General features: G+C 37.6%; 4 protein-coding genes, 1 long non-coding RNA gene and 3 pseudogenes across 17 annotated transcripts; 5 read left to right on the top strand and 3 right to left on the bottom strand.

Moving 5' to 3' along the window:
* The first annotated feature begins 8276 nt into the window (after positions 1-8276).
* On the top strand, positions 8277-9365 carry LOC148853552 (UDP-glycosyltransferase 92A1-like; annotated as a pseudogene).
* Positions 9366-9504: 139 nt separating this feature from the next.
* Positions 9505-18776, top strand: EMB1688 (Minichromosome maintenance (MCM2/3/5) family protein). Its single transcript, XM_088985907.1, has 5 exons — positions 9505-10860; positions 12364-12585; positions 12676-12870; positions 12968-13161; positions 18373-18776. The coding sequence occupies exons 1-5, from the start codon at positions 10165-10167 to the stop codon at positions 18563-18565; spliced, it is 1500 nt and encodes a 499-aa protein (XP_088842033.1). The 5' UTR covers positions 9505-10164; the 3' UTR covers positions 18566-18776.
* Positions 18777-19203: 427 nt separating this feature from the next.
* Positions 19204-19882, bottom strand: LOC148853550 (uncharacterized). The gene is made up of 2 exons (XR_016113215.1): positions 19505-19882; positions 19204-19370 (listed from the first exon to the last, which is right to left on the bottom strand). It is a non-coding gene; the product is annotated as an uncharacterized LOC148853550 (long non-coding RNA).
* A 4414-nt stretch (positions 19883-24296) lies between these two features.
* Positions 24297-25762, top strand: LOC148853549 (uncharacterized protein At4g15970-like). Its single transcript, XM_088983604.1, is given in 4 exon segments — positions 24297-24436; positions 24591-24968; positions 25050-25274; positions 25276-25762. Coding segments are annotated over 3 exon segments (834 nt in total). The 5' UTR covers positions 24297-24436; positions 24591-24638; the 3' UTR covers positions 25555-25762.
* A 3645-nt stretch (positions 25763-29407) lies between these two features.
* On the bottom strand, positions 29408-31116 carry LOC148853548 (signal peptidase complex subunit 1-like). 2 transcript variants are annotated; one of them, XM_088983605.1, is made up of 3 exons: positions 30965-31116; positions 29932-30015; positions 29408-29840 (listed from the first exon to the last, which is right to left on the bottom strand). In XM_088983605.1, exons 2-3 carry the CDS (start codon positions 29986-29988, stop codon positions 29559-29561), a joined length of 339 nt encoding a protein of 112 aa, XP_088839731.1. In that variant the 5' UTR covers positions 29989-30015; positions 30965-31116; the 3' UTR covers positions 29408-29558. The 2 variants fall into 2 exon arrangements, with proteins under 2 accessions (XP_088839731.1, XP_088839732.1); XM_088983606.1 differs by lacking the exon at positions 29932-30015 and having other exon boundaries at positions 30965-31105.
* A 3989-nt stretch (positions 31117-35105) lies between these two features.
* LOC148853546 (UPF0235 protein At5g63440-like) lies at positions 35106-48289 on the top strand. 10 transcript variants are annotated; one of them, XM_088983985.1, is made up of 9 exons: positions 36183-36410; positions 37044-37158; positions 37790-37943; positions 38833-38929; positions 39383-39471; positions 39578-39646; positions 39739-39783; positions 40953-41057; positions 47800-47912. In XM_088983985.1, exons 1-8 carry the CDS (start codon positions 36296-36298, stop codon positions 41010-41012), a joined length of 744 nt encoding a protein of 247 aa, XP_088840111.1. In that variant the 5' UTR covers positions 36183-36295; the 3' UTR covers positions 41013-41057; positions 47800-47912. The 10 variants fall into 10 exon arrangements, with proteins under 10 accessions (XP_088840114.1, XP_088840118.1, XP_088840111.1 ...); XM_088983987.1 differs by lacking the exon at positions 47800-47912 and adding an exon at positions 41802-42056; XM_088983989.1 differs by lacking the exon at positions 39739-39783 and having other exon boundaries at positions 47800-48289.
* LOC148853547 (F-box/kelch-repeat protein At3g27150 pseudogene) lies at positions 44212-46384 on the top strand (annotated as a pseudogene). The gene is made up of 2 exons (XR_016112822.1): positions 44212-44584; positions 44822-46384. The product of XR_016112822.1 is annotated as an F-box/kelch-repeat protein At3g27150 pseudogene (transcript).
* Positions 48290-52306: 4017 nt separating the features above from the next.
* On the bottom strand, positions 52307-54892 carry LOC148853545 (exocyst complex component EXO70B1 pseudogene; annotated as a pseudogene). The gene has a single exon (XR_016094895.1). The product of XR_016094895.1 is annotated as an exocyst complex component EXO70B1 pseudogene (transcript).
* Positions 54893-60948: the final 6056 nt, after the last annotated feature.

Raw genomic sequence — 60948 nt, 5'->3', positions numbered from 1 at the left:
AATGTGTCTACTGTTTTTTATTTTCAAAATACAAAACCAACCATTAAATGGACTTTTTAGCTAAATCTTCAACTATTAAATTTTCTCTTTATAACATCTAAACATGTTAGTCAATGCATGATGGCTTCTGCAGGAAGGGTCCTTAATCGGAATGCTTGTTAGATGATGGTTATTATTGAAAGAAAATTTTATTTTCTCATGAAGGTTTACCTATTTCTCTATGTGAATACCAATTTCGGTACTCTCTCTCTCTCCATCTCTAATTGTTGTGTTAGTGGCCAAGTAGAGAGAGAGCTTGACGATGGATTGCTTCCACCAAAGGAAATTCTCCCGCACTATCAGTCCTGCACCATCTCCCTTTTTTTTAAAAGGCTGTGTTTGATTGTAGTGCAGTTTTATTTGCACTAGTACAAATACATGGGATTGCAAATAAAAATAAATGCAAATTCTCGTTTAATTTTGCTTTGGATTTTATTTTACAACCAAACAAAATAAGCTAAAAATTAAAACAAAAATAGGTCAGAATTTACACTTAAATCATTTGCACTGCCATGATTTTGCATTAGTGCAAATTTGTTTGTATTGCAACCAAACACAGCCTAACTATTTATTATATTCCATCAATATTGATTTTAATAACCAAATTATTATTTTTGGGCTTTGACCAGCATGCTAAGGTAGAGTCGTGGTTTGGTTTGAAGGAAAAGGTAGGGAAAGGAAAGGAAAGGCAGGAAAACCTATACAAGATTTATATATGTTTCCTTTCCTTTTCTTTCATTTCCCTACCATTTTCCTTCAAACCAAACATAACCCAAAACGTGACTTCAAGCAACACTATTATAGTTTAGGTCGGATTGTCTTTGCTCGTAGATATTTTTACTTCTAGCCCAGCGAATGAACTAAAAGGACGATCCCACCATATGAAGAAAAAGCAGTCTATTAGAATGGGAGTGTTTATCAGCATTTTACCAATTCACTTACCATTCCCCATCTTTCGATTATTCATTAGGTTGACCCGTAAGTTCAAATTTGAACCAAAACCAAATAGGCTAGGTCGAGCCACCAAGAAATATAAGAATATGTTCGATACTCTTTTTTTTGCTTTTATTTATTTTTTTTTTCAAAACTGCTTCAGGGGAGACGGTCTAGGACCCCTTCATCCCCTGAACCAGTCAGACCCCCGATACACCCACTGTAGGGACATATCGGAAGGGTCCCAAAACTATACATATCGACCAATATGTAACGATACTTTGAACCTTGCTTTGCATTTGTTTCATGGCAGTAGTAGACATTGTTCTTATTCGCATGTCCAACAAATCGATCGAAACTGAACCAAAAATAGGGTTAGTTGAACTAGTCAGTTCGATTTTGATTCATTATTATTAAAAAATTAGAGGTTCAGTTTTGGTTAACCAATATAGAAAACCGATGGTTAACCAAACCGACCAGTATACACATATTTCTATATATTTTATGTGTATTATATGTATTTGTACATATATTTTACAAATTAATAAATATGCATTATATATAAATATATAATATTATTTATTATTTAAAATATAATATTATATACTTATAGTTGTTTATTATATATTTATATATTTTTTATATATATTGTAAATATAAAAACCAAAAAACTATGAACCGAACCAATTGTTAACCAAGCCGATTAACTAATTGGCTTCAGTTTGGTTTTGGTTACTAGTTTTCCAAAAACCAGTAGTACCGGTTCAGTTTAAAAAATAGGTCCATGGTTTGATTAATCAAACCGTGAGCACCCCTACCTAGGGTTGGTCTACCCTAAGCCAAGGGCCAACCCAAACCTAACCCCAAATGTTAAAACTAGGGCTCAACTTGAGATCAAGCCCAACATTTTAGGCTTGAACCCAGTCCAACCTAAACTCAAAGATTCTTGGGTTTAGAGCTGTTCATGGGCCAAGTAGCCCAACGAGTCGGTCTGGCCTGGCTTATTCTAAGTTGGGCTTGTGCATGAATTCAGGCCCACGAGCTCAAGCGCATGCCTGAAATGCTAAGTCTGACTTTTTGTGGGTTGGGCTTATGCTTTCTCAAAGAAGCGTGGCCCAAGCCCGAGCCCAACTTGATAATGAATTATATAGCAAAAAATATATTTTATATAATAAAAATAAACATATGATATGTTATTTTATTCATTTCTCTTATCGTTTTTCAAGCCATTGAAATCTTTTATTAATTTTGGGTTTTAAGATCTTTTAATATAAATAAATATTTTTTTATTGAGTATATATATATATATTTTTTCAATTTTCTAGCTAGTCTTCGGGCTCGATCCTGATTGTGTTTTGTTAATGTAGAAACAAGCCCAGCCCGACTTGTGAACTGGTCTACTTGGGTTGGGTAGGTTGTCGGGCTTGCTTATATATATATATATATATATATATATATATATATATATATATGTATTTGTGGTACAAAAATGAATTAAACTGGCTTAAATATTAAATGGTTGTTTAATATAAATGATATACAATGGTGTGTAACTCGGACATACATCAGACTGGGCTTGAATTGGGCTCGAGCTACCCAGTGCCGTAACCTTAGCCCAGCCCAAGAATTTGCTAGGCCTAGGCTCAGCCCCAAGAGTCAATAATTTGAACTAGGCCAGAATAAGGATTAAGCCAGGTTCAGGTTAGGTCCATCCAAGTTGCAACACAAGTTCAGGTTTCCTATAACTACGGTCACAGGCTTTATAATCATCAATCACAAACCAGTAGTCTACTTAAGTGGAGCCCGGATTTCTTGTCCATGAGAACCCTGCACACATTTATCTTAGTCATACATGAAGAACATTTCATCCTCGGCATAGTATTATGCAGGGGAGATGTTCCCAATTCACGGGGGGTGGTGTATTGTGGGTAGGTGTGGGCAGGGTTCTCAGTTTTGAATCTCTTTCCCACAAAAACTCTACCCGCTTGCCATGTCTACTCACAACACACTACCTTTGTGAATTGGAAACATCTCTCTATGCATAATAATATATAGGAGGATGAAATGTTCACCATGCATGACTGCGAATCCTGTGATTGTGTGGGCGGAATTCTTATGGGCAGTAGATGCAGACAATTGAGTTTGACCTTAGGGTTTAGTTTTTGGTGTATCCAATTGACAATAAGAAGTTGGGGCATGAGTGGTATAAGTTGCATTAAATCATTTTTTAATCTGTTTATTTGTAGATAAAGCTAACCACACATGAATTGGTGGGTTATCATTGGTGGTTAAAGGTGATGGCTGTAATTGTGGTTATAGGAGTTGAACTAGACATGCACAAGGAGTTATGGATAAATAACTCATTTTAATATCCGTAAGGCATTTTATAGAGTTTAAAAAATAGGGTGCTCATTAGGGGTGTTTATAAAAATACCAAAAAAATGAATAATCAGACCGAGTCGAGAAAACCAAACTGGAAAATACAGTTAATTGAACCGATCGGTATATATTTATATGTATATTATATATTTTTTAATATATGCCATATAATATATATGTATTATATATAAATATATACATATATTATATTTATAATTATCTATTTATAAATATATTATATATTATATATTTATTTAGAATATATGTTATAAATATACAAAAAATAAAAAAAACTGAAAAAATGAACCGATAAAAAACTGAAATCAATCAACCGGTTAACCGGTGGTACCAGTTCGAGAAAATATAAAAGCCGATAGGACTGATTCGATTTCAGAAAAATGCTCATACTTCTATTAATAAACTAAGGACCTCTTCATTAAGACTCTCAGAGAGAATACAATACAAATATATACTGTATAAATACAAGGTTTAGAAATTCTATATATAAAACTTTAGTATTTTAGACTGAAGGTATTTGTATTTGCACTCTTTCCCAACAGGGGTGTTTCTAGTCCGGTTGTTGATCTTATGTGATTATGCATCCAAACAAAACATATTATTTCCCCATTTCCAAGGTTACATGTCAAAACAATTATTCAAGTATAAATGCAACATTAGAATAACAAACACCATATATATTAGTGTTTACTTAAACCCAAAAACAAATTAATAAAAAAAGGAAAGATAAAAGATGAAAACGCAAAACTGAATAGTCAAACAGATCCATGCAATCTAGTGCAAACAATTTAGATAAGACTTGATTGACATTGATTGATTCAGATGTTAGGACCAGAGGAAATACCCGATGGCTTAATGGCAGAGGTCTGCCATTGCCACTCTGCACATGGAGCTGCATCCGGTGTTGTACTTTGGTTCCTCCTCCATGGAGAAAACTAAGAGCTTTCCATCATCCTCCCTATGATTGTGATGACGACGAGGGACCATATTTCACTAGTTGACAAACACAGTTGAAAATGGTTAATTTAAGTCATGTCAATCCTTTTTTTTTTATTCTTACCTAAAATGAAAAAAATAAATAGAAATAGGAAAATGAAAAAATATTATTATGAATCAAATATTTTTTTAGAAAATTATTTTTTATAACAAGAATAAAAGTAAATTTTAATTTCTCTGGTCCTTCTACTCCGGAACAGAAAAAAAAAAGCCTCTTGCCCATCTACATATCAAGTTCCGTATTTATTGCCACTTGGCAGCTGTTCAGTAATGAGCCCTAAATTCCCATATCCAAATAGCTATTAGGCCGACATATAAGCAGCGGAATGTTGGCTTGATAGAATCTATAGCGTTAGTTGGGGGCAAATATCCCAGCAGAGGCGTAAGAAGATTCTAGTTGAAGCTGGTGCAACTTGACAAGTTTTCGGGAGCAATCCATATTGATGATGGCCGTGGTTGGCGTGGGAACTGGGTAAGATCATAGGGTCGGGCAAAAGGTGGCGACAGACAGAATTTCCATTCCACTAGATGTAGAAGCGATGTCCATTTATTACTATTTGGATTCTGATTAAGGTGATCTTATTTAGATTTATTTGGAATTGGATAGAACATGGGTCAACACCAATTCATCACGTATGGAATTATTTTATTCATAACATGTAATTTATTTATAATTCACAATCATCATCTAAACCTTGTCGCAATTAGGGGTGTTCATATTAAATGTCAAACCGGTCAATTTGGTCCGGCTCAATTTGAGTTGGTTGGTTTTTTAAAACCATCAGTCAGTTTTGGTTGTATGAAAAAATAAACCGATAATTCAGTTCAGTTTCAAATCAAACTGAACCGGTCTTATATATTTAAGTAACTATTAGTTAGTTCCTATCCTATATGTTAAATGCTGATATATTTTATTTGTATTTTGTTTGAACCTTAAAAAAATGGTTATTTATGATAAAAACTAAAAACTAAAAACATAAAATCAATACAAATATAATACAATAGTACAATAGTTAATTCAGTTTTGTATAAATTTAAATATATATTGACAAAAAAAACCAGTTTTGCATAAAAAATTAATCGATTTAGATATATATTTTGATTTTGCATAAAATTAAAACGAATTTAACTTAAATATAAGTAGATATTTAGAAATAAATATTTTAGTTTAAAATATATATAAAAACTAACTAAACTCATAAATTGACCTAATGTGGCGATTGGAAACATCTAAGCTGGCGGTCGGTTCTAATATACTGTTGGATTTTAATCTCATAAGAGATTAAATCCAATGGGTTTGATTGGTCAATTACATGAGAAATTGCACATGCACACTTGGTTGAAAATTCAGTATTTCTCTTACAAAAACCCAGTTTTGAACTTGTCCCACATTAGAAAATTATAAGTTTTGTTTTCAGTATTTTAATAGGAGTTGGTTTACACTCCTTAGAATTAGTAGATGAGAGTATAGGGATTCGATACCGCGCAACACGCGTGCGCGCGCGTGTGTGTGGCGCAATGAGGCGCTTTAAAGGGGCACTTTTTTAAATAAAGAGGCATTGATCACTGTTGATGAGATCAACGGTCACGATTCAATCGAGTGTGATCAAGAGACACAATTCAAAGTTAACAGTCACCAACTGTTAACTACTTTTTAAACAGTCACAATGTTTGAAATGTGATTGTTCAATGTGCCTTCTCTAAACCAACACTTATCTTTTCTTCATACCTCTTCACAAATTATTTAAGAAGCATGAATCAGACTCTAAAACACACAATTTCGAAATTCACTCACTCTTTCTCACAGTCCGGTCTGCTACAGTCTCATAGAAGGTTTTTTTGGAGACTCTTCAACTTTGCTGGTTACAGATTATCACCCAAGGGTCTGTTGTATCATGGGAATGAATTTGCCTGTAACCCAACAGCAAACTCAGTAAAACTAAGTGGGGGTAAATAACGTTCTAAAGACAATTTCTTCAAATGCGCCTCAAAACTTTTTATCCAAAATTACAATGACCCCATTCTTCCCCAACATAGCCTTAGACGTGTTTGGACAGTTTTAAACCAGTAACCAAAAGGCGATGGAGGCAATACCACTTAACTGGGGAATCAGGGATGTGACTATATCCCTCAACTTTATTAAATTAAAGATAATTAAGTTTTGGAGTGATCAGGGATGCTTGATCCAACTGCTGCTGAAAGATGATCACCTCCCTCCATGCATATTCTCTGGGACAGTCAGCTTAGACCGTTTTTCTGGCAGTTGTGTATTACATGCTTGTGGATGACGTCAATGCTTAAGAAGTATAAAATTGCTAAACTCTGGCTGGGTCCAAGAGAATAATATGCATGGCAGGAGGTGATCATCTTTCGGCAGCAGTTGGATCATACGTCCCTGATCACTCCAAAACTTAATTATCTTTAATTTAATGAAGCTGAGGGATAAATCACTCCCAATTACCTATTTTTTTTTATCATTAAAAGATAAGGATAAGATCACTTGTAATTGACCCCTAATTTTAGGGTCAAATTCCTGTCTTCAAACTCAAATTTCAAATCTCTTTTCATATGGTCTCTTTTTTTGTTGCACGAAACACCTGATTTCTTGAGAATTGTCATCATCTTACGATTGCTTTGAGAAATAATGGTTGCTCCAAGGCATGGTTTGGAGCAACGTTTTTTTTTTCTGAAAAAATGGTATCAAATAAATGGGTGTTGGTTGAAACACCGTTTTTTTCTGATGTGGTGCCTACATGGCACCATTTTCTCAGAAAACGGCATTGATGCCAAACATCACCTTAGAAAATAGTATATTTTTACTTGTGGTGTAACAACGTGGCATCATCTTGGGTATTGGACAATATAGACCAATGCTGAAAAAGATCATACATCACTATTACCAAACAAAACCATTGTTATTTTCCCTAGAAACAACCTATGTGACAGTATCAATGCCAAACTAAAAAAAAGAGCCATTTTCTGAGCAAATGGTGCAACAAACAGTCATGCATACAACATTGTTTTCTCATAAAACATTAACATGTTATTTATGAAAGGTTTTAATTAATTAATTAATTATTATTTTCGGGTACTAATGAAGGGATTTATCAACAAACAATAAATAGTGATTTATCAACTATTCATTTAAAAAATAGGGAAAATTCATGATTAATACCTTGTACTTTGCTAGTGTCACTTTGGTCCCTGAACTTTAAAATGCAACAATTCAATACACAAACTTTTAAAATATGACAATCTAGTGTCGTTAAATGGCATTTGCAAAAAGATACAAATGCTCTTCAAGTGTTATTTAATTTTCTTTATCAACTATCTAAAAATTGACAGAAAAATTAACAATCCCAAATAACCTTTTCCATTCAAGAAAGTTAGGGTCACTTAAATGGGATTGTTAATTTTTTTTAAATGTTTGGATAGTTGATAAAAAAAATTTGATGACACTGGAAAGGCATTTATATCTTTTTCAAATGTCATTTAACATTGATTAATAACTAGTTAACATAAGGTACTGAACTGTCATGTTTTTAAAGTTTTGGCACTGAATAGTCGTATTTTAAAATTTGGGAATCAAAGTGGCACTAGGCCCAAAATACAGGGGCAAATCGAGAATTTTCTTAAAAAATAAAAGGATAAATTACGAAGACCCCCTGTACTATAGGGTCTATGACAAAGACCTTCTATACTTTCTTTTACGATAAAAACCCCCTATATTATGACTGTGAAACAAAAACCCCCTTCCGTTAGTTTTTCCCACCACACGACGCACAAACAGCAGCTATGGTAGCTGTTGCAGTGGTGGCGGATTTCCGAAGTCCTCCCACTCTCACTCCCCCGATCTCTCTTCTTCCCCTTCCCCTTCTTCTTTTCATAAAAAAACACAGCAGATATTGAGCATGAAGCTCAGTCCCAACACAATCCTAGCTGATCCAGTGATTGAGCACGAGAGAGAGGAGGGAAGGGAGGGAAAGCCAGGAAGGGGTAAATCGAGTATTAGCATTTAATAATCACAAAATGAAAATAAAGAAATATAAATAAACGACCTTAAAACAGGCGTCACCCAAATCAAGGAAAGGGTTGAATCTCCCTGCTCGCTTTATTCATCCGAGGATAAAAGAGGATCGGAATTCGTCAAACGACAGGGGCTTGCTGCCGGAGATCCGACGGGAGTCTCTGGAGCACCGTCGAAGTGCTCGAGAGGTCAAGCCTCCACAACTAGGCGCAATCAACAGGCAAACCCGTATGGGCGATTGGGCCTCTGCTTCCCAGTTCCCGTGACGAACACGAAAGAGGAGGGAAACGGCCTGGGCTTTCCCCCGAAGCATGCATCGAATGGCTTAACCTGCACCCACCCAATTCAGTGTTGTACGGGTCCTTTGGGTCGTAGAACAGCGTTACCGTCTCTCAGATGAAGGAGCTCGTAAATGGGTTTGAACAGAGTGGGAGGCCTTTCATATGGGCACTTAGGAATCCGACTGGGTTCGACGGTAGGGAGAGTTTCAGAGAAGAATGGTTGCCGGATGGGTTCCAAGAAAGAATGAAAGAGAGCAAACAGGGTCTGCTGGTGCATAACTGGGCGCCTCAAATTGACATACTGTCTCACACATCGACGGGTGCATTTCTGAGCCACTGTGGTTGGAATTCGGTGTTAGAGAGCTTGAGAAGAGGAGTGCCCATCATTGGGTGGCTTCTTGCGGCGGAGCAATTCTACAATTCGAAGTTGTTGGAGGAGGAGCTGGTGCGTGCATGGAATTGGCAGGGGGAGCGATGCGATAGTCGAAGGCGGAGATGTGGCGAGGAAAGTCAAATTGGTGATGGAGGGTGAGGAAGGCGAGGAGATGAGAAGGAAAGCTAAGGGATTGAGAGAGGAGATGAAGCTGGCTGTAATGGAGTAAGACGGGCAGAAAGGATCTTCGCTTCGTGCATTCGATGACTTTATCGAGACACAGATATTGCGATGTGATAAGTTTAAAAAACCTGAATGAGAGTAATGCTTGCTGGTAGAAAGAAATATTTTCTTGCTCAGTTGCGTTGTTTTCTACAGTGGATGTATAGATTTTGGGGGAGATGAACAGTGTTTTCTCGTAATTGTCCGAATAGATATTAGAAGGGTAGTATGGAGATTAAAAATTAACGGAAGGGGTTTTTGTCTCACAGGGGGGTCTTTATCGCAAAAGAAAGTACAGGGGTCTTTGTCACAGACCCCATAGTAAGGGAGTCTTTGTAATTTACCCAAAATAAAAACAACAAATGTTTTGCAGGAAAGGCCGAACGGGTGAGCCATGACTCACGAGTGTGTTTCCGGCTGGTCCCGGTCTTAGGACGACGCGCCACCTGGCTAAATGACCAGAGTTGCGACACCGAAAGGAAATATGACACGTCGCACAGAGCCACAGAAGTGATATGTCACACCGTATCTTTCATGCGAGGCACACAGGAATAGGATATCACCAAATTGAAGCAACTCGAAGTCTCGAACCGTCGAACGGCACAACCGCACAAGGGCACAATGCGCACCGCGAAACATTTCGGACACTCCCAGCAGGCACAAGACTGGTCCGATGTGATCCTCCCCTCAACCGCTACAAGTCTACAACAGAAATGGATAAATCAAACCCTTCCCCACCGACGGCGAAAATTGCTATTCCTTCTTTCCACTGAATGCCTGTCCGACCATATGGGATAACTACTCTCTCTCTCTCTCTCTCTCTCTCTCTCTCTCTGTCCTGAGTCCTACCACGCTTCAAAGCAAGAAGCCGAAAGACTGGCAGCCAAGCTCCACCAATGCGAGTTTCCACTATTTCCATCCTTCGCCATCGAGCGGCGCCCTATCTTCCAGCTTTCAGCGGTTATCTCCGCCATGTCTCTTTTCGACTCTCGACCTTCAGGTTTGTTTGCATGGCTGCTCGACAGAACCCTAATATCTACAGGAAACCCCAACCTAACAAGAACATCCTCAAAGCAAGAGACAACGTCAAGGAAGTATCGTCTCTCTCTCCCGTTCTCTCTTTGGATGACGGGCCTCTTCTCTCGCAGAACCAAGCGATCGGAATGGTTGCTGCTGCACAGGCCAATTTCATGAGAGTCATTGTCCAATCAACCTGTGAGCCGGAAAGGCCTAGAACTTTCACCGAACTTTTAGAGTCCAAGGAAGAAGAGGAACCGAAAATTGGAGTTGAAATACTATGCGTCGTTAGGGCTCTTTTGAAGAAGATCAAGAGGAGGGTTTTGGTTGGGGATAAGGTGTTGGTAGGCTCGATTGATTGGGTGGATCGGAGGGGGATGATCGAAAATGTTTTCGACAGGAGTTCAGAGATTGCTGATCCTCCGGTTGCTAATGTTGATCATTTGCTGGTGCTTTTTTCGATGGAGCTGCCAAAGCCTGAACCGTTCTCGCTCACGAGGTTCTTGGTTGAGGCCGAATCAACGGGGATTCCTCTCACACTTGCTTTGAATAAGTCGGACCTTGTTGACGAAGAGGTCTGATGGCTTATTTACACTGCTTGGTAAATTTATTTAGTGGCTAAAATTAAACTTAGTTCTTTGGGGCCTTCTTTTTGTCGATTAAGTTGTTTAAGTTTGCTTTAAATTGCCAATACACGATTTTATCACTATTTTCAACAGATACTTAACTTAATCATCGTTATTTATCAAAAAAAAAAAAAAAAACAGATACTTAATCACTATCAGCTACTCAATATTTCGTCTAATATCCATAAATTTTGCAATATTAGCAGACGTGCATCGTGTGTATGGAACTACTTAGTGTCATTCCATGTTTAAAAGCAGTCTTATGTGTATGCTAGGACTATTTTTGTATGGAAGGTTCTTCGTCTTTCCCAACCCCTTGAAAATTTTCTCCTTTTTTTTTGGAATTTAAGAGAGAAAAAGTGATAGTGGGAAATCTCACCCTACTTATTTTTTCATGGTTTCCTCTTACAAAAGGACACTACTCTTACAAATTCTCACTCTCTACGTGTGCCCTTTTAAAATATATGGAGCAAAAGGAATTTAGAAACAAAATATAAAAAACATTCAAAATTTCTTTTTTATTTAGTAAAATGTTAATTGAAGAATTTTCTATGTCAGATTCAGAAATCCCTTTCCTACATAAAATCCCACCACAGCTCGTCCATCAATGTAAGCAAAAGGAAAAAAAAAATAAAAAATAGAATAGAACAATTAAAGTCTTTGGCCATAATTAAACTCCACATAAAAAAGGAGCTATTCTTGGTAACATCAGTGGGTAAAAAAACGAGTGGCAGCTGTTTAACTTTAACATTAATTCAAAATCCAATAGTAGGCAGCAGGTATCTACATTACCACATAGAACAAAAAGAGTGGCCTGGATCCAAGTTTGACTGCCCGTCTCTAGAAAACAAGGATAGCATAAAGCCTGTGCATTGCATGAATCACCAAAGTATAAAAAGCCGACTTCTTTCAAAAGTACGAAAGTGCTTTATAAAAGTCTACCCAAACAGGGCCAAAATCACCATTATATTACTCTCATGCCAGGTGTGCCTAGTATTGCACATCTATGAGGCTATGTACTGATATTAGGAAGATCTTCATCATAATTCAAGATATACTCACATCACATATCCACCTTTTTGGTGTCTAGTTCTTTTCTGGTGTTTGTGGAAGTACAAGATCCAACCCCGCAAAACGTGGCATCTTTTCTGGTGTTTTGTAAATACCCCCCTTTTCTAGGGGTAAGGGGCATGTTATTGCTAAGAATGTCATTAGATGGACACATATGCATGTCCTTGCGTTTACTCAAATGTAGGTTTTGTTCATCAATTTATTGGTTTTTTGGTACTCCTTTTTTATTAAGGCTGACCAGAGTTAAACCTTTATATTCAGGACTGACTTAGATTGCATGGCAACACAGATTAGGAAATCTAAGTTTTGTTTGCTGCTTCTGTTGCAAGGTGTTGTTTCCCTTCGTATTTGTTGTGAAGCTCACCACTCCCTTTGTTGCAGACACAATTGGCATGGAAAGCAAGGCTTCGTGATTGGGGCTATGAGCCACTTCTTTGCAGTGTAGAGTCCAAACATGGATTGGATTCTCTTGAATTCATTTTGAAAGAACAGACAACTGTGATTGTGGGTCCAAGTGGGGTTGGAAAATCTAGCCTGATAAATGCTCTGAGAAGCAACCAACGTGGTTATGGTGCTTCAGAAATGGATAACTGGTTTGAGCCTGTGGGTTTCTGGCTTTCTGCCTCTTGTAGGCTTCCTTAAAAATCATATTTTGTGGTTATTCTGCATTTTGTGATCATGCTCAATTTTCAGATTGAAGGCAGCAAGTGGTTTGAAGAGCAGCGAGTTGGTGAAGTGTCAACAAGAAGTGGTAGAGGGAAGCATACGACTCGTCATGTTTCATTACTTCCCCTATCTGGAGGTGGATACCTTGCTGATACCCCAGGATTTAACCAGCCTAGTCTGATGAAAGTAACAAAGAAATCCCTTGCACAAATGTTCCCAGAGGTTTGTGCAGTGAATATATGCATTATATTTCCTATTCTTTAAATTCTGTTCTTTGTGTGGGTTTATACTGATAATCCATCTTTATATTTGTCTCCAGATCAGGAAAATGGTTATAGAGAGTGAGCCTATAAAATGCTCATTCAATGATTGCTTGCATCTTGGTGAACCAGGGTGCGTGGTGAAGGGGGACTGGGAAAGATATGCATACTATCTACAACTGCTTGATGAGATTAAAATTAGAGAAGAGTTTCAATTAAGGACGTTAGGAACCAAAAGAGAAGGTGATGTGAGGTAGGTTAAATGGAACTTTGCAATTATTAGTTAAACAAATATGCATGAATATTTACCTGTCATGCATGGTTTTGGTTACTATTATTCTTATAATTAGGATTGCATGCGAGACCAACCCACCTTAATGAAAAAAATGTTTACATGCTTAGATGCAGTCTTTTCAATCCTTTGGTGGCATTTATTTGACAGCCTTGGGTTTTAATACAGAACTATTATAATGGCATCACAGGCTTGCAGCGTTTCTGACAAATGCAATAGTAAAATACTTCGCATCACGTTTACGCTAATCCTTAAACATCCACTGTCAAATCAAGCAATTCAGTTGTTAAACCTCTCCTTGCATTTCTCACAGATACATGAACCTCTTATCACTTTCACCCTTATCCTTAGAGTCTTTGACATCCATTTTCAGACAATTCAGTTGTCAACCTTAATGGAATGGTTTGAAATGCCTGTATGGGCTGTCAACAAACATATGATCCCTCTCTCTCTGGATTCTGGAAAACTGTTGAAATAAGCCAGTGGGATTTGACCAATATCTGAAATGCCCTTATAGGCTGTCCATAAACAAATGATCATGATCTTTGGATTCTGAAAATGCTAACAAACAGAAACCCTTTTTGCTCTCCAACTTTGATTTTGAAACCCTACCTGGTCGCTCATTTGGATTTCCTTTGATCCAGGAATCCTTTACCAAGAGTAGAGTCAAGAACTTAGCTGGTCTACCGGAAATGCATGCACCTGGTCTATTAAGAGCAGAATCAATATCTCAACTGCTGTGGGAAATGCAATTTTGAATCCCACAGTTGCAATAAAAATGCATCAAATTGCTTCAATAACATTTGAGTATTCTCAATGATAGACTGGGAATTTGATTGTAGCTGGTTAGTCTGCAATCCAGCCATACTGACTGAGAGCCATTCACATGCTTTCCCATCCCAATAAGTCTCTCTAAAAGAAGAAAAGGAAAAGGAAAATAGAAACTTCTGTCTTTTCTGAGAAATTTTACATTTTCTATTCTGGGAGAAAAGGAATAAGTTGGATTTCTTAAAATTTTATTTCTCTTGCAAGGTTAGAAGAAGAGAAACGCTGATGACTACACGGCTCAAAGTATCATGTATCAATACTTTGAACCATGGATGGCTGCATATAAAGCTCAGGATGACTATGATTATTTGTCTAAGTGGTTTTGATTGGAGATTTGGGTGTTGAGAAGTTCAGTTTTCTTTTGAGGGTCATGAGAAACGAGTTGATTTGGGTAGAGTTTACAGGCGAGTGCTTTTGATTGGAGATTTGGGTGTTGAGAAGTTCAGTTTTCTTTTGAGGGTCATGAGAAATGAGTTGATTTGGGTAGAGTTTACAGGCCAGGTTCATGAGAGTTGGATGAGGAAGTCTAAGGTAGGTGATGAGGAAGCTGCATCATCTATCCTTAGCAAAGGAGAGAAAATAAGTGTCAGCAAAGGGATGCGTATGCATTTAAGAAAGTTGGATGCTGCTTGATAGGGCTTGGGAAATTTATTCTGTCAAAAAAATACTTGTCAGAAAAAAAAATATAATGTCAAAAAAGATGTTACTTGGTATTTTTCTGCATTCATTGTTTCTGTCGCATGGTATTGTGCAAAATTTTCAGGGTCACCTGTTGAAATATATGTAATTTAGGTGGATTATACAAACCAGGGTATTTTGGTTATTTTATGTAAAACCATAAAACTACAAATATTGAAAGGAGGCTCCACACCTCACACATCTTCTCCCTCAAATGTCTTTTCTTGTTCTTGTTCTTCTTCAAATTTATGGTGCCTAGGAATAGGAAAGAATCCTAGAGTCGTCCCAAAAATTAGATAAATGCTATAGATTGAAGATTTTGAAATCTGGAAATCTGGGATAGTGCTTCTGAAGCCAACTCTGAAGCACTGGATGTGGCACATGTGCTAGTTATGGGCTGAGGTGAATAATCTTAAACAGAGTAGAAATTATTCTCACTGGACCCCTAAGTCACATTGGCAGGGATCAGTTGTGAAATAATATAACAGAAAAGTACCAAGGATAATGCTGATAACAAAAATGATACATAGAAATAATGGAAGCATGTAGAGTGCAAAAGTGCTTTTGAGTTCTTGGTGGTTCTGTACTCGAAATATGATATCACTTGGAAGCATAAAATTATGCTTTCTCAAGATTGTTGCTTAGATGATATTTGGAGAAACTGGACAGTTGTGGCTAATAGTCATACAAGGACAGGATATCTGCAGCGTGGGTGCCTCCGTCTGAAGGTTGGGTAAAGCTGAATTTTGATGGTAGCAGCCAAGGAAACCCAGGCCCATTGGGGATACGAGGGGTGCTGAGAGATAAGGACAGTAACATCTTAGCCTTGTTTTCAGGCCCCGTGGGAATAGGAGTCTCTAATAGAGCTGAGATATTAGCAGCTGTACAAGGTATTCGGATTGCAAACCAATTAGGAGTTTGGGATTTGGTAATTGAAGGAGACTCCAAAGTTGTTGTAGGATGGTTGACAGGTCCAGGCTCAGCTATATGGCAATACAGAGACTTATTGAGGAAAGTTAATTGGTTCAGAAGGAGCATGACTAAACCTCTCTTTCGGTGGGAAGAACAGCAAACACCTTAGCGGATGGGTTAGCTAAGCAAGGGGCTTCAAGGGAACATTTATTTTGGGCTGCACTGTAATTTTATTTCTGTTTTAACTTGATGTAGTACTTTGAAAGGAGAGGTAACAGCTCGTGCCTCTCCATGGGTATCCTGTAATGCTTTAATTTTCTGGTTTTAATAAAATTGTCATCATTCATAAAAAAAAAAAGATTGTTGCTTAGTACATAGTGGGGAGAACAGGAGGCATGTGATGCTATAGGCTCCAATTGTTGACCATTCTGCACTTGACATTACTAAACCAAAGACTTTAAGTTGTTTGTGAATATTACAAGAAAGCCCAAACATACATGTGAGACTTGTTCGGAGTTGAATCCACATTTAAAATCAGCAATCTGGAAACACCAAGAAACGAAATGCAAACATGGCTAGTGCACTTAAGAAAGCATTAGATGCCTCCACCTCCACCTTTTTCAGGATCACTAGGACTTCCTTCTTTCGTGACTTAATAACTTCAATTATTACTTCCCACCTCATTTGATCCCCTCTCATCAGGTCTTATACTTAAAAGTCATAGTTAGATAATAACATTTTTAGAAAAGAAATAAATATAAAAAATTACAAAAAAATGTATGAAAAATTAGACACATTTATGATATTTTAGTAATCAAATTAAAAAATAAGTATAATAAACAAGAATTATTGATAATGAAAATGAAATACATAATGTAGAACTGACAAAAAATGATATGTTATTGTTTGGGGTAAAGATCAATAGTTCATCCATATCAGAATTATTTTTACACATAGAAATACAAAAAAACATAGAAAAAGATTATGTAACTTTCTTTTGACCAAAATATCTAGTTTTGGATTTAGTCCATTTTAAATTGTGAGGTTTAAATTGTAAATTGTACCATTACTTTTTGCCTCATTCAAATTCCTCTATTTAAATCTTACATTTTTTTTGATAAATGAACAAAAAAAAGATATACCAAAAAGATAAAACATTACAAAAAAAAAGAGTCTATTCAACCAGATAGGCCTATCAATGATACTTGAAACTTCACAATTCGATCTAATTATCACATATTTGGATGGGGTGTTTATGTAATCAGATTTGGGTTTTGCAATTTGCATCCGATTAATAGTAAAAAACAAAAAAAGAAAAATAAAAAAAAGAAAATAAAAAATACATAAAGTTTATAGAAAATTTTGAATACATTATTGCTATCAGTATCATCATCTAGAATTGTCATGTGCAAAGCACGTGCACACTTACTAGTATTTCAATGATACCAACCGGGAAAGAGAGAAAGGAAGCATCTTTTTCAGTTTTCCTATTCATTAGGAACAAGATGGAGGTTGAGTAGGAAAAGGTGTTATATTTCTTGCTTTCATTTAGATCATTGATGGGAGCTCAAGTTTGCATGACATCTGTTTCTTTAAATTATTATTCTTTTTTAATAATTGTCTGTTTCTTTAAATTATTGTGCTATGGATTTATTTGTTCTAGAAAAAAAATTGATTGTGCCACGCTCTATGTCCATCTTCTACTTGTCTTGCCATTTAGAGGTGTTTGCATATGGTGCTGCGCTTGCATAAAGTTTTGAATGCCAAATTATGGAAAGCAGGGGCAACAACAATGCCATTCCTCATGATCTAGCCCTGAAAATCCCAAGGCCAGTCTAGTCTGACTTGATTGCACAGACTTCTTCATTCTAATAAACAGCATTAATCAAAATTTTAGAAGTATAGCATTAATCAAAATCTTAAAAGTATTAACATCACAAATTTGGGGTTCTTGAAACAGCTTCTCTGTCTCCCAAAGTAATCTATTCTCACAAGATTTGCCAATATTGTTTCAAGTCTGCAGCATCCATATAATAAAGTTTTGCCTCTGCACCTGTAATGATCATTTCTCAATCCCCATAACCCTATTCAATCTTCTTTCTTGGCAGCATTGATTAATTTCAAGTTGACCTCCTGACCACAATGCCCATAATAACGAGGGGAAAAGACTCATGAAATATTAACCAAGTCTGATTATCCACGGACTGAAAGCATAAATTGAACCCTCTACTTCCTTCAAAATCCTCAAATGCCTTGTCGCCTTATAGAACCTAACCAAGAAGGCCACGAACCCAACGAGGGCAAGGAAAGCACTCCGTTCAAGGCCTCCACCCTCCTACCATGCTGGAGAAAAGAGGTCATGTTTGTCTTGAGTGTGCTCTTTGTTTCTTTTGGGATTATGAGAATCTCAAAGGAGTACTTAGAGGTAATTAAGGTCATGTGTAATCAAGTGAAAACAGTAACTCATTGTAGACCAACGGCAGGGCATCTTTTCCTGTAAATCCAGCTAAACGGGGAGGCCAGTCATTTCAGCAATGCGAGAGACTGTTGGCATGCTTTGTGTATTTTGAGGGGAGGTTTAAGTATTTATCAAGAGATTCACTCAATCTGATAAATTAACTGCCGTCATGTTTAAGTTTAAAGGTCGTCCACCATTTGTATGGATTGTCCAAAGTATTGTTTAATTAATAATTAATGAAACTCAGAATTCAGAAAATATCCAATTGTTTGCTAAAATGTACAAGGATTTTGCAGGTACAAGGTGGGGGATATGGGTATCAAACAGCCAGAACCACGGCTGGAACTTAAGAAGCATAGGAGACTATCTCGTAAGAAGATCAATCAGTCAATCCTCAATGAATTGGAAGATCTGGATGATGATAATGAAGATTTGTTGGATACTGAAGAGGGTACAATGTTGAGGACGGTTGGCCATGAAAACCAGTAGGATCTGTTGTATCATGTCATACACTGTAAATAACAATAAGATGTTTTTCTCCGTAGTTTTTTCTGTCAGAGTTTTTGTTTCTGTTGCAGACTTGAACTGCATATCCATACAAATTAGGATAGGAACTTCTGTTCTATGTCAATGAAAGGGAAAATCTTGACCTAGGAATGTAACTCACCCTATTATATATTAGTTATTATCCAAACTTCCATTTTGTTGGTAAATAAAAATGATATATTATTGAAAAAACTAAAAGTCAAGCTACAACAAACCCAACAAGTCCTGGGATACAATATCAGCCATCCAATCGAGGAAACTAGAAACAAACAGACCCGACTCAACCAGGCCTTACCCGCTTTCCGAGTTAAAACATGAGCCACCTGATGCTGTGGACAGGATTAGAGTTATGAAAAGGCAAGAGGAGTTTTAATTTTTTTTTTAGCAGAAGAAAAAAAGGGAGAATGATCATCAGCCCAGGGTCAGAATTTGTAGGTTCAAAGTACAGTTTGGGTGGATGCCAGCTTGGAATTGATGCCAATTTACAGGTGGGCATTGGTGTGTAGAGTGGGGTTTTTTGACATTTTAAATGTTTATAGTTCTGCAGTGAAAATCAGAAATCTGCATTAGACCTGTCCTTACTTTTCCAAAGAAAAAACTATATTCAAGCAAAGATAAAATTGATTACAGATGTGTCTGTTGAGCGGCCAGGTATATTTATAAGCAAAATGGCTGATCATCGCCGTCGCCAATCTGCTCGTTGCAGTATATGCAGTGGTTGTCCAGCATGTTCAAAAGCAACGCCCGACTGCACCACATCCCAAACCCCAAGCCCCGAAAAAGAAAAACATAACCCAGATGGAACCACAAAACAAAAATAAATTATTATCAAATTAAAATAGTTATCACAAGGAAAGATGATAGAGAGCAAAGCATTTGTACTTTTTGGGTATGTTCTTAATCATCACAGTGGTTTTGGTATCTGTAGAATCCGAGTCCACAATCGTGTTCTCATTGATCATGAAATGAGCATCCGAGTTCTTCTGTCTGCCCTTCCATGGCCGACTCGTCGGTTGCTTTGTTGCTGTCGAAGAATTATTGCTACTTTTATTGATGATGTTAATTTTACTGCTGCTGCTCTTCCTAGCGCTCCTCCTCAACGACCCATTGCAGTCTCCCTCTCCTTCAATCCCATTTCCAACAGCATTTAGAGACAACGAACCATGGAAATAGCTACAGCTGCTCCATAATACCCGTCTTCTTATCCGGGTATCGAGTTCGAGAGGGATGTGTTAGAGAAGAATCTGAGGTTGAGCAACCAGACAATCCAAGTGTCCTGGATGCCTTGATATTCCAGTTTCGTCCATGGAGGTTATGGCTCTTTCACTTGCCACATCAGAAAAAGGAAAAAAAATCTTGTCTCTAAACCTTTCTTTCTTTTCCCTTTTCCTAGGCTGTATTTGGATGTAATGTAAAATAAGACATCATTTTGTATGCATTTGGAAAGAGAATGTAATTATTATTAACCTAAAATTACATTTCGGTTCGATTTTGTATGCATTTGCATGGAGTGTAGTTTTATGTCAATAATTGTAAAATCTCATCAGTTGTAAAGTTTGATAATCGATGTAAAAATCATATCGATCTTATCATGTAAAACTTTATACTCTTTTATCCATCAAGCAATGACCACTTTCTGATTTAGTGTATTTTTACACTGACGACGTTTTACACTGATTCCAAACCCAGATTACTTATTTGAACTTCTCTATCACCGGCCTGAAACCACTGTCGTACCAAAATCAGTTTATCGGCACGAAGCTAAAACGTCAAATCTGGTGCATTATCGCATAGATGGTTTTCCATTTTTCGTCATTTAGCGTCCGATTGAATTGGACGGATAGAAGTTAACATTAAACACCCGTTATGTTAAGGAGTCGACATGCACGCCTCTTATTGAAGGGTTCACGTGCCCTGATCCACTGAATCTGGACTCCTACGATCCTTGTTTTTCCTTTCAAGTTTATCCGCTAGTTATCACTGAGTGGAGGCATGTTTGATGAAGTATCCAAACCCTCCATTAATTTTCTAACATGTGATCATACCAATCATCAATAAATATAAAAAAAAAAATACTCGCTTGGGCTGATTGCTGGTTGCTGAGGGATCCATATGATCTTGAAGACAACGTACACTTAATGCCACCTCTTTTATAATTTTATTATCATGTGGATGTTTCCTACATCTTCCCAAGATGTTTTCATGAATTTCAAGATTTTTTGCTTTCCAAACATTACAAAGAATCGCTTGCAAGAAGCTGAAATAATATTTTCTGCCACATGATCCACCTCCATTTAGATACCTGTTCTTTCAAAATTTTAAACAAAATAGATACATGTCAAATTTTGATTAGTGGTAGTTCAATAACAGAACCCACTAAACAAGTGTGAAATTCTGATTAGTGGTAGTTCAAGAACAGACCCCACTAAACACGTGTGAAATTCTGATTAGTGGTAGTTCAAGAATAGGTCCCACTAACACGTAGAATTGAGCCCACCACCATACAGAGTCGTGAGAAGTGGAAGCTCCCACTCTCAATCATTTCCTAAAAAAAAGGAAATTGTGATTAATGCATTTCAAATTGAACCAGTTTCATTAAATAGGTAGCTATTAATTACTATTAACTACTAAAGTAATTAATTAATTATAGTATTGATTACTAATAATAATTACTGTTAACTACTTTAATTAATTAATTAATTAATTTCAGTTATTAATTACTAATAATAATTAATTACTGAAAATAAATTTTTATAATAATTACTACTATTACTTAATTACTGATAATAATTAATTATTGGTAATATTGCCCATTTTTAATTTAAAAAATAATTTCTTATAATAATTACTTATTGGTAATATTACCAATAATTAATTATTGGTAATATTGCTCATTATTAATTCCGAATGATAATTAATAATGATTTTTCATAATGGTAATTAATAATTAAAAAATAATCATTTTATATTTATATTAACTCATATTAATTATTTTGAAAATAAATATTAAATGTTAATTATTTATACTAGAATTGTTGTCAGAAATTATAATTCACACATTTATGTAAGATAATTAATTATATTATTAATATTATTAGTAATTATAATTTATACTATTATATTAATTAATATAATTATATTATTATTATTATCAATAATTATAATTAATTATTACTAATAATAATGATTTTTAATAAAAAATAATTACTGATTATAATTACTTACTGATAATTAATTCCTTAATTATAAATAATGATGATTATTACTACTTCGGAATGTTAATTAGTGAATGATAATTAATAAGTATTTTAATAATGTTAATTATTAATTGAGATATACTCATTTTATATTTATATTAATTCATATTAATTATTTTATAAATATATAATTGGTGTTAATTATTTACATTATTATTATAAGTAATTATAATTAATACTATTATTATTCTCCAATAAATATTTCATTTCATGAAAGTTAAATTATTCATAATTATTAATATATTATTAGTAAATAATAGTAATAACATACTTATTATTATTACTGATTCCATAATTATTAATATATTATTAATCTATATTACTCAATAAAGACATGGAATAAAAAATATTCAAATTACCACTAGGGTTGTGTTTGGTTTCAAGGAAAAAGTAGGGAAAGGAAAGGAAAGGTAGGAAAGCCTTTACAAACCTTGTATGAGTTTCCCTACCTTTTCCTTCAAACCAAACATAGCCTAATGAATGAACTAAAAATGTATGAGTATTCTAATTGACTTGAATTTGACACACCAACATGCCCAAGATTATAATTTCAACCTACATTTCCTATTTCTATCTCTCAATTCCCATAATTCAAACATACCATTAGGTTATGTATAGGTTTCCCTACCTTTTTCCTAAAGATGAAATCTAGCCAATTTACGTGCACCGTGGGGAGCTTAGACTTAAAATCCATAACCGTGATCGACCAAAAGAAGCGTTGCCACTTAACTTAGAGGTGACCTCCGTACCCTCCCCATTATTCTCCTTTTTTTTTTTTTTTTCTGTTTCATTTGTTAGTTGGGCTTTGGAGTCCTGATTATATTATCACTTGACTGTAACCATACATGATGATAATTTGATTGTAGTCATATATTTTTCATCTCTTACTTTAGAGGATGGATGCACCTGCAAATGTTGTTTGGCATGTATTATTTTTCTTAGCAATTCTTTGAATGATTTTCTTACTTCTTTTCTTCTTTGAATGGATATAATTTAAATGCTTTTTATCCATTCATATGTCCCTAAATATTAAACAGTATTGGTGATATTGTTGTAAACATCTATCTAATTTTACTATTTTATAAATAGATTAATGATTTCAAAGTTATTGATACTTTTTTTTTGGTGGGTTGCTCAAAAGGACATTGATTTTTTATTGTTAAATAGTAAATTTCAAATTAATAATACTGTAGTTGCCCTTTACTTAGTATATATGGGGTCATGGTAAGTTTCTTAGGCCCCGTTCGCTTTTTGGTAAGTTATTTACCCGGGTAAATGCACTTACCCAAGTAAGTGTTTCCCAGGAAAGACTTACCTGGGTAAGTGCATTTACCCATGCTCTTTTATTTCCTATGCAAACAAGACAATGACCATTTTAGCCGTAAAAATCCATAATTATAAGGGCATTTTTGTCCCATTCAATTGTTGGCAACTTTCCCTCAGGTGGGTAGGAGGTAAGTGATACCCAGGAAAATAAAATTTCCCTGGTCCCCACACAAACATGGGATTTTTGATTGCCTACCCTAAATGTCTATTATAAATAATTAAAAAATTGAAATAAGAATAAATCAAATAATTACATGCTGAAAATTACTAAATTAAGTAAATAATAAAACAATCAGTTGTTTATAGAAATAATTAATAATAATAACAATAATCAAGTACTTAATTATGTAAATAATAAAAAAACGCAATAACAATCATCAGTTATCATTAATGTTTATTCAAAGCCGGCCCCATGATAATTAAGAATGCAGTAATTAAACCTTAAATAAGAATCAATATTTATTAACAGTAATTAAAATTGTTAAACCAAATTATTAATGTTTATTCGTAAATGAAAATTATGAATTAACAAATCTATTATATAATAATTATACTTGGTTGGAAAAAATATTTTAAGTAAATAATTACAAATTTAGTTAATATTATTACTATATAACAAAATATTTAAATTAAATACTAATAATAATAATAATAATAATAAGGATGGTTAAATTAAAGTAATAGACGGTTCAAGTTGAATCTAATGACCGTATAACTTTTCGGTGCATCAGCTTTTAACGGCTAGATCTACCGCGAATGAAACGAGAAAAGATCGAATCGCGGTCATTTATTTCAGGTAATCCATGTCAATTGTTTATTTCTAAAACGTATCTGTATATGTCATTTATTTCGGGGAACAAATCGCCAAAATTCATGCATAGAGGGAAAGAACACAAGGGGAGGACGAAATCTTCGGGGAATCTGCTGAATCCAACGATTCTGTCCACCCCTCAATTAATACAGCATTGGCGTGTCAGACTTAAAACTGTGAAGCATAAAAAAACAGAGTAAGGGATTTTTGGACTGCAAATCCCCCTCAGAAATTTGAATTGCACCCCCCTTCCCTCTTCTTTAGCAAAAGAAAAACTTGGAAAAATTAGGAGAGAATTCGAGTCTTGATGGCGAAGAGCTTCAGGCATCCATCTTTCCCTACTATTTTTGCTATTCTTTTGGTTGAGTTCTTGCAAACATCCTTAGAGTAGCCAAATATTGGTTTTCGACTAATCCATCTGTAAGCTCTCCCCATCTTAATCTTTCTATCATTTTCTTTGTTTGGTTGCTTGGAGTGTTTACTCTCTCTTCCTCTTCTCGTCTCTGTCTTTTTCATGATTCTATTGCATTGTTACTCGTGACGATTCTAAGCATATGCTCCATGTTACGTACAGAACCCAGAATATAAAGATGAGCTTCTCAGTGTGTTAAGAAGCGCGTCCATGGCAGACAGGACGGTCATATTGACGACCTTGAACGAGACATGGGCGGGTCCTGGCTCTGTCATCGACCTTTTCCTCCAGAGCTTCCGGCTTGGCGAAGGAACAGAGCGCCTGTTGACCCATTTGGTGGTCGTCGCCGTGGACCGCAACGCTTTTGATCGCTGCAAATCCATACATCCCCACTGTTATTTCCTCACTACCCCAGCTTCAGGCGTCGAATTTGCTGCTGAGAAACGGTTGGTGACAGCAGATCACTACCTCAGCTTCAGCCGCAGGAGAATCACCTTCTTTCTCACGGTCCTGGAATTGGGCTACAACTTTGTTTTCACGGTAATACTTTAATTTCTTTGGTGTTCCTATTTGGATAATTTTGTTTTACAAGTTACAACAAATCTATCAGTTGTTTTGCAGGACGCAGATGTAATGTGGCTGAGAAACCCATTCCCGCATTTCAGTCTGGATCACGATATTACATCTGCCTGTGAAATATACATGGGAAATCCGGAGGACATTAACTACCGGGCGGATGGAGGATTCAGCTTCGTGAAATCCAACGCCAGGTCAATTGACTTGTACAGATACTGGCACATGTCAAGCTTTCTACATCCCGACGCCGACGACCTTTCTGTATTTGAAGATGATTAAAAAAGATAGGTTTGTGGAAGAAATTGGATTGGAGATCAAGTACTTGGACACAACCTACTTTGGCGGATTTTGTGAGCCAAGTAAAGATATGAGCAAAGTCTGTACCATCCATGCCAACTGCTGTATTGGTATGGAGAACAAACTCCATGACATCAGACTTATTCTCAAGGATTGGAAGAAATTCATGGGCGCGGCACTGTCGGTGGAAGATAAGAGATTGAATGTATCCACTTCTCCTTGGAGGGCTCCAAATAGATGTAAGTCGTGGTGAATTCTCCAAGGCAAAGCACTCATGTTCCCATTCACCGCGAATTGAGTTGAGGCTCATGTTTATCGTTGTTTGGTGTCAAAAGTCTGTTTGGAAAGTTAAAGCGGCTAAGAGGACTTTTTTTTTTTTTTCTTTTTTTTTTTGTAGAAACTACTTAATTAAAACTCTTTGAAAATTAGAAGCTATCAGATCTCATTAACATTTTCACGCATTTGCTTTCCATTGTTTCAGCTTCCCAGGCCCAAGCTCAACCGTCCGAGCTTCCCAACGTCTAACCAGTAGGCAGTAACCAGGCTCCCATATGGAGATCATAACAATAATGCAACGACTTTTGTTTTCTTTAAAGAAAGCAACACTAACACAAACCCCACAAAAAGGTTACCTGTGACTGTGAGACCCAATTAACCAATTTTCTTAAAATTACAACAAAGAAACCCATTTAAACGGGAGAACACCGAACACCCCCTTAGTGTCTTCCATCTGACCAATGAAGAGATGACTCCAACCTAAACCCAACGAACACCATTGAGGTGTGAACTACAACAAATATCCTTGTGGACCGTGGTACTCCGACTCCTAGCTCTCCAAAACTGGATAATTGGATGCAGTAGTTCTGAACTTTATGGATGTCCAGTCCAGAATCTAGGAGCCTTCAATAGTTCAATTTTGGATCGCACTGTCATCTTTTGAGAACAACCAAAGGTCCCTCTTTGTCCTTCGGCTATGTTTTTCAGGAGGCTGGTTTCTGCACGGCTGTCACTACACCTTGATAGCCATTAGTGCCAATTAAAGAGCTCAGGTTACTTAGCTGAATATAGTGTGAGTTGTTTTTACATGTGAAACTGCTTATTTATGCTAAAAAGAAATAAAGAAAGCAAGACCTTTGGTCAATTGAAGTCCAAATAAGTTTTATTCAATCACTGCTTAAAGCAGACAAATTCAGGTCAATAGCATGTCTTTACGATGTCTCAAACAGGATCCATTAGTTGGCTTGAGATGACGATGCCCACAGATTATAACCAGATTTCTATATTACACACCAGATCTGAGGATTGTTAACCATATTGATACCATTTTCTCAATGTCTGAAACCCCAATAGTGCTTCTAACTTCACTATAACCAAGAGAGCAACAGTAGAATTTTTTATGGGTAAATTACAAAGACCCCCCCGGTACTATGGGGTCTGACAAAGACTTCCTGTACCATGACCGTGAGACAAAGACCCCCTTCCATTAGCCTTTCATCCAAAAAAGCCGTTACAATATTTTTTAATCCCCATATTACCCTTATAATAACTATTTGAACAAGAAAAGCACTGTTCATCTTCCCCAACTTTACGATACACTAACAACAGCAGCAGTAATCCCCTCTGAGGTTCTTCACATCTCTTCTGCATTTTGAGCTTCTGTTTTGGAGTTCTGGTAGTTAATAGGCCATCTCTCTCCTGCTTGCTTTCTCCCTCAAAATGTTGGGATATCTTCTCTACTAATCACTTTCCAATCTAGTATGCCTTCACATTATCAAGCTCTGGTTTGCGTAAACCTTTAAACTAATTATTTGCTCCATTTCTAAGTATCTTAGAAATTGAGTTATATACAGAAAACTTTTATTTTCTTTTAATTTCTGCATTAATTAAGTTATAGCTCCGATAATATCTCATGTCCAAGCTTTGCAATAGAAATTTCCCTTCTGAACTTTGAAAGAATTATTTGAGAACAAGTACTAAAAACTTCTAACAAAAAGCAGGCTTTGCTGTAATGAGGGGCATAGGGAATTTCCGAGTCGGGAATGGTTGTAATGGAGAAACAGCTCCAATGACTGGTAGGTTGAAGGGTCAGATAAGCTTCTCATCCGGGACCAATTCTTCCTCGGGGCCAATGCCTCAGATTGCTGAGGAGGGTATTGGGGGAAGTAGCTCTGATGATGGTAGCTTTGGAAACAGTAATGCTGACAACCGAGGTTACATCCCAGGCTTTCCAATTGGTTCTTGGGACAACTCTGCACTTGTTTCTGAGAATTTAACAGGACTAAAAAGACTCAGAGATATCAATGGTGGCAATCAGGAAGTGTTTGCAGATTGGGTTCTTTTTTGTTTGTGTTGCATTTAATCATCTGGTTTTCTTAACTGAGTGATAATGTTGTCCATTAGAATGGAGAAGCTGGCCACCGCCCTCCTATGTTGGCCCACCGTTTTAGTTTGCCAAAAACTTCAACCGAGATGGCTGCCCTAGAAAAGTTTCTGCAATTCCAAGACTCTGTTCCTTGTAAAGTCAGAGCCAAAAGGGGCTGTGCGACTCATCCAAGAAGCATAGCATACAGGGAGAAAGCAAGCAGGAGAGAGATGACCTATTAACGACCAGAACTCCAAACAGAAGCTCAAAATGCAGAAGAAACTGATGAAAAGAAGCAAAAGGTGCCATGGGAGGGGGAGAAAGAGGCTCAGGAATCTGAGAGTTTGCAGCAAACTGATGAGTATGTTTTAAAAAAGCAGTTTGGGAAGGCCTAGTAAACACAAGCAATCAACTGGTTAATAGATTTGATCTCCCCCTGCAACAGCGAAAATAGGCTTTCTTCTCCGGCAATGACAAAAATAGACCTTCTTCTCCAGAACACAGACATAGCATTAGAAATGGGTAATGCCTCATTTTGAAGTGTGTGAACAACATAATTCTAAACCTTGACTGGCTTATGCGCAAGTGGTCAAATACTCCTATTTGAAATCTGCATAACATATAAATAACACATGCATGCCAACATATTCTCCTAACTGAACAAGCAGTTCCTAAAGGCTGGGCATTGACCAGACATCAGTTTGCCTATTCTAATCAAACTAATATTTATACTTCCAACTGGGCAGACACAGAGGCCAGATTTTCTGATAGCAATAGGCTAGTTGAATATCCTATACACTTTTGTACAATAATAAAATAAAATAGGACTTGTATTTCATTGTCTTTATTAATTTTTTAAATATAATGATACAGATGTCTAAATTCCCAAAATAAATAATTGCCTGGTCACTGAGCGATCTTCTGTTCCATGGTGCCACTAAGGCAAGTGCCTAGGTGTGACCACCCCAAATCACTCACCTTACCTTAGATTGGGTATTTTGACAGAACGTTGTCCAATGCCATCTGATCTTTTCAAAATTAGCTGAGGGAAATCCTTCATTTTTTGCTGTTTCAGATGGAGAATCAGAAACTTGAAACTAACCAAGCAATTATCAACTTTGGTTCATCATGCAATTAGACCAAACCCCCAAATTGATACAAGACAGTTGAGCCTTGCCACAATGGTATGAAGTTCACCACAAACTATGCTTGGGAATTTAAACTGCAATGGTGAAGAGATGTTTGAACATGACTCATTCTGAAACAACAATATATGCGGTAAGCTTTTGATGACAGGGAACCTGCACGATTGGCTAAAATAACACCCAAACAAATAAAATTAGGGTCTGTTTGGTTCGTGGGAATAGGGTCTGGAATTGGAATCAGAATGGGCCATTCCAATTCCAACTGTTTGGTTGGGCGGAATCGGAATCCCATTCCCGTTCCCGGTGGAATGGCATTCCCCCATTTGAGGGAATGGCCATCCTATTCCAGCCGATTCCAATTCCCATTCTTTGATTCCTATCTAAACCAAACAGACTATGGGAATAGACCATCCCGATTCCGATTCCAACTGCCAACCAGAAGGACCCTTAGAATTTAGAAGGTAAGGAAACAATAAATAAGCACAACGTGCAAAAAAATTCCCTCCCTCTCTCTTGTTGGCATTCAACTATTAATTATACTTGCATAGTGTGATCAGTAATCTTTTCTCCAAAAAAAAGAATAATAAAAAATCAGAACAGAACAGAACAGTAAGTATCTCTATTATCGCAGAATATAAGCACACAACTAAACACAGCTCATTTGAAAAAAAAAAGGATAGAAGATTTTTCATCTAAAGGGAGAAAAAGGAGAAAAGACAGCCTAAAACCTAATAACATTGGTTAAATGACCTACTTCTGGTATTGCTTAGTGGGTTTCTTCTTTGACGCTACTGGCTGAGGCTTGGGATGGTGCTCGGCTTCAATAGGATCCAACCACTGAAGAGGCTGTCGGTTGAAGAAGGGCCAGTTAGGAACAGTAATCAAAGTGGTTAGGATGACTCCAGCTGCATAGATGAACAGCATAATCTGGAATGAACCCATGAGGTAACCAGTGACAAAAGCCACTGTGGCAAATAAGACGAGCAAGATCTGCATCAGCTGTTCCGAGAGCTTTTGTCCTTGCCAATCCATCTAAATGAACAGAAAATGAAAGGGAAAAGATCAATTTTCTTCCCCTCTTTAAATGTAAAGGATCAATTCTACCATAAGTTAGAAAAATAACCAAAAGTTTTAAAAGGCTGAAGGAAGAGGCTAGGCAGTTCAGCATGAAGGTTGACATTTTTGCACAAACTCAAGATGTATCAGCCTACAACAGGGGTAGTTAGCAAACATAAATTAAGAATAAAATCACATCCATGAAAAAAGATTATAAAATCATCATACATACAATGCTACAAAAGGAATTAGTTGTATGGAAGAATAAGAATAATAAACGAAAGCACAAAAACCATTACTCAAGGAAACAATCTTTCAAATCAAAGGTTTCAGTTATGCATTGATTGAATGCCAAATACAAATAAATTCAGGAGTCCATCAAACAAGAAATACCTAACTCTGAATGTGCAACTTAAAGTGGCCTCATCACCCAATGGTTTCATCATATAGCTAAAGAAGGCCATCTAGTATAAAAAATCTTGATTTTATACATTAATAGATATGTTATTAACTGATGGCTGGGGGATAAAGCTGATGTGAATTGCCAATGAACGTGTGGCAGATCTAGAAAACCTTACAAAAATAGTCACGACCAGTAACATCATTGCTACCATGAGAGGAAGAGTCTCTAGCAAACGTTTTCTTTGATACGCACATGTTAGACGTTATCACGTTAGCAGTAACATATTACTTCCTAAGTCGTTCAGTAAGGGACATTAGGGCTAGCATAAATTCATCAAAACATTATGCAATTAAATGCAGACAATAGCTGCAATATTCTTTAAAAAGGAGATCTCACAGATGCGAACGGGTTCCAATTTAAATGAACAAAACATAACCAGTCGCCTCATCTCTTCTTTATACAACAACAGGAGAGGGGGAAAAACAAAATCGTAGAAAATTGCGAGAGGAATGGATGAACTGAGATAGCAATTAAAGCTCTAAACATGAAATTTCAGAGAAAAATATGATGGAGGTTGCAGTTTCGTTTTAGAGAGACGGAAGATGATAAAAAAAAGGGCGCCATGTCGTTTTACAGAGGAAAGAAGATGGCAGGGCGCCATGTCGTTTTACAGAGGAAAGAAGATGGCAGTACTTACCTGGTTTGCGGTTGTCAATCTCTATTCTGATCTGTTACTCTATAGGCTATAGCTGACAGCTGCCGCAAGCCTTACCAGCTCTCAACCCTCCGGTTGAACGGTTTTTTCCCCGATTTTCCAGTCTCAATGCCAAGGACCCACACTCCCACCTCGTTTAGGGGTAGTCAAACCCGAGCGAACTTTAAAGACGGTGTTTGGCATCGATGCCGTTGTTTCAGAAACGGTTCCACGTCTGTGCCACATCAGAAAAAATGATGTGCCAAGAAACGCAGCCTTTGTTTGAAACGGTTGTTTCGGAAAACGGCCATGCATTCGAATTCGGAAAGGCGTGGGTGGAGAAAATGTCGAATTTGGTGTTTTGTTATTTTCAGAATCGTTGCTGCCAACTGTACCATTACATAGCATCTTGTAAACCATTGGATATGTGGCTGAAAACAATTATAGGGCATTGATACCAAATAAAACATATGTTTTTCCCCATAAAATATTCTCTGTGGCAGCATCGATGCCAAACAATAAAAAGAAACCGTTTTTTCAGAAAATGGTGCAACAAATACAATACGGTTTTCTTAGATAACAGCTCTGCATGCCAAACACTAGCAAAGTGTGTCACTGTATCATATGAATTTTCGAAAATTGTTAGTGATGAGGTGTGGCCGTTATCGACATTGCAGTGCCAAGTCGGTAGACTAACTCGGTAGGTTAGCACGGAGCACCTCGCTCAAACTGCTCTTGACCTCGACAAGGGCGCCTCTAAGGTTACTAGCGACCTAGCCAAAGAAGTTAGCTGAGCCGAGGCGAGGTAAGAAGACCCACGAAGGTGAACTTGTCTAACTGCTCCCACATCCTGCTCTCAAGGCCGATGATATCGCGACCGTTGGAGTAGCTCGTCGTACTGTGCACCACAATCTAAGCGAACGAACTATAACCACCACAGATCTAGTAACCGACACATTAATATGCTTTATATTGTGGAAACAACTCTATCAAAAACACAGGGACGTTGCCAAAGCACCCATAACCTCTGATGACTATAAAAGAAGCTCGAATTCACCTAGGGAGGGGCACACACTCATACTCTCAAACTCTCTCACACTCTTAGAGAAATCCCCATTTACTTACTGACTTAAGCATTGGAGTGCTCTTCTCAGGTAAAAACTATTTGGGCACTCTCACTCTTCTTTCCTTACAGCTCGCTTTAGCTCGAACATCCAGGCAACAGCTCGGACCTTGCTAGCTTGACATACAGTCAAGGTCCGAGCCATAGTACACTAGGGAGCATTCAAATTGTGTGGCATCGGTTAGTTTAGTCCAAAATTGTTAACGGACGATAGAAAATATCTTTCATGTATCATCTAATTTTTTTACTAACCAACCATCTAGTTTCTTGCACATAAAGTTTTTTTTATTCCACTTCCTTCCTAATTTCTATTAGTCTCCATTTGGTTTGTGGGATGGGGATAAGAAAAAGGGAATATTCTGAAAATATTCCCTTTTCTCTTATTTGTTTTGAGGGAAGTAGAGGGATGGGATGAGAAAAATATGGGATGCGAGATCCCAAAATCGTGGAATTGGGGTCGCACCCAAACAATGCAACTCCGGAGGAAAAACTCGAGAAACCATTGTTCATTGCCTTCTAGCGACGAATACGAACGATGATGAACAGCGGTGACGAACAGTGCGACCCGATCTATTCTCCATTGTTTTCTTCACTAGATACTGGCAAGGAACCATTGTTCATTGCCTTCCCAGTTCAAACATAGGAGGCGGTGGTGGCAAGAGAACCAGACAACGGTGATCTGCTACCATCGAACAGAAGAGGTGGCGGTGGAAAGAGAACTAAGCAGTAGCGATTTGCTACCATGCTACCATCTATTTGCTACCTTCCCTATTCTTCGTCTCTCCCTCCATCTTCCTCTTCTCTCTTCTCTCTCACCTTCTTCTTCTTCTTCTTCTTCTAGTGGTCATGACATGCTTTTCCTATTATTTTCCCATACATAAAACCAAACATTGGAAAGTTAAATTTTTACACTTCCACATCGCATCCAATCCCATTTTTTCCCATCCCACCCAAATATTCCCACAAACCAAACAAAGCCTTAGAGAAAAAGCACAAAGCCCTAGGTCTAAAAATAAATTGAGGAACTTGACCATGAGTCGTAGAAAAGCGCAAAGCCCTCTTGGAGTAGCTGCTATATATGGTTATGGTTTTGGGCATTGATGAAGAAGCTGGTCACTTCTTTGGTCATAAGGGTACAAGTGCTGGCTTAAAAGAACAAGAGGCAATCAATTTCTTAGGCTGTGTTTAGAATCAGTGTAAAACACCATTTTGTGTAAAAATATATTGATAATGTTTTTACACTAAGCCATGAAAGTGACCATTGCTTTTTGAAAAATACAATGGGTGAAAGAATGTAAAGTTTTACATCGATTATATCGATGTAAAACTTTATACTTGATGAGGTTTTACAGTGATTATCGTCATAAAAATCCACTCCATCCAAATGCATGCAAAACTGAACCGGAATGGAGTTTTACGTCGATTATAATTACATGCTCCTTCCAAACACCTACAAAACCAAACCGATGTAAATTTTAAATCAGTTCTTAATTTACATCACTGCAATTCTCCTATGGTGCATTTGGAAATGATGCAAATAAGTGTGAATGCAAATATGTAGAGTATAAAACAGTTCATATAAATCGCAAAGTTGCGTTAGTTTCGTACTGGCAAATTTACCTTCTTACCAAATAGACTTTTAGGTGTAATGGATGTAAACATGAATTTCAAAAAAGCATATGCTTTTTTTATCAAAAGCCCACTTGAATGCAAATTTACTTTTACATCTTATTATCAATATAATTATGCATTGATCTGTCATTTATCAATGCATAAATGTAATGTTGCCAAACACAAACAAAAGTAAACTAGAGTGCAAATTTACCCGGAATCAAGATTTACACTCCATTTGCATTGTTTCCAAACACAGCCTATATAAGGATTTCAAGGTCACCGATATTAAGTCACCGAGTATGTAGCAGGGCTACATGGCATAAACTCTTCTACAGGTTGATTAAAGACAAATTTATTTATTTTTTTGGTGTTTGTGTCACTCTACAACTGGCCCCATACCTGCGTGACGACTGGTTAAAGGTTTCTCCCTCTAAACGCCAGTGGAAGCTGATATTAAAAAGTTTGGGGTTTTTATAGTTCAGTCCACCCCTAGGGTGGAGATAAGATTTCTAGGGGTGGACTAAATTTTGCCCATGGATTGATGTCAAATTCACAGGCAGGATGTGGTTTATAGGGGGCTACCTGCGTGACTGCTGGTTAAAGGTTTCTCCCTTTAAACGCTAGTGGAAACTGATACTAAAAAGTTTGGGGTTTTTATGGTTAAGTCCACCCCTAGGGTGGAGATAAGATTTCTAGGGGTGGACTGAATTTTGCCCCTGGATTGATGCCAAATTCATAGACAGGATGTGGTTTACAAGGGGCTCCTAGTAGACTAGGAGGGGCTGTAATTTAGATTTCTGAAAACCTATCCTGAGGTATGGAAGTTGCAATCACCACCACTGAATTTTTTAATACAGTTGCACGTAGACCCTTTTATGTTAGAATCCTCTTACAAGAGGCACACAAATGTTCAAAATGCTCATATAGTTAATTTTGACCAAAATGTTTATTTTCCCAAGTTTTTATTCATATCTATCACTACCTCAAGCATCTCCAATCTACTTTCTGAAATTAATTGATAGAAATTACTGAAAACATACTAATAATCAAAATTAAAAAAAATATTTTCGTCCAAAAAAATCAGAAATTGTAGAATAATAAATTAAATATAAAACCCAAAAAAATTGTATATTTCAACTAAAAACAATAATCACAAAAAATACAGAAAATGATAATAAAAATCTCCAAAAATTATATATTTCAGGTAAAAATAGAAAAAAATACATAAAAATGATGAAATTTTATATATATATTTCAACCAAAGAATAGAATAAAATCATAGAAAATGATTAAATAATAATCATCCAATCTTCATTATATATTTCAATTAAAATGATTTATCAAAAAAAAACAAAAAATCCATAAAATATACAAAATAATAAAAAAAAATATCAAAAAAATGGTTGCGGCGGCCTCTAGATCAGATGGTCCCGTTGTACTCGCGGACATCATCTTGCTTGCCCCTGTTCTCCTCCTTCCTCTGTTCAATCATCCCTGTTTCTCCTCCTTCCTTCGTTCAATTGTTGGCATCATCTTGCTCGCCCCTGTTGCTCCTTCCTTCGTTCAATTGTTGGCGTCAATCTTCTCCTCTGTTCCTTTGTCTACATCAATATTTTAGAAGAAGGAAGCATCAATGTTGTTGATTCAAAGCTCAGGGAGAAGGAACACCGACAGTAAGCTTGAACCAGCGTTTTGAAACCATTTTGCCATTGATTCGAGATCATGGTGCAACGATTCAACAAACTGACATCATTGCTGGTGAAGGCGAGAATGATGACAACGATTTGAGCGAGAAACAACGCACTTGAGCGGGCCCTAAATAATATCATTGGTGGTTTTGTGAAGAGAGAAGAAGAAAACCCTAAGAAGAAAATTGTCAGTGTGTCTAAGTGTAGTCTTTAAGTTGAGGATCAATGGGTAACCTTTGACCCAACCCTACCTTGACCCTAATGGGTCACTCGATCCATGTTGACCCATCATTAGAATTGATGTATTGGGTGGGTCAGATGGATTGGGATCATAATTGCCAGCCTATTTGTTACTGGCGTGGAACAACCCGCAAAACAGCCATCACATTTAGCTACATGTGTATCAGTTTAATCGGGTCAGACCAGATTGTGTTGTAACGGTTATGGGTCTATCATATGGAAATCGGTTTGGTACCGGTACAACATGACCCGAACCAGATACGACCCATCGACATGCCAACTCCATTACTCTCGATATCCAAAAAGGGCCCGGGAAGGTAAGTTGGTTGGTTACTGGCGTGGAACCTCATCATTGGTTCCACAGCCCGCTAAACAGCCATCACATTTAGCTAACCCGAATCCAAAACAACTGTAGCAGTTTAATCGGGTCAGACCCGACTGTGTTGTAACGGTTATGGGTCTATCATATGGAAATCGGTCCGGTACCGGTACAGAACGACCCGAACCAAATACGACCCATTGACATGACGGCTCGGTTACTCTCGACATCGAAAAGGGATCCGGGAAGTTAAGTTGGTTACTTGGTTAGAGTGGAGGGGAAGCAGTAGCACTGACGAACAGGGTCAGGTCAGGGGAAGTGGGGGAGAACGAGAAAGAGAGACTCGGAGCATGCCGAAGAGGACAACCCATACGTACTCGAGTGAAGATGCAGCCCCCGATGGCCTTCAGTCCGACCTCTTCGTCTACTATTGCAAACACTGCGGCTCTCATGTCCTCATAACAGGTTCTCTTTCTACATCATCATTATAATCTTTCTTCTGTCGTCCCTGTGTTTACGTTTCTAGGGTTTCTTCCACTACGTTCATTATCTATGCTGCCAAATCTGAAGATCGCTGTTTCCGTGAAACTCGAAACTCTTGATCGAACGCCGGTTTCTGTTGTTTTCACCCTGGGGTTTTGGTTCTTTCTGGATACCAGGGTCGTACTTTTGGTATTTGAAAACTTTTTTCCTTTATTTTTTCTCAATTCTCTCTGCTTTTACGGGTAAATAGGATGTCTAATAGTTCTCCGTCTAGCCTGTGTTTAAATTTGGTTCCCGAGACAAGTGATTTTGGAAAAACTATGGCCATGGATTCGTTTTCTCTTAACTAGTTTTTGATAGACGTTTCCTTATCACTCGCTGGGTGGTCTATGTAGAAGGACTTGTGGTCGCACTATTTTTATGAACGAAATTGGTTTCAAAATCTGTTTGATTTGTTCTTAATTGAATGCAGAGAATAATGTGTATAAATATTTCGAGACCCTTGTATTTCTGTTTTGGAGGCCTGAACACGTCTATTTATTTTGTATATTTCTTTGAATAGAAATTTCCCCAAATAGTAAATTGCCCTTCTTACTAAACCATATTGGTTCCAAGATACTCAGTTGCAGAAAATGCCAAAAAGGAAAACCGATAAAGCACATGTGCTAGACAAGAAGAAGCATCTCGCGAGGTTGAATACCAATGAAGCAGGAAAAGTTCTTCTGAAACGGTATTTGTAAAGATAACCTTTTTTATTTTTATGTATTTGATGCTCCCTACCCACCTGAAGCAAAGATGTTATCACATTGTGCCATGAGTGGAAGTGGAACATTTTCATTTCCGTTGTGTCAACAACACCCAACTACCTGAAAAATATAAAACCTAGTAAATTCTGGCCAATTACATAGATTAGAGATATCTTCTCTTTCTTAGGAAAGTATAATGTTGAACAATTAAGAAAAGAAGTGCAGAAAACCAATATGATGCTCCAAAATAAACATCATCATCATCCAAGCCTTATCCCAACTATATGGGTTCATCTAGCGGACCCCATATAGTTGGGATAAGGCATGGATGATGATTATGATGATTCTGGAGCATCATATTGGTTTCTCCACTCATTTTCTTAATTGTTCAACATTTTCTTTTCTAAGAAAGAGAATATATCTCTGATCTATGTAATTGGCCAGAATTTACTGCTTTTGTATTTTTCAGGTAGTTGGGTGTTGTCGTCGATGAAATAACTTTGAACCTTCAAGCTTAGCAACTATTTTGCATTTAGTTATTAGGGTTTCAAGCTACAAGTAAATTATTCTTACAGACATTTGAGCTCATATGAACCGTCAATCTTTGTTATCCAGTGGCGAAGGGAAATTGGAAAAACAATTCCGTATGAGCTGTATGGGTTGTGGACTTTTTGTTTGTTACCGTGCAGAAGAAGATTTGGAAACTGCTCCTTTTATTTACATTGTTGATGGTTCACTTAGCTCAGTTGCAGCAGAAACCAATCCTCAGGTATAAGAAACTTGCATCTCATAGAAATATATCCTGTTATTCATGTCTCGTTTATTTCATTTCCTTACTTTATATAATACAAGAAAGAAAAACTGTAAACTTGCTTTTTCATTTGTTTTTTAATCAATCAAAGAAGATTTCTTTGCAGGGTAGAAAGTATAGAAGTGTACAAAAGGAGGGCAGTTCATGTTAAAGCCCTTTAAAGTGTACCATACTCTATGCCTAAGGGAAAATACAACAAAGCCCCTCTTCCCTCCTATTACACCCAGAAAAATCCTTAAATACCTCTCTATCTTTCTCCAAAAAAGCCAATCTGGGGTTTTTCTGTCCTTCACCTTTATTGTTTTTGTTTCCAGTTCCCTTCTCAACATTAGGGTAGGAAACTAACTTGTATATTCACATATTTCTTGCAATAAAATCTGATCATTGTTAATGATAAGAAATGCTTATTTTCTTCCTGTCAGTCAATCAAAACAGAGGTGGTTATGCAGTAAGTTGTGAAGACTTAATCTTCCTGGTTACTCAGGCGGTCAGGCCTTCCAGCAGTTTCATTTAAATTCTGCTATCACAAGGAGGAAGTGTGCATTAACAAATAGCATTGAACCTGAGTCGTTGCAACTTTTGCTTGGACTACTTGATGCTTGCTTTATTCTTGTGGAGCAGAATTTATAAAATTTTCTTGGTATTACCCTATTCCTTTTCCCTCCTGTAATGGTGCTGGTTATTTTCTGCACCAAAATTGCAGTCAAGGGGCATCTTCAATCCCAATCTAGTAGTTTTCCCTGCAAACGAAGTTCATCCTTCTTTTAAGACAACAAGTACTCTGCCATCCATGACTTTAATGTTCTAAATTGATTTACTATTGTTTTTGGGTTTTTAATGTATGCAGGATGCTCCTGTGCCACCCTGCATATCACAATTAGAAGGTGGCCTTGTTCAAGTGGCAATAGAAGTGGAGGACCGTGCACAACGTTCTGCTGTCACAAGTAATTAATATAATCGTCTTATATCCATATTTTATATATACTTGATCTAACATCTTTACATTTTATATATAGCATCTACTTAAATGTACTTGACACTTCTTGTTGAGAAAACCAACCACTTATATTGGAAGGGTTGCTATTGATTCTCCTGATCTGTTTTATTTGTCATGCATGCGGCTTCCTAAACATTTTTATTTCCATTGAATGTAGCAATACCATGTCCATTCTCTTTTTTCAAAGAAATCCTTTGATATTGTTTAACATAATTCCTTCTTTCCTCACAAACATCCAACTACGATGTTATTACTTACACATGTATAAAAGGGAGAAACAATGAAAACATTATTTGAAGACAACAATGGGCTTATGCTTTAGATTTTAAATTTGCTTTTAGTCATCACATTGTTGAAAGAAACAACTTACTGAACCTCTAATGTAATTCACCCATATCAGGAGTAAATGCTGATGATGTTCGAGTGACTGTAGCTGCACCTGCTGCCCGGGGGGAAGCCAACAATGAGCTGTTGGAGTTTATGGGCAAAGTGTGTTTCATCTCTTTTATTAGGCTAAAGGGAATACCTAATCCATTGTAAATATGTTTATGGAAAGCATAAAGCTGGAGCTTACAGGCTTTTGTTCTTCACACAGGTTTTGGGTCTAAGGCTGAGCCAGATGACTCTTCAAAGGGGGTGGAATAATAAATCAAAGCTCCTTGTGGTGAGTTTGCTACTCATGTAGTATTTGTTTTGGACGTAAGCAGATATGGGATGCATATGTGATTTCCTAGCAAATTTTCATCCCTGAGCCAGATGACTCTTCAAAGGGGGTGGAATAATAAATCAAAGCTCCTTGTGGTGAGTTTGCTACTCATGTAGTATTTGTTCTGGACGTAAGCAGATATGGGACGTATATGTGATTTCCTAGCAAATTTTCATCCCTGGGCATTGTTTTTTTTGGTATTCCAATAGTTGGGACTTGGGTCAATCAGTCAGTAGGTAAGTAAGGATTCAAGTCGGGACAGAGCAGGGTGCACGTGAAGTTCAGTGGCCATACGATGGAAAACTTGGATTTTTGCAGAGTTAACTCTGCATCTTCACTTTGGAGTAATGCTGAACTGATTGAACATTTCAACTATCAAGTCATCAGTTCTCCCTAAGCAGTCTATGCAATTAAAATTTTTATCAGCATTTATGTCATAGGCTCATAGCCTTGGTACGACATTATGGTATGAGATAAATCTAACTGTTAAATATGGAGGAATGCGTCCTTTACATTTAGATGTGGTCATTTTTTCATATTTCAAGTTTTCAAGATTATGCCTTTACATGGCAATGTGCTAACTGAACTGTGGTTATTAAAGCTTTGATGCCATAGGAAACTGATTCTTTTCTTTTTATAACTTCATTTGAATTTGATTTTTCATTAACATTAAAATTGAGTGGGCAACATGGAAGAGGTGGGCTTGGTAGAAATCTGTTAGCAGCTTTGAATTGCATAATTTGATACATGCAAAACTCACACAAACAAACATTATGACACTTGGAAGGTTTTCGCATCTCATTAACCGAAAGAACCAAGCTATATGGGAATCAGCATCTGAAGTTCTTGCAACAGATCCTGGCTTTGTTTAAGAATCTCTGAATTTCTTACCCTAAGGCTATGTTTGGTTTGAAGGAAAATGTAGGGAAAGGAAGGGAAAGGTAGGGAAACCTTTACAAACCTTGTATTGGTTTCCCTGTCTTTCCCTTCCTTTCCCAACCTTTTCCTTCAAACCAAACATAGCTTAAAAGAAAAGCTGGAAACGAAGATAAAATTTCTTACCCTCAAAGAGTGAATGATGTTCGTTTCCTTGTTCCACCTTGGACAGTTGTCCTTTCCTATCTTAGGTTAAACAAGAATTCGTTTTGATTTTTAATCCCAATAGAGGAAAATGGTCCTTTTTCTTTATCATTTCCTGTATTTCTTTTTGCTTTCTTGGTGTTTTGGTGGACTTCTTTTCCCAATATTTTAAATGTTTCTTCAGGTTGAGGATTTGTCTGCCAGAGAGGTTTATGAGAAGCTTCTGGAGGCTGTACAACCTTGAAGTTCATTGCAGCTAGCTCTGTACCTCAACAGATTTTTTGCTCAGGTATGCAGTTCCAAGCGTTTTTATTACAATCTTGTGCCTGGTTATTGTGTTCAATGAGAATTGGAACTCTGAAGAAACACTTGTGATTTATTTACCTATTTGTAACTTTTCATGAAACAAATTGGCTGTTACTATAGATTTGAGTTGTCAAATGACTTCCATTGAAGGCATGGTGGTCTAATGATCCTAACCATCCAACGTCTGAAACCTCTTTTTTATGTTTAAAAAATTCATCTACTATTTAGATGGCAGTAATAAGATCAGGCCTTTGGGGAGGGGGGGGGGCACGGGAACACTGTTGAAGAATATGTTCAATGTAGCCAAAACAGAAAATTGGGGTTAAAGAAGATTGATGTAGGGCCTACGCCAACCTGTAACGGGGAAAGCAGATACATCACTGCTGCTCCTATTCCATTTTTAGATTGATTGCACAACTTAATTAATCTAAGCCTAAATCATTAGGAACTAGCAAGAACATGGAGGGCAGCATTGTTGTGAAACCAGTAGGACAGGGTTGTATTCAAGTGGGCAAAATTGTTTTGAATCCTACTAGAACATTGGGACATTGATAGAAACCTCCCGACCCACAAACAATTGGTAGTGAGTTTGTGGCAACGCCAATGCTAAGCAAAACAAAAAATATAAGGAAGTCGGGTGTCATGTGATGAGACTTATAAAATAGATACATGATCCATCAACCTTGAAGAAGGCTTAACCTTTTTTATTTTTTATAATTTTGATCAGACAGACACATTCAATCATACCGGCACGTCACAGACAGGGCAGAGATGTGTATTCTATTCAACATGTCATGGCTTCGTCTTTAATGCGTCTCCTCTTTATCTTGGTATCTCAGACGGCCAAGGTTGGTCCCAGTCTCAGCCCTATGTTTCTGTAAAGGCGTGCGTGGTAAGAAGAGGACACAGATTAAATAGTGGAAGCGATTGTATAGGGTCACAACCCAGCTTTAAAAAGCTTATTTATATAGGGTTGGAAAAAGGGAAAACGAAACTCTAGATAGATTAGATTAAACAAGAAAAATGATTGGTTGCAACTTGCAAGACAAAGCCCATTGGAAAAGGGAACCAAGTCGAAAACCCTAAACCTAGTGTAGGATAAGCCAATCGATTCAACTATGTTAGCTTGCCATACCACTCTACATTGTCAGATTAACTGGCTGCTTAACAAGGTCCTTGTTAATTGCCATAGTCTCGTGCCATAACAAACATTAAGGAGGGAGGGGGGTTTGATATTTGATATAGGAAAAGGTCAAAGGTGGAGTTGCTTAAAAAATAAAAAGAACCAAATGGGTTCTTTTTTGAAACCCTTAAACTGAAAGGGACTAACCTCCGCCTGACGCCTGTATTTTGTGTAGCATTTCTTTATTTTAATGGACGATTCAAATACAAGAAACCATTATGATGATTTATGACATTGATGTTTGGGACTTGCTCTTAGCCTAGGGGTTTTTAAGTTTTAAAATGTTGTTTTTTATGTTTTCCAAAGAAATCAAGTGTATCAGGCAAATCCAACCCCACTAATCAGGATTCAGGGGAGATCAACCATGTACGTACTTAAACCTTTTTAGGAAAAAAAATATTAAGTAAATTATATTATAGAGAAAATGAAGGATAAGGAAGGCTTAACGCTTTGTCCAATTGATTTCCACTTTTTAGGGTTAGGGCTGCCATTTTTTTTGAAATGCAATTGGTCAAGACTAATTTAATAAACAAAAAAGATTTTTGATCAAGAACCAGCTTTTTAAGGCATAACATAACAAATACTATAGTGTTTTGGACTCGTGTTATAATATTCATCCACGGATCGTGAACGTCTATGCCATTCACATGCACATCATCATCGATGCACCAATGTTGACTGTATCAGTGGTGGCGATAGATTATTTAGATATGACATCTATGCCCGTTAGCTTTCCTTGCTTTTTTTCCTTCTATTTAATAATATTTAACTTAATATGGTGGTATTTTTCTTCCTCATCAATGTAAGTCATAATCAATGTAAGCTTTACCTTTAAAAAACACTCTTATCTGATCCAACTATCCAATCAAATTGACTTTTTTTTCGCTTTCGGGTAGATTAGAAGATGTGTATTTGCGTGCATGTAAACCAAAGGTCTTCACTTTAATGGACTGTTGATACTGCTCTACAGTCTTTGCCTTTTTCTCTGTTCAGCAGGTTTAGAATTTAGATCATCGAAAGATTCCCATTTTTCTAGAATATAAAAATATAACTATTATAGCTTGGACTGAGAATGGACTCCTCCTCCATATTTGCAATTTTCTTTTAGGGCTTGGCCTATAATCTAAGCCCAAAAGCAATCGGATATCGAACTATTGATACATCCATGTGAGATCGGGTCCAAATCAATTTCATTCTCTAGCCTAGATGTGCAGAAACCAAAGTCTAATCATAATCATCAGTTCGGTTCATGAGAAATAGGCTAGCGAAGTCCACGTATAATGCATGTGGGTGGTGGGACCAAGGGGTCAATAACAAAACAGGTGGTCCAAATCAAATCAATTTTTTTTTCTGACCGTTTGATCAAAATAACACAATTTCTGCACCATCACCAACCCAAAATGAGTGCCAGCTGAAATGCACAACACAATGACGAGCATCTTATCTAGCTCAGCCCTCACTCCTCAGGTCAGGTGGCACTAGGGATAGGGAGGGAGTACCTACTGGTGTAATAGACTTAAAAAAAAAAAGAAAAATTAATTAATAATTCCCTGCTGAACCTCTAATAAGTAATAAGATGAATTCTGTAAATCATATCACAGTTCACAGAGAAGTTTGGGAAGGGGATGAATATATTTACTGAATCTGAATGGTAGAATTATTATGTTTTTGTTTTATTTTTTATTTTTTAAAGTATGTTTTATTATATATATATATTATATAGCAATTGCTCTGGACCCCTCCCTTCTTGTAATCTGCCCCCTTCATTTGTAGGCATACTTACAATTATTTATTTATTTATGATAAAAAAGAAGCGACACAAGAACTGAGCTTTGCGCCTCTGCCATTATCCTACTTCACCACTTTATAAAAAGGGGTTAAAAGCATTTAACAGAAAAAATAAAAAAAAATGATTCTTCCTCAATAAATAAATAATTTATATCATATGCAAAACGAACACAGACAACAGTCCATCTCTCTCTCTTTCTCTCTCTCTCTCTCTCTCTCTCTCATATCCTCTTCCTCTCTTTCTCTTACCTTTTCCGAAATCGACGATGTCGTCTATCATAATTTCAACGTATTTTAATCTCAGCAAGCCGACTAATTTAATCTTAAATCCAGAGAGAATGGGGAACGAACCCTTACACCGCCACTCTGATCTCTGTGCCTTAATGGCCTTTTCCCTTTCCTCTCTTCTTCCTCTTCCTCCTCATTTATACCTAATTCAACCCTTCTTCCATCCAGACAAAATTCTATCTCTAGAAAATCGCGACGATCCATTTCGATCTCGTTGATCCCCCCTATAACCGCCGGTCATGGCTTCTCTGGTACGTTTCTTATCTTGTTTCTTATCTTCTTATATACCTCTTCCTCCTTCCAAGAATACTCTTCTTTGGTTTCGTCTTGGATTTTCTTTTCATCTCTTGATCTATCCATCACACTAAAGAAAAAGGGACATTGTTCTCACTTTGGAATTTCACAGCTGGGTCTTTTTTGTCCCTATATTTGGTGATTAGTGCTTTGTGTGAATTGAATTGATTTTTCATATAGAAAGCTATTTCTAGGTTTGGAGAAAGTCCTAATCGATGTCGAAGGGGGAGGAAGGTGGTTCTCATAGCCGTAAGAATAATTTGAATGGTAGGAAAGGTGTGATCGACCAAGGTTTTGGTAATGGTTCGTGGGTGAACAATCATAATTCTTCGTCCAAGAAGACTAGGGTTTCTGAGAGTCTCCACAACCACAACACCGATGAGAGCTTGGATGGATTTTATACCAAGGAAGGCGAGGATGTTGTTGGTTCATCGGATGTAGAACTTCAGGATGCAGATTATTCTTACGTTCCTTCCCTCAGTGATGAGTTGGCACTTCTGATCTTGGCTAGGATTCCGAGATCGGAATATGGGAAGTTTTGCTTTGTAAACAAACGCTATTTGGATTTACTAAGGAGCGGTGAGCTCTACAAGATTAGGAGACATATTGGGATTATGGAGCCGTCGGTTTTCGTGTTGGCAAGCGGGGAGTCGCGTTGGTGGGCATTCGATCGGCGATTCATGTCATGCAGGAAACTTCCGATTTTGCCATCCGACCCGTGCTTCGCGGCTGGTGATAAAGAATCGTTTTGCGCAGGAACCCACCTGCTTGTATCGGGCAAAGAGATTGAGGGTGTGGCTATCTGGAGGTATGACTTGACGACGGACAGATGGTTCAGGGGTCCTTCGATGATTAGTCCAAGATGCTTATTTGCATCCGCCAGCTGCGGAAATGTTGCGTGCGTGGCCGGTGGGATTGGGATGGGGACCGGCATGGAGATATTAAGTTCAGCAGAGAAGTATAACCCTGATGATGAATCATGGGTTCCACTTCCCAGGATGCATCGGCGGAGGAAGCTGTGTTCAGGGTGTTACATGGACAATAAGTTTTACGTGGTTGGAGGGCAAAATGAAAGGGGAGTTGATCTCACCTGCGGGGAGTTCTATGATTCTGAAAGGAACTCATGGGGATTAATTCCAGACATGTTGAAGGATGCTCCAGTTTCGACTTCGCGTTCTCCACCTCTTGTTGCAGTTGTGAACAACGAGCTCTACTTGCTGGAAGCTTCTTCTAACCATCTGATGGTGTACTTGAAGAAGAGCAATTCATGGAAGGATATGGGGATGGTCCCAGTAAGAGCTGATCAGAGCAGAGGTTGGGGTGTAGCTTTCAAGTCTCTGGGTGATGAGCTGCTTGTAATTGGTGGGACTGCAACATCTTACGGTTATGGAGGCCATGGGCATGGGATGACTATATGCATTTGCTCTCCGGATCCCAATGCCAATGATCTCAAGTGGAGGTTTCTTGGGGGTGGTGGTAATCGGATGAGCCACTTTGTTTTGAATTGCTCTGTTATGGTAGCTTAAGTATTCTAAGCCTTGAGGAATTCCTCGAGAATAAAAGGCTACCCTTATTCAAAACTCCAATTGTAAGTTTGTTGGGCCGGGTGTTCTGATTTGTCCATGACCGAAACTGTGATTCCTGTTTCTGAATTTATTTTCATCATTCCTGTAGGCTGTATCAAAGTACGATTCACTGAACACTCGAGTTTTTAAAACGATTGGTTTCACTGTGTCTTCTTGTTCGGCACAGCACTCCCTGTTTAGTGTAATGGCTGTTTTTTTTTTTTTTTGATATTAAGGAAAATAAAAAGTTTAGTGTAATGGTTACATAAATGAAGAAACAGCATTTGTGTATACCGAAAAAAAAACCGCAGCAGCAACAAACTGAACTGTTAAAACTTGGGGAAGCTCTAAAAAGTAAAAACCTTCCAAGTATGCGTGGGGAGTCTTTAGGTAGATCTTTTGACAGCCTAATAGCCTAATAGACGAGAAGACACGTTGGGTTTTTTGGGGTCTTTGTCTTTAAAGACGATTTGGTAAGTGTCATGGGCTCATGGCCTACTGGGTTTTGTTAAGAACAGCTGGTAATGCTAATTTTAGCGTGAAAAGATCAAAAGAGTTTTCATTTGAAGCTTCCTACTTTTGCCTTTTTCAGACTGTTCGCATGCTCATCTTTAGGTATTTCGATCTAAAATGGGAAAAGACCAAACACTGTACGATTTTCAAGTTGACACAACTTTGTATTGTTTAATGTTAAATACATGGTTTCCATTTACGGAATCTAATTGGGTTGAACCTTGAGAAAGGGTGCAAATACAAACATGTGCATGGTTCATGTATATATGCTTCATTTATATTTGCTTGATCATATTGGTATTTGCACTCTGCACTCTTCCAAACGGAGCCCAAAGTTCAAACTTCAAACTATTGGAACATATTGGTGCATATCATATGATATATATCATTTTTTTAAAGCCACGGATATGTTGTATATTAGAAGTCTGGGTTTTAATTTTTTAGGTGATGTTTAGCATCAATGATGATTTTCCAGAAATCGATGCTACATAGGATTCACAATCAGAACTTGAAGAATCAGTGAATTTTTTCTTATTTGGTTGGTTGATTATGTTGATTTCTGGGAAATCAGCCAAAAATCAATTATTGAAATCAGCCATTTTCAGGGATCACCTTTTATGGTGATTCTTTTATTTTTAACTGATTTGGGTTTTTTGAAGATGACATGGCATCCAACATGGCACAAAATAATCAGCCCTTAAAAATCAGCACCAAACAGACTCAAAGTTTGTTTCTCAAAAATCAGCTTATATGACATAAATGATATCAAACAACAATTATTTGATGATTTTTCAAAAAAATCACTGATTCTAGAAATTGATAATTTCTGAATAATCAGCAAGGAGAAATCATCGTTGATGACAAACATCACCTTAAATATTAAGAGTTTTGGTGAAATCATTAAAAAAAACTTTTAGTGATTTGAAACTCTCGATATACAAATTGTGTATATTGAGAATTTTGAATCATCGACCCCCCCCCCTCACAAATGGGTCAGGTTTTTTTTGGAGTTTAAACAGGTAGGACGACCTGTTTTCTTATGCTTGTATCAGGTAAAATTGCATCTTATACCACATTTCTGGAACATTGAGCAGGGAACCCGCATAAAAGAGAGATGGAACCGACTCGAAAAAGCATAAAATTCCAGTCTCCAGATGTGATGTAGGATGAACAAAGGATTAAAATTAATGATGATCAAGGAAGCAATGGCCCCAATTGTGAAATGGTCACTTAGTATCCCTCCAAATAAGAGGTGTGCGATCAAATCCACAGAACTTCAGGCTCTTTGTGTTATGGTCTATTGTGTTCACATAGTTTGAACCCACACGTTTAGGACGATTATAGGTTATTTTAAGCCCTACCTCTTATTTAAGCTGATAAAATTGGCATGACAAATTAAATAAGACTTCGAAAAATCTATAGATTCAATGTTCTTAACATTAGGATGTTAGAATAGAAATCAATTACATTGATTTCTCGTTCTCCCTTGAAAAACTAGAGTTGTACATAACCTTACAAGATAGGAGGTAAATGTCAATTTGTGAATTGTATTTAATATGGCCAAGATGATGTCTTTTATTTTTCTTTAATTGGTCATATTACTCGTTCTCAGAGGCATACATGCCAATTTTGCATTTTGTAGGACTAAGAGCCTGTTTGGGAGGGCTTCATCTGCATTGATTGAGCTACGAAGCTACTAAAACTAGCTTCATAGGAAAGCCAGTTTAACCTTAAAAGTAAAATATATGTTGCCTTTCTGGGCTTTTCACCAAACTTGGCTTCTAGGATTTTCATGTGGGCCCATCTTATAGTGTTAGAAGCCCCCGTGTGAAAGCCCTCCCAATATGCAAATGTAATTTTCATGAGCCTTGTCAATCTATACAAAAAGAAAATAAAAGGAAAATGTAACTATAGCCTATAGTTAATACCCTGTACTTTTGGGCATAGTGACATTTTGATCCCGGAATTTTAAAACATGATAGCTAGGTATGGTACTTTTAAAACATGCCAATTCAGTACCTGTTGTTAACCAACAGTTAAGTGGCATTTGAATAGACACAAATGCCCATCAAGTGTCATCTAATTCGTTTTACCAACCATCCAAACATTAACAAAAAATCAAGTCTCCAATACTTGTCTTTTCTATTCAAGAAAGTTGGGATCACCATGCCACTTAAGGACTGATTAACGGTGGACATTAAATTGGCATATTTTAAAAATTTAAACATTGAATTGATGCATTTTAAAATTCAGAGACCAAAGTGGCACTAGGCCCGAATTTTCTCACTTACTAATTACTAATTACTATGTAGTAATCACAAGGCAAAAGTTTAGAGGTTCCCAAGCTCCGGTACAGACAATAAATTATCCTGCATTAAAGCCCCAAGTATTTTTCTCTAGGATTCATTTACAGACAATCCTCTAAAACTGACTACTCATGTTAGAGTTCCGACCATTCACTTCTCTAGGATTCATTTACGTTTTCCTGCTCTGCGGATGGTTCTAGTCGAAGTTAGAGTAATGGTTGTCAAAGTGTGGAAAGGACTCTTTAAAAACTTCGCTGCCTATTTTCATCTTCCATATTTTAAGAACAGATAACGTAACATCTAGCAGATTTTTCAGTCTCAAAATCTGACCCTCACTCTGCCACATGGGAGGATCAGGTTATATATTTTCATATATTCTCCGATTTCCTGACTTCCAAATTAAAGGGAGCTATGGCAACTTTCCCAATAGAAAATAGAAAATCTAAATTGCTTGATATAACCGAGATGACAGCAAGTTCAACCATTTTTGTGTGTTCAGTATCGGGGAAAGGGTATCAAAGTACTCGTACGTTAATCATTGATGACCATTTACAATTTGATTGATTCTGGATCTCTGTCTCAATTAAATTGCCCCTGCACCTGCAGATACCAACCTTCCTAAGATGGAGCCTGGTAGAGATTTACTGATCACCCCGCTATGCATAGTCGGTTACATAAATAATCACGAGCGCACATGTTTTGCTGACCCACAAACCGTTCGGTTTTAATTTTTTTTTTTTTGTTAGAATGAACCAACTGTTCGATTCAAATGGTCAGACTGTTCAACCCAAAACCTCTAACCGATTTTTAAAACCTTGATGGTTTTCATGTTTTCCGTTTTGTTGGATTTCACAAACAAGCATCTGAATCAATGTCCTTGCCACATTGTAAATGGAGGGGAATAGGGGATCTCTCTCTCTCTATCTCTCTCCATTTTCACTCTAAAGTCCAAACGCCTTTTATCTTCACCAACCTACCAAATACCTGTCGCGCATCACGTGATCCGAGCCTGGAATTGGTCCTCCCACAGCTCCAGCAACCCCCCCCCCCCCGCCCCGAAAAGTATGATTCCATTTTTCTTTCTATGACCATGCTAACTAAATATAGTGTTGAAAATCCTTAGTACCCTTATTTTTAAAGTTATGTTCAGAGCTTCAAATCCACTATGAATCCCATTTTTGTGATTAATATTTTATTATAAGAATGCTTCTTTCTCCTTATACATAAATGATGAATATATTTGCAACTTCTATAAAACATAAAAATAAGAACATAATTTTTTTAATGCAAAAAATGAAAGAAAAACTCTTTTTTTTTGTGAAGTTCTTTGAGCAATAATAACAATCAACTGAATGCTATCGATCTCCGAAAAGCTATTTTAGGAAATGAATATAAAGAAGACTCGGTAGGCACAAATTTCAGTTGGAGGAGAATTTTTTGTAAAGATTTTGTTTCACATTACCTTATTGTAAGTGAAAATTTAGAAAAAAACTATATCAACATTTTCCAAAATAATAAAAAAAAAAATTGAAGGGTTCTATCAAGGCATCAATCCTCCATTTTATCGGACAACGCTCTATCTCATCCAACCATTGGGGGACATCTCATCAATAGCTACATTTTTCATAACTATTGACCACTTGCCCAACTAAAAAATGCTTTTGGTACTAAGCAAAAATGCTTACGACCAGAACCGAATGTTCCTTCTGGATGGAGATTTTTGCTTACACACCATGCTTTGCTAGAAAAAGCATTATTCAGCAAACCACTTCTTAGTTCTGACAAAGAATAATAAACAAATAATTAACAAACCCAAACGCAATTTCCAAGAATGACCTTTTGTGACCTTAAGGTCAGTTCACAATAGATCTCCGTGCTAAGTTTTTTTGATCGTTAAAAGAATACAGAAACTTCAAAACATCAGATCAGAAAACTCTAATTCTCTGGACGTTAATACATTATCAATACACATCAACAGATACAGATGCTTACCCAAAAAAACATAAAAAGATACGCTCAGGTATTCGTGGACTGGATGCACTATCAATAGAATGCACATGATTGTTTCTTTGAAATCATTTTTTTATGTTTCTTTAAGATCATCGAGATAGCGAAATGATGCGCATCTGAGAAGCTAAAATAATTAATTGCAGAAAAAATAAAAAACCAACCTCCGTATGGCAATCTATGTTATAAGCCCATTAACCCTAAGGAAAAAAAAAAGGAGGAAGTTGTTCGTGGAAATGGTAGATCTATCTGAGTAAAATGGTATGGGATCAGCAGAGTGGTGGATGATCTTAGAAATAAACAAAACCAAAGAATTATCATGTCAAAGAATATTGAATTAAATGAGAGGTTGTGTCAGAAAAGAATAATAGACAGAACAAATAAAAAATTACCCTGATATGCAGCAATTGATTTTGGTAATAGTATTACCACTGCTACTATACAACTTTAACCCCGTCGGATAAAGGGATAGAAGAAAAAGTATAGCTGCATATCAACTCCAGGGCACGTGTATACTCACTATTCCAGTGATCAATATAGAAGGATTCCTTTTCATTTTTTCCCCTAAATGTTAATTAAGGCTATGTTTGGTTTGAAGGAAAAAGTAGGGAAAGACAGGGAAACCAATACAAGGTTGTAAAGGTTTCCCTACCTTTCCTTCCTTTTCCTACATTTTCCTTCAAACCAAACATAGCCTAAATGATCCAACTTCAGAAATTTGTAAGAATATAGACATCATAAGTACTTTCCAAAATATGTCCAGCTCATAGGCTTTCCATTCTAAGAATCCTAGTTCTTTTGAAGCTAATTTAGCAGGGCATCATTCATTGTGCAAGTATTCATAAATAAATTTACAGTATAAATGCACATAATTATAATGTAGCAGAAAAAAACTATTAAACATATTCAAGAATCCAATCAGACTCCAAGAGATTTACAACTCTACATAAACTGACAAGATTCCCTAAAACAATTTCTCCATATTAAAATCATCAATCTCCATGACAACCATGGCTAAACATGATATAGGCTCATAACTGTAAACGGTAACATATGGAAGGAGAAAAATGGAAAGGACAAAAGTTCACATAGAAATAACATAAGTTGTACTTGAATGCTTAACAATACAAATCTTCAACTAATAATGGTAGCTGTATCTGTAATGTCTTAGAAGTCAGTTGCCAGAAACAGAGGATTTCTCAGTGAACAATACCTCCAGTTTTACGAATTATGCCCATAAAACTACTTGGTTGCAATTCACAACAATAAATTCATGGAAACCTGCAAGTGTTCACACTCAAAGAAGATTTATATTACATGTACATAATTATTACAGTATATATAGAGTATGGCCATGTATCCTGATATCCCGTGCTTATAACATTAAAATAACAAGGAATAAAGCAAATTATCAGAGCTAGAAGTCAGCAGTTAATCTGAATTCCCAACAAGTCTTATGCGAATAGAGAGCGCTGACCTATTACATGAACAGTATCTGCTATGTACTAAGCTTTCTCCTTGGATTGTGCAAGACACCAGGTGATCCTTCAAACAAATCCAATAAATAGTTCTCTAGATCCTCCGGTGTGTACTTTATGTATTTTCCAGCATGTCTTCCACTCTCTAGATGACTGCCAAACCTTCCCATAAATGAGCGATATGCTGGAATCACCTTTTCCGATATAGATATCCGAAGCTCTTCTCGAAGTTGAGGATCTGGGACCTTCCATACCGTCTGGTTCCTATATATCTCTTCAAAACCCAAGTTGAAGTTCTTAAATCTCTCCTTAAGAGCCACCTTGGATACATTACTCGAGCTCCCACTGCCCCCAATACCTTCATCCTTCAAGCAAGACAATACTTTGCTCCAAGATGCTCTAAGATAACCTGTGGCATACTGCCGTATCTGGCTACGACGTTTACGGACCCAGTGATCTCCCAAGAGCTTGCCAAGTTCAGAATCTTTCACTTTTTGTACTATGTATAGTATATTATTCATCAAGAATATGTATTGCATTGCAGCATCCTCATAGTGTTTCGACTTTTCCTCAAGGTTTGATTCCAAAGATGAAATTAATGCTAGCAAGCGATGACCTAATGGAGATATGCTGCCTAATTGCAGGGCATCGTTATTATCACCTTCCACTCGACCTGATCTATCTGGACTGCCTTCTAGAAGTAAATTCAGTGAATCACTGTAATCGACAAGCAACCTTGTATAATTCATCACATAACGCGTAAGTGGGTGAATCTCACCACCTTGGATTGGTTTCCGGGACGTTTCACTTTGAACGGCATTTTCAAACTCAGAAAATGTGCCCCTTGCTGCCTCACCTAACCTAGACAGTATTTCCCGTGCCTCGCTATACACGAAATTGCAAGATTCATCGGCAAAATATGATTGCAAATCTAGGACAACATCCGCCAGAGCATCATACATGTCAAGTATCCGAAATAGCTTCTCTGAAGACCTTCGTCCAATCGCAATCGCCTCGCCAAAATTCAAAAGTTGCATCACGCAGCCTTTTGTAGTCTCAGAAAAGCATACCTCTTTGATCAGTTCAGAACCACCGAAAAGTTGATCACAGAGCCGCTTCTCACCGGACAAGAGAACCCTAACGACAATCTTAACAGCCTGGATCCACTTCTTCATTTTCTCATCCAGAGACCTCCACTCGATTTTCTGCACTTCCTCAATACTCAGCTTCTCGACGTCAAGAATCAATAAGCACTCGTCCAGAACATCGCGACGGACACTAGAGTAAACCTGACAACACTCTTTCTCATACCCCGACCTAATCATCCTGTCCGCAATCTCTTTGAGGTCAGCAATGGCATCCGGATGAATCAAATCGACACAGAGATCGTCCCCTAAACTTCCCCCTCTCTCCTCGATGCAGCTCTCATGTTCATCCTCGGCAGAGCTCTCGAAGTCCTCAATGTCTCCATCGTTGGAGGTGAAGGAAAGCGAAATTCTATGGATTGATCCATAAAGCCGCTCGGCATCAAGAGGGACAGTATTCCGTATCAGGATGTGGCGGAACTCATCCTCCAGCCTCGACATGGCTAGCTGCAGAACGCTCTCGGCGTGGTCCATAATTTCACCGTCCGATGACAGCGTGAGATCCTCAGTCAACTGGAGGATCTCATCGACAGCTGAGAGGTAAGCAGCGGCCTCATCGGGCGAATCCTCCCATGGTGAGGTGTGGTGGCGAGGAGTGTCGGAGTTGGAGTTCCAGCGAAGGACGATCTTCTCAGCTGCTTCGAGTCTCTCTTCAGTCTTGCTACGACCTGCACCTCCACCGCCTTTAGAAAGTAACTCGGTGATGGTAGAGAGGCGATTATCGAAGTTGGAGAGGATTAAAATCATGTCCTCCGTAACATTCTTTGGAGTGCCTAAGCTTTTCACAATCTGTTGAGCTGCAGCCATGACCCTCTCATCTCCGTCAATAGTCGCTGCCATCTTTTCCCTTATTTTGATAGTTTCTTTTTCTAAGGTTGATTTGATAATAGAGACTAGGGTTCTAAAACGCACAGTGAGATTGAATGAAATTGGAGAAAGGAAGAAGAAGAAGGACCGAAGATAACTGACCTTTGATTTCTAATTTAGGGACTCGGGAGATAACTTCAAGCCCTAGCCCTAGTTGCCATTTCCACCAATTTTCTTTTTCTCCACTGTCTTCCGACCTTCCCAACCAAAGCTGTCTGGCCGGGCTTTAACTCAATTGAACGCTTCTACTTCAATCGAGGAATGTAGAGAGTCGCTTTTTTATTCTTGGGGGTGTGCATTGCGCACCCCATGACGCCGTCAATCGTCACGTGGACAGGATTTGGGGGCCTCTTTCTTTAATGTGTGTTAATAACTTATGTACGGGAATTGCCGGTTACCTCTCGCCACCTTGCCTTGTGTAGTTGTGTAGTGAAACTGAAACGGAAAGGGTATCCCCTCCCCGCCCCTCCAGATTTGAACTGTCAGCGAATGGACGGTATTCCATAAATGTCCGTATCCGACATTCGATTTCGATTAAAGTAAACTTGGGTCTTGGGGTTCAAAAGTTAGATCCGTTTACAATAGAATCGGATCCGCTATTCTGAATTCTGAATTTTGTCTCAACCCGATCCTATTAAGATTCGATTTTCGATAACTTTAAATGTCATTCAATAGCATTGATTGCTTTGTGTTTTAGTGGGAGAAATAATTAAATAAATGAAATATCTAAAGGAAAGTAATCAATTCAGCTAATAACCTCTTTAAAAACTTTTGATCTAAAAGACAAAGTTAACTAATCCCTCAGGAGCAACAGTCATACTCATACACAAGCAAACTTTGCATAGATTTCCTTCTTCTCTTATATATATATATATATATATATATACTTTTTTTCTTTCAAAACGAATACAATGTCTTTAATTTATTGGTGATATGTAGCATCCGAATTCAATCCCAATCCAAATCGAAAATAGAAACCTAACCAGATTACATTACAGCCCTACCCCACCCCCATTGACCTGCAGTGTGGTGGTTGTTACCTAGCGCTCAGCGAGAAACTTGTAATAAACTGATCTCTATTCCCTAGGGGTGTTCGAATCTACCAGCAGATGGGTCTCTCTGAGAATATCAATTGAGTCAATTATCAACGGTCAACCTATGCAATTTGCATAGAATGCTTCAATCCTCTGATATAATACAACTGCTTCTAAATTAATGAACGGTAGAAAAAAGCTGTGACTGTAAAGACGGGATGGTTTGTATTGACTCAGTCATTCCCCACAAGTGGCAGATTAAATTAAATAAAGGGGTCTACGACCATAGTCTATAAATAAACAAGACCTTCATTTTCCAAGTCCAAGGTATGCAACACAAAACCCGTTCACATCATAATCGGGGCCTCTTCTCCACCTAACTTGTAAATGGGTGTTTGATAGTAGAGAGTTTCACAAGCATTTCGTTTTTGTTAATATGTTCATCCACAACTAAATGGAATGGGCAAAAAAGTGCATTTGGCAATCTAGTTTTTCAGAAAAACAAAAAAAATAAAAAAACATTCAAATTGATATTTTTTGAATCTCCTTGGTGATCTTGAATCACCAAGTATTAAAATTTGAAAACATTGTTTTTTTTTTTAAATGTTATATAGCTTTTGTTATAAATATATTATTATATTAAGTTAAATCACTTTAAAATCTCAACCAACCTACAGAATACATGTATATCGGGGCTCAGTTGTAGGACTTGATGATGGCGGGTGGCTGACTGGCCCTTACCTCAATTTTGTCGTGAACCGTGTCTTGTAGCGAAACGAGAGATGCAATATAGGAGTGTGGTGTGGCGTTAATGGTTTAGAACCCACTGAAACGTCGACCAATCGGGTCATGATTCATGAAGTGATCCATGCCGTGTCCATCTATATATCTAAATTCTAGAAGAGAGTAAACCCATTCTAAATTTATAATATTCCATGTATACGCATAGAAAGCAAAAGGTCACACCTTGGTTTTGACATGGACAAGCTTTTCTTTCTAGTTGTATATGTAGCTGTTGTACATGAAAGTTCTTAATCCTCCTTCACTTCACTCTCGCCTTTGGCCTTCATCGTATTGTCCATGTCACTTAGCTTCTTCGCTTTCCGGTTTCCCCATCAATAATCCATCACGGCCAACAATACCTTTACCACCGCATCCCTTCCTGCCTTCAAATCCGGAGCTCCTCTTCCTCTTATCAAATCCATACCTTTCTTCTGCTATCCATTCATACATAATAAATTCACAAGTTTTTTTTTTTTTCGTTCAAAGTGGGTGAATTGGTGATTACAAATACCGGCCAAGAATACCTTTCTTCCACTTACGTTAATTATAAGTAATAGCACACCTTTCTCTTCTCTTTTATTCCCCTGTCTACCTTTTTATTTTTCTATTTGAGAGTTGTTGCATGGCATGGGTGAATCGATGATTACAAATATATGATGTTTCATCACTTTGGAAGAGAAATAAGTTGGGCACTTATACCGTGACCAGACTTATCTCAATCAAAATCCATATTCCTGTGTCTCCTCTTTTGAATGGTCATTAATCTGACAAATTAAAGTGTGTGTTTAAATGGAAGGCTCTATGTGGAGGAATTCCTACAAGAAGTAAGCTGAAACCATGGAATAGAAATGCAGGGTATCATGCATTTTTTGCAATCATGAAGATGAGGGTTTCAAATCTATTTTTCATATGTGACTTTGCAATAACATTTTAATGTCAAGCCCAACTTGGTATAAACCTTAGTACAATGAATGGTGAACACCTACAACAACTTATTTCGGATTGGCTTCAGTCACTTGGACAATCTTTTAATGTAAGTATCAAATTTTGCTTTCTATCCAAATTTCAAGTGCTTCTATATATGATCTGGGAGGCGCGTAACAAAAAGTTTCATCTAAACAAAGATGTGAATCCCGTCTCTTTGGTGGACAAAAGCAATGAAATAATTGTTGATTCATGTCTCACTCTCTATTAGGACAAATTAAATGCACTGTCCCTCAGCCCAACAACTAAGAACCATTGTCTATATTCACTGATGGATTTTATGATCAACACACAAACAGCGTAGGCATTGGTTTTGTCATCAAGAAATCTGATGAAAGGCATATCATTGCAGTTTGAGGGTCAACCTGCAGAGCCATTGATAATGATGCAGAGCTTCATGCAATCATCAAGGGCTTAGAAACTGCTATAGCGTTACAATGCCAATCAATGCAAGTTTTCTTGGATGCTGAAGTAATAGTAAAGAAGTTAAACCTTCTAATAATGAAACATACATGGATCGATCAAGTGCATTTTGAACAGATCTTGCATCTCCAAAATCAATTTAGGGATTTAAAATTCATTTACATATCTAGAACTAAGAACACTTTAGCTCATTTTTAGCTATGCTTGTAACACAATACTTTAACCTTATTCAATTAATATTTCGATTCTCAACCAAAATGTAATTTCATTTCATTTAATGGTACTTTTTCACTCACGGATTTGCTACAGGTCAGACGCCCAAAATGCTACCACATTCTATTGAGAAATACAAGGAAAGCAATATGCACATCTGATATGAGTATGCAATCTGCATTAGTTCGAGACAATGGCAGTGTTTTGAATCAATATTGTTTTCTGAGAGGCGTTTTCTTAGAAGGATGCTGCGTTGTTTTTTCAGGTTTTTTATTTGGTATGTTATTATAATTATTATTATTACATATGTGTTTTTCAGTGCCATATGAGCATATTATTACTAGTAATAATAATCGAAAAATTGGGAAAACACTAAAAATAGTGTTTTTTCAAATTACATATTTTCCGGTTTTCAAGGTGTGGTTTGAGAAAGTAGGCATTTGGCATCGATGCCATTGCTAAAGATATGTTTTATTAGAAAACGGTGCTATATGCATGGGGTTTATTGCATCATTTTCCCAGAAAACGATTTCATTTATTTTGTTTATGTCATCAATGCTGCTATATAGGTTGTTTTCTCAAAAAACAACACTAGTTTTATTTGGTACTGATGTTGTATAACCGTTTTTAATATTGGTTTACATTATCTAACGCCCAAAATAATGTTACATTGATGCCATGTCATTGCACCATTGGCAACAACAGGTTATTTTAAAAAAATGATGCCAAATAAGAGACCGTTTTTTGAGGCACCGCTTTTTGTGACATGACAATAATGCTGGAACCTATGACAAGTGTTTTGACGTGTTCTAGTTTAGATTCAATGTGGAGCCATATATATAAACCACCGATGAATTCATGTTTTATACGTTGTGCATGATTTTGTTATCGGTACATCAGGTCCCATCTGATAATTGCACGACCAATTTATATTCGATAAGGTATGTATAATGACGTGTTCATTTATGATTGGATTATTCACCTTATTATCAACGTTTTACTTCCATTGGATCCTGCACGATCATTTGCGACTCCTTAGATGGACCCTAATCTGACTCAAAAAAGATGTGTACAATCGATATCTGCTGCAAATGATAAGTGAGCATTTGTTGGTACATTTGGTAACCATGCTGTAGTTTACTCTTGGCAGGATTTCGATGTACAAGCCTTGATTGTAACAAAATATGGAGAATATGACACATAGGTGGTGTTTGGAAAGTTGAGCCTTAAAAAGATACTGTGGTGTTTGGAAGGTTGAGCCTTAAAGCAATTAAAAGAGGTTGTCCTGTTCATATTCATTTTTTTATTTTTCATCATTATATGTGAGCATTCATTAGGGCTGTTGATGGGCAAGTATACTCAAAATAACCGAACCAATTGAACTGATTATGTATCTGATGGAGCGCGATCCGGCCGGTCTTAGCTGTCCGTTGCCTTGCTTCCGAACGGGGTAGCAGGGAACCTGAAACGGAGGAGATGGAGAAGCTCCGGGGGAGAACCCGGTGTAGAGGCTCCGAAGCTCAAGTTAGAATTCTTCAAAAGCAAAGTAATACCAGATAGCGTAAAGTTTGCATACTTCCGTTGTCGGGGGGCAGGGGCTCTTATAGTCACTTCGTGCACTCATCCCAGGGCCCTTGTCAGGTCAAGTATGATTACCCTGGTGCTTGTCAATTCGGACGTCGTCCTTTCTGCTGAGACAGAACCGTCACTGCCTAACCGTCATCTAACCGGAGATGGCGGTGTCAGTGGCGGTGGCAGGTGGCCGTTTAGGGTGCTACCGCCAAACGTCAGATCCCAAGTCAGTCAGGCGCGGCGCCCGTGGGCACGAATTTCCTTAGTGTCGGGCGTGGTACGACTTGTTTGGTTTTGGTGCCAAGTGATGCGAAGTGCTGAGCGAGGTGGTTTTGAGCTCGGAGGTATCTATAGGTCATGTCAGTTCGGCGAAGTGTATCCCGAGCTGTTACAAGGTGTGTCAGTTCGGCGAACTGTATCCCGAGCTGTTACAAAGTTTGGCAAGTATAACCCGAGCTGTTACAAGGTGGGTCAGTTCGGCGAAGTGTATCCCGAGCTGTTACAAGGTGGGTCAGTTCGGCGAAGTATAACCCGAGCTGTTACGAAGTTTGGCAAGTATAACCCGAGCTGTTACAAGGTCAGTTCGGCGAAGTATATCCCGAGTTGTTACAAGGTGGGTCAGTTCGGGCCCCCGGTAGGGAGTTCAGTCCGCTCGTGTCCCCTCGTTCCCGCCTAGGCTTGGCCCCTTTTGCCGAGCTGTTGTTTCTGCCACGTGTCACGTAATAGAGAGGTCGGGCCAAATCTTCCTTCATCAATTGCCCCCCACTCCTTGCGCCGGGGGTCTTGCCATGGTGCGGGGAGTTTTCGCGAGGTAGCAGGTGGATTTGTCCCGTCCTTCGAACCTTCACTGCACGAGATGCTTTTGCTAGGGTTCTTTCGGTTTCCGAGAAGGTTGGAAACGTGCTTACTCAAGAACCCTGGTGGTTGTGACAGCGCGCGTTTTAAATTTTAAACCAATTCGCGCCGCTGGGACATGACAGCGGGTCGTTTCGAAAAGGCGCGCCACTGTTGTACGTGCGCGAGCAACTGTCAAGGAGACGTGTGGCGCGTCAATTTCGGAAAAGACGCGTGTCGAAGTGACGTCGGTTTCAAAAAGACGTGTGCTGACGTTTCGCTTTTTTCGGAAAGACGTGCTCCAATCACGTCTCGACCTTAAGGGTTGTGCGGTCGGTAAGAACGTGGGTCGTCGGATCGTCTTCGGTCTGCGCGGTTGATTCTTGGTTACTGTAGCTATAAATAGTGGGGGTACACATATTTTATTCCTTCAGGTAGCTTTCCTTGGGAACACGGTCCTGACGAGATCGTGATTTTTTGAGAGCAGCTCGCTGCAGGGTTGCGACTTCCTTTCCATCCCCTTCTCGTCGAAGTCATAAAACCACTTCGGTGTCACCATTGGCCAGCTTCATCCGAACTCTATTCGGAACCTGGTGG

Source organism: Nelumbo lutea, chromosome 4 (genome assembly GCF_056320005.1).
Source record: "Nelumbo lutea isolate HS-2025 chromosome 4, American lotus-T2T, whole genome shotgun sequence".
Taxonomy (NCBI): Eukaryota; Viridiplantae; Streptophyta; class Magnoliopsida; order Proteales; family Nelumbonaceae; genus Nelumbo; species Nelumbo lutea.
Note: the sequence above shows the minus strand (reverse complement) of the source record. Positions and strands in the feature narration are given on the sequence as shown.

Bases quoted from the DNA above. Each gene is read 5' to 3' on its own strand.
- EMB1688 (XM_088985907.1), top strand. From the start codon at position 10,165: ATGCGAGTTTCCACTATTTCCATCCTTCGCCATCGAGCGGCGCCCTAT. The intron at 10,861-12,363 runs GTCTGATGGCTT...CCTTTGTTGCAG, and splicing joins CGGACCTTGTTGACGAAGAG to ACACAATTGGCATGGAAAGC. The intron at 12,871-12,967 runs GTTTGTGCAGTG...ATTTGTCTCCAG, and splicing joins TTGCACAAATGTTCCCAGAG to ATCAGGAAAATGGTTATAGA.
- LOC148853548 (XM_088983605.1), bottom strand. From the start codon at position 29,988: ATGTCAACCTTCATGCTGAACTGCCTAGCCTCTTCCTTCAGCCTTTTA. The intron at 29,841-29,931 runs GTTATTTTTCTA...CTGTTCATTTAG, and splicing joins TCAGCCTTTTAAAACTTTTG to ATGGATTGGCAAGGACAAAA.
- LOC148853546 (XM_088983985.1), top strand. From the start codon at position 36,296: ATGCCGAAGAGGACAACCCATACGTACTCGAGTGAAGATGCAGCCCCC. The intron at 36,411-37,043 runs GTTCTCTTTCTA...ATTGGTTCCAAG, and splicing joins CTCTCATGTCCTCATAACAG to ATACTCAGTTGCAGAAAATG. The intron at 39,472-39,577 runs GTGTGTTTCATC...TTCTTCACACAG, and splicing joins TGTTGGAGTTTATGGGCAAA to GTTTTGGGTCTAAGGCTGAG.